The sequence below is a fragment of the Crinia signifera genome, chromosome 1 (assembly GCF_055691185.1).
Source record: "Crinia signifera chromosome 1, ASM5569118v1, whole genome shotgun sequence".
In the NCBI taxonomy this organism is placed as follows: Eukaryota; Metazoa; Chordata; class Amphibia; order Anura; family Myobatrachidae; genus Crinia; species Crinia signifera.
This window is the reverse complement of record NC_139217.1, coordinates 299527174-299599262: the sequence shown is the minus strand read 5'-3', so window position 1 is coordinate 299599262 and position 72089 is coordinate 299527174. Positions and strand designations below refer to the sequence as shown.

General features: G+C 45.4%; 1 protein-coding gene across 2 annotated transcripts; it reads left to right on the top strand.

Annotated features, from left to right (window-relative positions):
• Window positions 1-37705: 37705 nt before the first annotated feature.
• VLDLR (very low density lipoprotein receptor) lies at window positions 37706-70311 on the top strand. Of its 2 annotated transcripts, XM_083186023.1 has the most exons (19): window positions 37706-38220; window positions 52091-52210; window positions 53667-53789; window positions 55851-55973; window positions 56733-57104; window positions 58364-58486; window positions 58567-58689; window positions 58892-59011; window positions 59115-59240; window positions 59421-59592; window positions 61877-62101; window positions 64204-64322; window positions 64975-65114; window positions 65215-65356; window positions 65477-65620; window positions 66445-66513; window positions 67236-67313; window positions 67542-67711; window positions 69572-70311. In XM_083186023.1, exons 1-19 carry the CDS (start codon window positions 38139-38141, stop codon window positions 69605-69607), a joined length of 2607 nt encoding a protein of 868 aa, XP_083042149.1. In that variant the 5' UTR covers window positions 37706-38138; the 3' UTR covers window positions 69608-70311. The 2 variants fall into 2 exon arrangements, with proteins under 2 accessions (XP_083042149.1, XP_083042150.1); XM_083186024.1 differs by lacking the exon at window positions 66445-66513.
• The last annotated feature ends 1778 nt before the right edge of the window (window positions 70312-72089 follow it).

Here is a 72089-nt window from a genome sequence, read left to right as displayed (position 1 = left end):
CTATTGCAACTTACTCTAGAGAGGAACTTCTTCTTGTTCGATGGTAGTTACTACCTACAGCTACGGGGGTGTGCCATGGGATCGGCGGTGGCACCCTCGTATGCTAACATCTATATGTTCCGCGAAGAGGACCGTTTGTTCTTGCTTAGACCTGAGGTGAACAAGCACTTGCTCCTGTACACCCGTTACATAGATGACATCTTTGTCCTATGGACGGGTGGACGGGAGCTGTTTGAGTCACTTGTTGCTGAGGTTAACTCCAGTGAATCAGCGATTAAGTTTACATTTTCGTGTAATGACAGCTGTGCTCAATTTCTAGATGTAGCAGTCTCATTAATTGACAACAAAATTAGAACTGATGTGTATTATAAGGATGTGGGTAGAAATACCTTTCTGTTGGCATCGAGCCATCATCCCCCTGCCCTCAAAAGGGGATTGCCCCGCTCCCAGATGATGAGGTTGGCGAGGCTCATCAGTGACCCATCTTTGCTGTCCAATAGATTAGATCACCTCATTGGTAAATTTATCAATAGAGGGTATGATCCTGTTACTTTGAGCCAGCAGAAATTGCAGGTGATGTCAATCCCGCGTTCAGATCTGTTGAAATCCAGGAAACCTGAGGCTGGTAATGTACTGCCTTGGACCAGCACGTATTCAGTGGCAAGTCCTATACTGCAATATGCATCTAAGGCCTTGTGGCCTATGGTTAAACATGATCCCGATGTCTCCCCTCAGGTGGGCGTGCGTCAGGGCGGCAGCAGTGAGCTGAGTACCGGCTGTGATGAATGGAGTCTGGAGTGCAACGCAAGCGGCTGGCGTTGCTTAGCAACGTCTCCGCTTCCTGGATCTGGATACGTGACGTCATCAGTCCGAGTCCCGGCTTCTGCAGCGTGCACCTGGGGAATGGACGCCACGGGGCGGGAGATCTGCTGAACCAAGGTATTTATGTCAGTTTTGTACTGTGTTTCTGTGCTGTAGTCGTGTTCTGAGGAAGGGGGTCAAACCCCGAAAGCTTAACAATACACGCTGTTTTGATTAATTTGACTTCGTTGTTTCCTGAGTGCCTTATTTCATTGGAGTTGCTACATGAAGATTTGTTTATGGCACCGGGGCAAGCTGTTGTTTTACCAGAGTGCCGGCAGGATTGGACCCATATATTCCTGCTGTGGTGACGTTTAGTGCCACAGCGTGTGTTGCAGGGCACCTATTTCTGGACATTGCTGAAGCTGCTTTTCTTAAACCCTCAGCCATTACTACATTTGTTCCCTGGTTTGGTATCTGTCGTCATCTATCATGGATACAGCAGGGACATCGTCATCTCAGGATATGACAGGATGCCAAAACCTGTCTATCCCTCCAGGAGTCTTGTTCTCCTTCACACCAGCAGAGATCAGTGATATATTGTTTGAAGAAGACCCTGCCCTCATACATGCGGAGGAAAATATTGATGAATTACAGCATCATTTGTTTAAATTACGGAGAAGGGAAATTGATTTTCATCTTCATGGGGCATCCTTGTCCGATTATTTTCGCACACATAAAATCCCTAGGGGGTTCCGAATTAGGAATATCCCCACTATTGGCCGGCACAACCCGGATTTCGTCCACAAGTGGGTCGGGATCCTGAATAGAGCCTCCTTGGACCTAATGGTTCTAGTGATCGAGGAATCAGGTCGGGAACTCCAGATTTCCAAGTCTAAAATTGCTGCGTTTCAGACAAGTCATCATGACATCCTGACTAATCCTAATAATGCAGCGAGCTTAAGTAATTTGGAGGAGCAATGTGAAAATTACAGGAGAGAGTTACTTAAATTTAAGAGAAATAAACGGCACACGGTTGATGCCGATTACGACGAAAATAAAGTGTACGGATGGTTAACAGGTGAGCAACAACCTACTCGCTCCGATGGTGGCTACCGTCGACGCAAACCCTGGCAACAAAAATACCGGAACCGGCAGGCCAATATGAATACGGCCAGCGACAGTGAATTCGCTATATCGGAATCCGATGATGCCTCAGATCAACAAAGTGGCCCTTTAGGCCAGGAGGCAGCTTCAAGCCGGTGTCCAAGAGGCAGGCCACCCGCAGGGGCGGCCAAAACCGGCGAGGTAAGAAGAAATCAGCCTCGCCAGGTGTTGAACAAGAAACCCTGATATTTAACCTTTCTAACCGTACCTTATCACCTACTGAAATATCTGTGATCTCTATGGGACTCTCTTTTGTACCAACTAACTTTTTGGATGAATTTGACTGGCACTGTGATCATCACAAGTTGATGAGGAAATTACGACTTAAAGAGTTCTTTCAGTCCAAACCCCCACAAATTTCTACTGGTGTTTTTGATGAGTTTCTACGTAGCAACTCTGGATCGAAATTTGACCCAATATCGACCAACTCGTCAATAAAAACGTTTGGAAGATTATTGGATGATTCCATACATCGTTTTGTGGCGGCTCCGGGTAAGGTAACCAAGAATCTGTCTGTAGATGAGTCTTCGGCCCTCAAACAGCTGTGTAGTTATGAGGACATCACCATTAGGCCCGCCGACAAAGGCGGGGCCATCGTGATACAAAATATCGAAGATTATCGGAATGAAATCTACTCACAATTAGCAGATTCTGCTGTATACCGGAAGCTCCCTGGGAATCCTACCCAAAAATACCAGAAAGAACTCTCTACCATTCTCGCCACGGCAGTATCTGAGGGTCTATTACCTGCTAAAGTCCGTGATCGGATCTTGACGGCGTTCCCGGTGGTTCCTGTGCTGTACACATTGCCCAAATTACATAAGGACGCCAGGAATCCACCGGGCCGTCCTATTATTGCTGCTCGAAATTCCCTCTATCAGCCAGTATCACAGCTTCTTGACTATATTCTCCAACCTTTATTATGCTCCAAACCATCGTTCTTAAAGGACACTACAAGCTTTTTAAATCTGCTACTGGACATTCCTGAAGTTCCACCTGGCACCTTGATGTGTTGCCTAGATGTATCTTCCCTGTATACATCCATACCCCATGTCGGGGGTCTGGAAGCAGTACAAATTTTCCTGAATCAATACCTGGATACCGCGATCTTTGACCACCAGTTGTTTCTCAGGCTATTGCAACTTACTCTAGAGAGGAACTTCTTCTTGTTCGATGGTAGTTACTACCTACAGCTACGGGGGTGTGCCATGGGATCGGCGGTGGCACCCTCGTATGCTAACATCTATATGTTCCGCGAAGAGGACCGTTTGTTCTTGCTTAGACCTGAGGTGAACAAGCACTTGCTCCTGTACACCCGTTACATAGATGACATCTTTGTCCTATGGACGGGTGGACGGGAGCTGTTTGAGTCACTTGTTGCTGAGGTTAACTCCAGTGAATCAGCGATTAAGTTTACATTTTCGTGTAATGACAGCTGTGCTCAATTTCTAGATGTAGCAGTCTCATTAATTGACAACAAAATTAGAACTGATGTGTATTATAAGGATGTGGGTAGAAATACCTTTCTGTTGGCATCGAGCCATCATCCCCCTGCCCTCAAAAGGGGATTGCCCCGCTCCCAGATGATGAGGTTGGCGAGGCTCATCAGTGACCCATCTTTGCTGTCCAATAGATTAGATCACCTCATTGGTAAATTTATCAATAGAGGGTATGATCCTGTTACTTTGAGCCAGCAGAAATTGCAGGTGATGTCAATCCCGCGTTCAGATCTGTTGAAATCCAGGAAACCTGAGGCTGGTAATGTACTGCCTTGGACCAGCATGTATTCAGTGGCAAGTCCTATACTGCAATATGCATCTAAGGCCTTGTGGCCTATGGTTAAACATGATCCCGATCTCCCTGGGTTTAAAACCACTCGTCCGCTAGCAGCCTTCAAAAGAGGTCGCAATCTACGTGACAGGTTGGTGCGTACTGACATTACGGGTCTGAATATACCTAGGCCCCCTAATGTCTACACCAAACCCCCGGGCTGTTATAGCTGCTACAATTGCATTACTTGCAAGTATTTGATGCCATGTAAAAACTTTAAGCATCCCCATATTGATAAACAGTTCGAGATCCGACATGTGCTTACCTGTAGAACAGAGTACGTTGTGTACATTTTAATGTGCCCGTGTGGCCTGTATTATGTGGGCCAGACCACTTAGTCCTTCCGTACTAGAATGGCGTTACACAGGTCGGCCATCGATCTTGCCCAGTCTGGCAGGTCGGTGGATCAGCCTGTGGCACGCCATTTTAAAGCTATGGGGCATCCGCTCTCTTCCCTAAAATATTTTATGATCGATCACATTAAGGATTCCATGCGCGGCGGTGATAGGGCAAAACGCCTGTTAATCACCGAGTCTCGCTGGATCTTTCGATTGAATACCATCGCCCCCAAGGGGCTGAATGATAAGATCAGCTGGAATGCGCTAACTTGATCTCTCTGCTATGTGTTAATTGTATGTTTGTCTTGTATGTCCCGTTTCTGTGACTATTTTTGATTATATTTCATTGTATTGTAAATGTATATGACTACTACCACTGTAATGCATTTGTTTATTTTTTTTTTTAATTCAATCGTTTTTATTGAAAATTTTGATAATAAGAAACATAGCAACCAGACGTGATATGTATGACAGTGTGTACATATGGGTTAGAATTATGTTGTTGTTTGATAGTTTCGTATAGAGGAACGAATACAGACCAAAAGTGAACATTATGATAGGGTTAACAATATAGCACGGTGTATTACATTCAGGTTGGAAATAAAGCCAATGCCCGAAGGCGCCATTCGGGCAGACAATCTTAAAGAGGACAGAGTATTATCTAGCATAGTTAGCATATACGACCGTTTCTTAACCAGTTATAATTAAAAAGCATTTGAATATCACAAAAGCCCCAAAGTACAGAAATGAATATTGGACGTCCGGTTGCTAAACATCCTAAAACTAATCTACCCTCTACTTATCTAAATCTACCCAAAACAACCCCCCCCCCCAAAAAGCCCTTAAAACAAACCTACCATATAACCCTCCACCCTGTACAACCCACCCCCAACTCAGGCGTACTTGGATCCCGTAAAGAACCTACCCCTAACCTATAAAAGAGAATAAGTTAGTGGCATTTAGCTTCTGTTAGCTAATTGTGCCAGGAAAAAACTAACCTACCCTCCCATGTTCCCCACCTTTAACCCTCCCTCCCCTAACCCCCCTCCCACCCCCGCCCCCCCCCCCCCCCCCCATGATCGGATAGTAGGCGAATGGGCTGGATGGGGCAATGACCTGGTAATTGCGAATAACACAGGATGTTAAGTAAAGGATATAGCGAGGGCTAGAGACTTATGACCCTAAGCTAGGCCGAACCATGTCTAGCCCTCCCACCTGGATGTACAAATATGATAACCATGGCAATGAGGATATATATATATAGTGTCATAAGACATAGGGTTGTATAGGGAAAGCTAAGTTGACGCAGGATTATAAAATGAAAAAATATGGGGGTTACCAGAATTTAACTGAAGAAAAGCAAAATGGACAGGATATGCAATCAAAGGAACGGATATCTCCATGTACAGTACGGTAATCAGTATTAATCCAGCCATTTTTTATATATAAGAGAGTGTATTACTGTGAAAAATAATAAAAGAGGACAAAATTGTAAAGGGCCACTTGTACAGCAACGTGACACCAAACATTAGTCCGGCCAATGTTCAGGACCCAGATCGGATCGCATCTCAATAATAAAGTCAAGTCCAGGTTCCGGAGGGTAATCAAGGGGACAACCAGGAGGGACAGAGTGTGGTCTCCATAATCGCATAGCTATAGATAGGAAAAATGGATGATTTGCAGAATGAGTCACAGCATCTTCCACATGTATAGCTTCAGGATAGCAAACATTTCCAGAACTGGGTTGGTCCTTCCCGAAGTTCTCACCCGGCAGGAGAGCATTCATGGGTGCTGCAGGGGTATCCGATACCTGGCACCTAGGCAGGATCTTGTTGTCTTCAGTGATAAACTCCCCAGATGCAGTAGAGGCAGTGAAAACATTTCCCCGCAATGCGTCCAATTTGTTAACAAGCCTGTCAGAAGAGGCGTAGATGGCCATCAGGAGTCGTTGGACAGATGTGTCCATTGTGGAGGAGATATACCCACTGGGCCACAGACTGGAGGAGAGCAGGTGAGCTGCCGCTGTTAATATGTGATGGCGGCGGCTAGCACACCGCCAGTCCTAAGTAGGAGGCTGGCAGCAGCAGCAAACTCAGCCGCAGACACAGCAGAGGGCACGTGGACCACAGGAGACACAGACACACAGGATCGGCAGGAGTCAGTCCTGCGGGCACAGCAGCCGCCGCTGGAGGAGTTCACTGCAGGACGAAGCCTCCAAGATGGCGCCCAGTCACGGGTATACAGGAGCCAGAGAGCCAGGCCGGAGATCCCGCTGCGACCACACCAGACACCCCACAGGAGTAAGAATGAGCTCGTCGGCAACCGGAGAGTATCGGGGACAGAGGTGAGTAGAGTAGGGGTGCCCAAATGACCACAAACAGGATAATTACCAGGATGTTTCACGGAGCTCACACACCCTGCCTCCTTCTACTTGCTCGGTCAAGCCACGCCCCTAATGCATTTGTTTATTATGCTTTGTTTAATATGTCTCCCCTCAGGTGGGCGTGCGTCAGGGCGGCAGCAGTGAGCTGAGTACCGGCTGTGATGAATGGAGTCTGGAGTGCAACGCAAGCGGCTGGCGTTGCTTAGCAATGTCTCCGCTTCCTGGATCTGGATACGTGACGTCATCAGTCCGAGTCCCGGCTTCTGCAGCGTGCACCTGGGGAATGGACGCCACGGGGCGGGAGATCTGCTGAACCAAGGTATTTATGTCAGTTTTGTACTGTGTTTCTGTGCTGTAGTCGTGTTCTGAGGAAGGGGGTCAAACCCCGAAAGCTTAACAATACACGCTGTTTTGATTCATTTGACTTCGTTGTTTCCTGAGTGCCTTATTTCATTGGAGTTGCTACATGAAGATTTGTTTATGGCACCTGGGCAAGCTGTTGTTTTACCAGAGTGCCGGCAGGATTGGACCCATATATATATATATATATATATATATATATATAAAGTTTAAAGTATTTACACAAATAAAGACACACCCATGAGCAGACCACCTAACCAGAACACTGGTCACGCATCCCACATTATTAGGAGCTGGCCACAACCCCTATTATTGCGCATAATAGGCCCTAGATAATTTTCAGCTCCAGGCCCAATTAGACCTTAATCTGGCACTGACTGCTATGGGCTATGAAAAAGACCACAAGATGAAAATAACCCCTTTTTAATACTTTTATCCTTAACCCTGTTATAAAAGGAAATCTCAATCAATAAAACATAAACAAAAAAATAACACTTTTATCACCACCCGACACCCAGATGAACAAAGGTAAACAAAAAGACGGGAAAATTACCAAGTTTAGACGACTATTAAAAGGCATGAAACTTATCACCAAACATTTGAATAGGAAGCCTATTGAAAATTACTGAAATAAAAGATGTTAAAAAAACTCAACTTTTAAAATACAAGGAAGAATTAAATATCTAATATTATGACATATAAATGTTGTGAAAAAAAGGGAAAATAGGTGTGAAAAAGAGGACAAACCAACATTTGAATACCCCCTTAGTGTAGTCATCTTAAAAGATGTCTTCAGGGCCTGAAACCCCAGAAACCAGCATTAAGACATTAATGAGGAGTTGATTTACTGCAGTGCACACAGCTTTGCGGATCTGACTTTGCCTCCATCCTGCTTATTTGAGTATGGGGGAAAGGCATCTCATTTAAAATTTTCTGTCACATTCATAATGTATAGAATGGAGGACAAACGATAAAAGACCAGGAAACAGTTCCTACTACTAGTGCTGAAGCTACTGGCACCAGTCACGACACTGACGTGCAAGTCCATCAACATTGTCTGCACAGGCCAATGCACAATGTCATAGAGGGAATGTAAAATCCAACAACCTAAATATAATAATAATTAACAAACCAAAACAATTTTAACTACGTACAGAGAAATGCTAACGGCAACATGCTATTTACAACAGGAAGTGGCAAGGAAATCTTGACCTATGTTCATGACTGGTTGTTCAGCTTCTTATGGAGATGGAAGACCTTTTCCCTATCTAAAAATGTAAAAAATAACGATTGCTTAAGGCAAGCACAAGAACTAACTGTGCATTCAGATATCACAAATTCCCAACCAAAGTCCAAGTGTGTCCGCGGTTTGAGATGTCTATGCCTGAGCCTACCAATACTGTATGGTAACTATAATGGCTGGTGGGATAATAATTCTGTTTTGGAATACTATTTAGATTTACAAGGAACAAGGAATATGAAGTATGATAGCAGTCAAAGCAAATTTACTGAGGAAATAGCAACTATGGTGCTGTTAGACGTTCATCCAATATCTGCCATTAGTGCAGTGGGGTTTACACAGTTGATTAACATACTGTGTGCCCACTCTAGTTTCACTTTCACTACATAAGCAATTCTCAGACTGTACAAGGGACATGTTAAAAAAGTGTCATTAGTGTCCTCACTCAGAAATGCAGTTGTACCCACTGTCCACTTAACCACCCACATGTGGACAGGACAAATTGGAGCTTATTATATGTATTCCCTTACCACATGTATTATTGTATGCACATTCATTGTATGTATAATTTATTTATTAACAAATTCTAAAAAGTCATGTTTTTCTGACACAATTTATTTGATAGCAGAAGCAAATTTTTTCCAATGACAGGGGCATGCAGAAGATGCTGTCGGCGGCCCGAAAAGGGTGCTCAATCTGTTGAAATCAGATCACTGTATTTTGGCCACTGTACTTAATCCCAGGTATTGTAAACCCGTATCTTTGTTTCTGATGGACACAAATCTGCAGAGGCTTAAAGAGCTGTTGGTGAGAACATGGTCAGCTCCAGTAGAACGTGACATGGCAACATCTTCTTTCAACTGCCGGAGACATCTCCATTGAAAGAATGGTGGAGGATTATAATTATTTCTTCCATGACAGTATCCAAGCAGGCATGTTAGACAGAAAGAGATGTCTTTGGCGCTAGGGAATATGGTGGTGTAATGTGTCACCCTGCAGCCACCACGCTGGAGTGATGCCAGGCATGTTAGACATAAAGCGACCTCTGGTCGCTGATGAAAAGGAGACACTGAGCAATATATTGCCCCGTGTGTACACAGCTTTACACTGCAATTTAGATCTCAGTTTGAACACACCCCATCCAAATCTAACTCTCTCTGCACATGTTACATCAGCCCCACCTGCAGTGCACATGGTTTTGTCCATTAAAGGAGTTTCATTTTGCAAACCAACCAGAATCACCCCCTAATGTGTAAAACATACCTCCCAACTGTTCCGCTAAACGCGGGAATGTCCCCATTTTTGGCCAGCAGTGTCCCGCTGCGGGGGGCAGTTGGGAGTCCCCCCCAATCTGACAGAATAGACGCTGTGCGCATGCGTACAGCGTCTATTCGTGGCCGAAAACAGGGACGCGGCCTAATTTGCATAAGCCGCGGCCTAATTTACATACGCCACACCCCATTTCCGGACACTCGCGCAGCGACGCCGCACGAGTGTCCCTATTCTAACATTCATAAAGTTGGGAGGTATGGTAAAACACTATATAAAAGAGAAGAAAAGCCAAAAACACTGCTATATAAACATCTAAACTTTCATTTTAATTCTATATTTCATTTAAGATTTGTGTGATGTATTGTAGTGACTGACATGCTGTGCACACTTTTTTTAATTAGATGAGTAGTCTGTGTGTATTGCTATTCATAGTGAAGGGCTGTTTGTTTATGCAGTGCTTGATGAGAACAGCTCCTCTGAAGAGCATTGTACAGTATGATGGTCTCACGCTTTATACAGTGCTGCATGGTAATGAAGGGCAGTTTCCCTAGTGTAAGCTGACAGGGCCTCTTTGTTTGTTCATAGTAACATGAAGTGAGGGTCGGCTTGCTTACACAGCAATGTCACACAAGTATTAGCTCTAATGCAGCATACACACGGGGCCCTACTTCTAAGCGATCTGACAAGATCGCTTAGAAATTAAGCACAGATAGCTCAGTGTGTAGGCCCCCCAGTGACGGTGATGCGTGGTCCTGTGCGTCGTCATTCCCACGCTAGATTTATACTGAATGCAGTATAAATCTAGTCATCACCAGTGCATAGTTGCCTACCCTCCTGCATTCTGCAAGAGACTCCTTAAAATAGCAGCAATCTCCCTCTCTCCCTCATTAGTCTAGCAATCTCCCTCATTTCACCTAGCCCACATTACATATTTGAAGAAAAAAGGAATGAGAGACAGATAAATTTACAATGGATCATCATCAGCATTTCCCAGCACTTTGCCAAGTATAGTAGCTCTTACTGACTGCTTTGGGGCTCATCTACATTTGGATATAAGTAATTTTTCAAGATTCCTCTCAGATGTAACAGTACACACCCACGTTCACAATCTCTTTCCACAATCTCTTTCCATATATGGAAATAGGCACGCCCTTTGGGTGGAGCATGACACGCCCCCTCAATGGGGCTCTGTGCAAAATTCTAATACCAACTCCCTGAAATTAGTTTTCAAAAGTAGGCAAGTGTGCAGCAGTGTTCTGTCACAAGAGAACGCTGGCCATAATTGATCCCTCAGAGCACACAACTGCTGTGCATCGCTGTTTGCTGAGCGATCTGTGCTAAACAATGTCGCTCAGCTTGGAGGGCATAACATAAACTAGTGTGGGCTATTTTTTATCAGTTATATAACACCTACAAATTAAACAGCACTTTCCACAGAATATTTGCCCATTTACTTTAGGGTTCTAAGCACATATATTAAACATAATGGGCCATATGTATTAACCAGCATTAAGTGCAAATGCTGCAATTAACGCTGGTTAACTGGAGGGATCATTTTTTTTTAACAGGGACTCAGAGCCAGCGCTACCCACTCAGCAGCTCCTGCAAAGCAGGGAGGCGCCATGCTGAAAAGGCGCTGTCTCCATCCCTGCTCTGCTAAAGCTGCCTCAGCCCTCACTGTCACTGCCTCCTGTACGCCGCCCGCAGCGCCTGTCTGACAGCGGGCGGCAGTATGGAGAGGCTAAGCAGCTCCCTGCACCGCGCACACACTGTCCTCCTCCTGCGACCTGCCCCCTCTTCCTCACGGACACTTGCGCTGAGGCATGTAGCGCTGTCTGTGAATGCCTGGATGAAATGTCATGTCCGGATCCACCCCCTACCCATTGCTCCCTGCGCCTGTCAGCTGTCAATCAAATGATGAACAGGCACCAGCGCCGCCTCCCCTTCCTTCCCTCTTCTCAGTGTGCTGTGCCAGTCCTCAACACTCCGCCCCCCTTCTTCCATCTCCTCTTTCTCTCCCCTCCTTCCCCCCTCAGTCACGAGTGCTGCACATTTTTTGTACTGTGTGGCGAGCGCAGTGAGCCACCGAGCCCAAAGCGTGGCAAAGGTTAGCGATCCCTGCGAGGGGATGCGGAATACATGTAACATAATCCGCGGCTACTTGCCACGCTTCGGGCTCGGTATCTCGCTGCGCTCGCCAGACTATATCAGGTCAACTCCACGCCGACGTGGATAGTGGGGGTATGAAAAGGTTGGGAGGACGCGTTCTGACGCCGCTCGCCACGCTTCGGGGTGGCATGGATAGTCGGAGGGTCAGTTAAACCTCATTGTATGTCATACAAGTGTATAGCTAATGGCATGGCAAGGCAACCTATTAAATCGCATGCGATCGCATGCGATTTTGCGGGAGGTGCGATGTGATCCCCTGCGGCCAACAGAGCAGTGAATAAATGACATAAAAAAATTGCATCGCATCGCACGACACTAAAACGTCCCATGCGATGCGATTTCCCTACGTTAGCGTTCGTAAGAAATCTGGGCGCCCTGCTAGGAAACAAGTACTGTATTTTCTTTATATTATTTTAGTGATTTAAAATATTTACAATCGTTTGGGAGGCACCGATAAGCATGCCTCCCACTAAATAGTGTAAGGGGATGAAGCAGTGGGTAGCGTGGGGGGCGAAGTCATGAGCTAAAAAGCCCATTAAGATTAACTGCAAAAGCAGCACTTGTAGAAGTGCTTCAGTGACAGGGGCTGCTGTGATTGAGCAGCAGATCCAGCTCCTGCCCAGTCGCAGCAGCCCCTGTCTATTAAGCTTCTAGAAGTACCGTTCGCCATAGGCGAATCTAGAATTATGGTAATGGGTGGTCCCAGATTTAGACATAATAGCAAAGGGACCTTTGCGCTGCAAAAAGGGGCGTGGTCTCATGGGAAGGAGGCGTGGTATCACAAAAAGGGGTGTGGTATTACACTTTAGACCTGGGGTAGCCAAACCTAGTCCTCGAGAGCTACCAACAGTGCATGTTTTGCAGGTCTCACAGAATCACAAGTGAGCTAATTAGCTCCATCTGTGTATCTTTTAAAATGTGTCAGTGATTAATGAGTGCAGCTGTGCAGCAGCTAGGTTGTCTGGAAAATGTGAACTGTTGGTAGCTCTCGAGGGCTAGGGTTGGCTACCACTGCTTTAGACCATACACAGTAATGCCCATTACACATTTTAGCAAACTCCGTAATATCCATTACACATAAAGCCACACGCCGTAATGCCAATTACACATAAGGCCACACACCATAATACCCATTACACATTGTGCTACACATCATGATGCCCATTACATACTATATAACAAACCGTAATGCCCATTACATATTTGCCACATAAGTGCTGCTTACCTACGCAGTGGTGTAGCTAGGTGCCACGGCGCCCGGTGCAAGGGCATGTTTCGCGCCCCCCCCCCCCCCAATATGTAGTAGGTGAGGCTCCTGCGCAGTGAAAAGTGGGCACGGACCAACGTTATACCACACACCGTAATGCCCATTGCACATTTTAGTGAACTTTGTAATTCCAATTACACATAAGCCCACACATGATGCCCATGACATACTATATAACACTCCGCAATGCCCATGACATACTATATAACACTCCGGAATGCCCATGACATACTATATAATACTCCGCAATGCCCATGACATACTATATCACACTCCGCAATGCCCATGACATACTATATAACACTCCGCAATGCCCATGACATACTATATAACACTCCGCAATGCCCGTGACATACTATATAACACACCGTAATGCCTATTACACACTATATAACACACTGTAATGTCCATTACATACTATATAACACACTGTAATGCCCGTGACATACTATATAACACTCTGCAATGCCCATGACATACTATAGAACACTCCGCAATGCCCATGACATACTATATTACACCGTAATGCCCATTACATACTATATAACACCATAATGCCCATTACACATTTGACACAATAGTGCCACTTACCTACATGCTCAATGCCAGGGGCTTTATGCTCAATGCCAAGGGGCTTCATGCTCAATGCAGAGGGTCTTCATGCTCAATGCCAAGGGTCTTCATACAGTCACTAATCCCACATGGATGCGCTGCTGCCCTCCACATACAAAGTATTCGCATTGGTGGGGGGTGAGCAGCATATAACTTACAGTATATGGAGTTCGCATTCATAAATGAAAATAGGCAGCTATGGTTATAAACAGACTGCCGCAGGATCCGCTGTCAGCGATAACGGCTGCTCACACTCTGCGGCAGTCTGTTTATAACCATAGCCGCCTATTTTCATTCATGAATGCGGACTCCATATACCGTTTTTAGCTAATGCCGGGTGAGGGAACGCACAGTGATGGTCGGGCGGCCAGGGCTGAGGGCTGTGGGGTCAGGAGCGGCCGCTGCTGCGGCGTGATGACCTGAGATATGAAAATGACGCGGCGGGGAGGCGCACAGTGATTGACAGGGAGGCAGCGCGCTCAGGTGCACAAAAAAGGCCATCCGTCCTGTCCTGTCCTGTGCACCCATCCCCCCGCTGTGTCCGGGTGAGAGCCGTGCTGGCTGCTATGTAAAATTCATATCTCCCGCTGGCTGGACCGCTAGCTAATAGGCGCTCGCGGTCCAGCAGCCACCAGTTGATTGGCTGCTGGACCGCAAGCGCCCATTGGCTAGCGGTCCAGCATGAGACGTGAAATTTACATTGCAGCGCTTCTATCCCGGACACAGCGGGCATGGGATCGGGGAGCGGGTGAATGGGGGAGCGGGGGAGAGGGCGAACGAGCTGGCGGTGCCGGTGCCAGCACAGCTCCGGCGCCATGCTATCTACCGGCGCCTGGAGCAAGTGCTCCACCGGCTCCGCTCTCGCTACGCCTCTGTACCTACGTGCTCATTGCTAGGGGGTTCTTGCTTGATGGCACCACAGTACCCATTAAACATGATGCCGCACACCATAGTACCCATTACACATGATGCCGCACACCATAGTACCCATTACACATGATGCCGCACACCATAGTACCCATTACACATGATGCCGCGCACCATAGCAGGGGCGGATCCAGGATAAAGTGACAGGGGGGGCACCATGATAAAAAAGGGTTTGGGTGGGGGAGGTGCGGTGTTAGTGGTGCCAGTGTACATGTTAAGAGAGCAGCAGGAGAGGGTGGGAATGGAATTAAAAATAGGCCCTGGCATTTAAAGTACGCAGGCCCACCATGGCGACAAGTGAAGGATGTAGTTGTGCGTGCGCCAAAGGCGCGCTCCAGAAAAGGATGTGTGGCCATTCAACAGGGGGCGTGTCAACACCATATACAACTTCTACATATTATGCAACAAAATACTAGACCCCATTATACTTGCCCCTTACACATGATGCCAAACGGAATGAGCCAAAATTGACATAATGCCACATGGATTGAGCCAAAATTCACATAATGCCACATGGATTGAGCCAAAATTCAAATAATGCCACATGGATTGAGTCAAAATTTACATAGTAACACACACGGATTGAGCCAAATTTCACATAATGCCACATGGATTGAGTCAAAATTTACATAATAACATACGGATTGAGCCAAAATTCACATAATGCCACATGGATTGAGCCCAAATTCACATAATGCCACACAGATTAAGCCAAAATTCACAATACGCTTCATAAACAGGGACATTGTCCACCAAAGGCGCGCATTAAACATTTACACCATAATGTCCATTACACGTTAAGTTACACGCCATTATGTCCATTATGTGTTATGCCAAACACCATAATGCCTATTAAAAATTATGCTACATAAGTGCTGCTTCTCTACATGCTCATTACCAGAGGTTCCATGCTCGTTGCCATGGTTTCATGCTCATTGCCAGAGGTTCCATGCTCGTTGCCATGTGGGATTACATGCTCATTGCCAAGGGGGAATACATGCTCGTGGTAAATGGGGGACAGCCGCCGCCAGGCAGAAGTGATAGCCACTGACAGTGGCAGAGCCTGGCTGTATTCAGAGCACTGCAGGTCCCGGCTATTTGAAATAATACCCCTTTCACACCAGAAAATGCATTCCCAGGTTGGCCCCTTTTACACCAGCCTAGTCCCTGCATTTTCTGGTGTGAGGGGGAGAGAAAACCACCCCTCCCCCCTTTAACCAGTTATCTCATTTAACCGGCTAAATCTTCGGAACCAACTGACCCATTTACATGAGACAAGTATTATATTGAAGAACTTTTGAGTGGGCTTTGAATGATTTTGGTCCAGTGAAACTGGAACGTTTGGTTCCAGAGTAATCTGCCCTCAAAGAACATGAACAGCCATGAAATTACATTTCAAAAATAAAAAAATCAGTTTACACGCAATATCTGGAACCGATTGACCGATTTGGACCAGCCTGATATCATATTGAAGGCCCAGCGATTTGGAATTTAATGAAATCAACCATAAGCTTCTGTGATGCTAGGGCGGGAACTGGCAGCCATCGGAACCGGGTGGGGGTCGGAATTGACGGGTCCCATATTATCCTATGGGGAAAAACCGTTACAGGTTTGCCAGGTGATATCTCCGGTTACCGGGGGGCTAGAGACACGGGGCTGGGCTCGTTGGAAAGCCCTGGTCCTCAGCTACAAAATAAATGACAGGGGGGGCACGTGCCCGGGTGCCCCCCCCCTGAATCCGCCACTGCACCATAGTACCCATTACTCATGATGCTGCACACATAATGTCCCTTACACATGATGCTGCACACATAATGCACCTTTGGCTAGCAGTCCAGCATGAGACGTGAAATTTACATAGCAGCGCATCTCTCCCGGACACAGCGGGCATGGGATCGGGGAGCGGGTGAATGGGGGAGCGGGGGAGAGGGCAAACGAGCTGGTGCCAGCACAGCTCCGGCGCCATGCTATCTACCGGCGCCTGGAGCAAGTGCTCCACCGGCTCCGCTCTCGCTACGCTTTTGTACCTACGTGCTCATTGCTAGGGGGTTCTTGCTTGATGGCACCATAGTACCCATTAAACATGATGCCGCACACCATAGTACCCATTACACATGATGCCGCACACCATAGTACCCATTACACATGATGCCGCGCACCATAGTACCCATTACTCATGATGCTACACACATAATGTCCCTTACACATGATGCTGCACACATAATGCACCTTTGGCTAGCGGTCCAGCATGAGACGTGAAATTTACATAGCAGCGCGTCTCTCCCGGACACAGCGGGCATGGGATCGGGGAGCGGGTGAATGGGGGAGCGGGGGAGAGGGCGAACGAGCTGGCGGTGCCGGTGCCAGCACAGCTCCGGCGCCATGCTATCTACCGGCGCCTGGAGCAAGTGCTCCACCGGCTCCGCTCTCGCTACGCTTTTGTACCTACGTGCTCATTGCTAGGGGGTTCTTGCTTGATGGCACCATAGTACCCATTAAACATGATGCCGCACACCATAGTACCCATTACACATGATGCCGCACACCATAGTACCCATTACACATGATGCCGCACACCATAGTACCCATTACACATGATGCCGCGCACCATAGTACCCATTACTCATGATGCTGCACACATAATGTCCCTTACACATGATGCTGCACACATAATGCACCTTCCACATGATGCTGCACACTGTAATGCCCCTTACACATTAAGCCACACATTATGCGTAATGCCCCCACATACCGCCACTTGTAGCATCCCTTAAGCCAGGGGTGGGGAACCTTTTTTCTACCGAGGGCCATTTGGAAAATTTGAAAACCCTTCGGGGGCCATATAAAAATGATCAATTATCGGCATATACGCGTGGGCATTATACACAGGGCAGCGGCATATACATGTGGGCTTATACACACTGGCAGCGGCATATACATGTGGGCATTATACACAGGGCAGCGGCATATACATGTGGGCATTATACACACTGGCAGCGGCATATACATGTGGGCATTATACACAGGGCAGCGGCATATACATGTGGGCATTATACACAGGGCACCGGCATATACATGTGGGCATTATACACAGGGCAGCGGCATATACATGTGGGCATAATACACAAGGGCAGCGGCATATACAGTGGCGTAACTAGAAATTTTGCTCCCCCCTGCCAAATAAGTTCCTGGCGCCCCCTCCCCATAACATTTTGGTAAAACAAACAGGGCAGTTTTAGGCAATATGGCTGCCAGTGTGTACAGTAAAAAATGGTTCCCCCATAGATATTTTCAAAATAAAGCATTTGCATGTACCTATGGTGCGCACATTCTGAAAAACATGTTTGTGGCCTTGCAGCAAGGGCTGTGGTTTTGCAAAAAAGATTACTTCATACCAGTTTTACAACCTGCACATTCAATCTTTGGCCACCACAGGAAAAATAAATGCCTGACTCATGGCCCTTTTTCATCATTTTTGCTCCATCTTTTTGCTACACATTATGCCACACACCTTTATGCCCATTACACCTTATGCCACACATCTTTATGCCCATAACACATTATGCCACACACTGTAATGCCTATTACACATTATGTCACAAACCGTGATGCCCATTACACATTATATCACAAACCGTGATGTCCATTACACATTGACATACATCGTAATGCCATTACACATTATACTGCACAACGTAATGCCCATAATACATTATGCCACACACTGTAATGCCCATAACACAGTATGCCACACAAAGCAATGCCCATTACACATTATAGGGGTTATTTTGGTTGATTCAAATTTGCAGCCTTGCTAGTTCACCAAACCTTCCCCCCCCCCCTCCACCCCCGCAGCGTGGGTTCGCCCGCACTGGCTGCAAATGGATGTTTAACATAAACATCCATTCGCAGGCTCTGGGGACCCACCCCCACCATTGAAGATATATTATATATATATATTATGGCCACAGTATTAGCGCCTCTTATACACATAATGGCCACAGTAGTAGCATCTCTTATACGGGATGCAGTTAACATCTTGGTGGTCAGGATTCCAGCATTTAATATACAGTACTGTCACCATCATCCTGACTGCCTTCAGAAGATCGGCGCCGGATCTCTAAAAGGGTCAGGATGACGATGTCTAATACAGACAGCCTCCAACCCAATTTGTGAGTATACAGGGACTGGGAGCAGGCGGAGGGGGATGGAGGAGTTTAGTTTAGGCAATGGTAGGAGGACTTAGGGTTAGGTTGTGGGAAGGGGTAGTTAAGGCTGTGAGGAGAAGGGGTTAAGTTTAGGCACAAAAAATGGGTTTGGGTTAGCCTGCGGGTGGGGGGTTAGGTTTAGGCGGCAAGGTGAGAGGCTTACGTTTAAGGTGCCCATACACTAGTCCAATTTCACACGATCCCGACAGATCGGGCTGAGAAATTGGCCCGAATCGAATGTGTTCGACATCCACCTCAGGTCCGATGCACGGCCCTGTGCACATCGAACCTGAGCCGGTGGTCGGACCTGTTGCCTGTCCGACCTCCATTTCGGCTCCTCTCCTGCTCATGGGGTTGCACGTGAAAGGACCCAGTAGACTCAGGATGGGTTGGGTGGCCATACACTGCCGTGATACATCGCAGTACTGTATGGCCATCTTTAGATTCAGGCTGCGGGAAGGGAGGGTTATGGGGGGTAGGTTAAGTATACTTACCTTCCCAGAGCCAGATTAAGGTCTAAATGGGCCTGGAGCTGAAAATTATGAAGGGCCTATTATACGCAATAATAGGGGCAGGGCCGGTGCAAGGCACCGGAGCGCCCTTGGCGGGGGGAGGGCGCCCCGGCGCTCACCCGCTCCATGGGAGGGACAGAGGGGCGGGGGGTGAAGCATCCGGCGCTGCTTCGCTCCACGGCGGGGGGGGGGAGTGTTTGCTGGAGATGCGGCACTGGCCGCACCGTCACTCACTTCCCTGGAAGGGGGCAAGGTTGGTGGGGGAGAGAGACAGCACACGGGTGTGGGCAGCGGCGGGAGTTACATAGCTCCACGGGGGGGAGCTGGGGAGAGAGAGGGAGCCACTCACCGGATCCGAGGGGTAGGGGCTGCTCCAATTGGCCGCCCTCCAGTGGCAAATGCCTAGAGCTGCCTAGTGGTGGCACCGGCCCTGAATAGGGGTTGTGGCCAGTACCTAATAATGTGGGTGGCGGGACCTGTGTTCTGTTCGGGTGGTCTGCTCATGGGTGTGTCTGTATTTGTGTAACTACTTACAACTAATTATATATGCCTGGAAAATGCAGGGGGCTGGCATAAGAAATATTCAGGGAGATATATTGGCGGGTGCACTCCAAAGGTGCACCCGCAGGATGCTGATGTTCTAGGATACTTGCGGGTTGAGGCTGCATTCCAATCATAAAAAAAAAACTGAAACCCGAATCTGGGTAGACAACATTTCAGCACCTTTTATGTGGTCACCTAAGTTTACCACACCATATACCCCTTATACAAATCATGCAACACAATAGTAACCCCCTTATACTATACTTGCCTCTTACACATTATGCCACATGGAATGAGCCAGAATTCACACCGATTGAGCCAAAATTCACACTATGGCACACAGATTGAGTCAAAATACATGTTATGCCACACAGATTAAGGCAACATTCACATTTTTCCACATGGATTGAGCCAAAATACACACTATACCAAGCATGTCCAAACAGTGGCCCTCCAGCTATTGTGAAGCAACATGTCCCAGCATTCCTTGACATAGTTTTAGCAGTCCCTAATAGCAAAACTGTGGCAATGCATGATGGGACTTGTAGTTTCACAACAGCTGGAGGGCCATAGTTTGGACATGCCTGAACTATACCAAACAGATTGAGCAATAATGCACAATGGCCCTTATTCTGATTGACGCGGACTTTACCGCATACTTTCGGATCGCGTCTTTACGGCGTCTGCGCATGCGTGGCGAACGCAACGCGCATGTGCCACGCATTGACTCGGTACCAGTTCGGCCAGATCCCGTCCAGAACTGTTCACCGCTATCATTCGGGAAATAGGGGCGTATTATGGGCGTCATGCGGAATGACACATGGGCGTAGTTTCAAAGTGGGCAAAACGGGGCGGAAACATGGGCGGACACGGGGGAGTACACTTATGTTGGGGGGCGTACATTCGGAAACCACTCCGAATGCACGCGATCAAAAAGGCCAGAAATGTGCGGTGTCCACAAGTGTACTATTGCTTTGCGGACACCACTCGTTCATGCGGTAGGCGAACGTACGCCTAATGACTACAACCATTAACACCTGAACCCAATAGAATCTACTCCTTTACTCATTACTCACTAATAGGACGCTTTTCAGTGCTTTAATTGAAACCATTGCTGCTTCAAGGAACCCGTACTAAACACCCACATATGCTGTACTTGTCAGACACTTTCAAACTGCTAACTATGGACATGACAGAATATTAATACTAGCAATACACATGTGTATTCGACATGTACTCATGAAACCACACATTTTTGGGTAAAGTAAAAAAATTTATTTGTTTTTTATGAGGATAGGTAATTGAATAAGTGGGTCATGTGATGTATAGCAGAAGATACTTCATAGTGGGTTGTTTGGCGTAAATACTCCGCTTACGTGCGGTAGCACCGCTTGGCTCCCGTTCGGATGCGGTATTCCCGTGCATACTCTGTAATACTCTGTAATACCGTGCCGAATCGGAGTGTTTCTCCCGCACACGCATGCTTTGTATGTCGTCCGTAAACACGCCCTGTTCTTAAAGAGTGAGTCCGTCCGAATGCGGAGGACACGTGGGCGTTTCTACGGACGATGGCCGCACGCGGCAAAACACCGTGGCGTGCGGACCGCACCGTAAGAATGCGGGAATATCCGCACCGATCAGAATAAGGGCCAATATGCTTCATAAATAGGGGCATTGGCGTGTATTAAAAATTTACACCATAATGCCCATTACATGTTAAGCCTCACACCATAATCTCCATTACGTATTATGCCGAACACCATAATGCCTATTAAAAATGAAGCTACATAAGTGTTGCTTACCTACATATTCATTGCCAGGGGTTCCATGCTCCTTGCCAGGGGTTCCATGTTCATTGCCATGTGGGATTACATGCTCATTGCCAAGAGGGAATACACGCTCGCGGTAACTGGGGGACAGCCACCGGGCAGAAATGACAGCCATTGACAGCCGGGCAGAGAGCAGGGGGCTGCCCGGCTTTATTCAGAGCACTGCATGTCCCGGCTATTTGAAATAATACCCCTTTCATACCAGAAAATGCAGGGGTTTACCCGGGAATATGGTCCCAGGATCACGCAGGGACATTCCCGGACTGGCCTCTTTTACGCCAGCCTAGTCCCTGCATTTTCTGATGTGAGGGGAGAGAAAACCACCCCGTCCCCCTTTAAACAACCAGCTATATCTTCGGAACCAACTGACCCATTTACATGTAGGCTTCAAATGATTTTGGCCCCGTGAAACTGGGCTGTTTGGTTCCAGAGAAATCTGTCCTCAAACAACAGGAACAGCCATGAAATTACATTTCAGAAATGAAAAAAAAAATGGTTTTCCATATGGGTTCATTATATCTCTAGAACCAATGAACCCATATGGACCAGGTATCAGATGGAAGGCCCAGCGATTTGGGTTTGACTGAGATCAATCTCGAGCTTCTGTGATGCCGGAGGTGGAACTTGCCGCCGTTGGAACCAGGTGGAGGTTGGAATTAGCGGGTCCCCTGTTATCCTATGGAGAAACGGTTTGCCTGGCGGTATCTCCGGTTCCCGGGGGGCTAGCGACGCAGGGCTTGGCTCGTTGGAAAGCCCTTGCCCTCATCTACAAAAAGGGCCTATTTGGAGAGTGGGCCTGGAGCTGTAGCTCCATCAGGCCCATTGTTAATCCGGCTCTGTACCTTCCAATGCTGGGATTCCCATCTCTGTGATACTGGCATCTGTATTCTGACTACCAGCATCCTGAGCGACGGTCATACATACGGATCCCTCCTTAACAGTAGTATAAGCAGTTTCATATATATAATGCCAAAGAGGGGGAGGCGGTGTGTTCTTTCTACACACTATATATATATATGTGTAGAGTGCCGCACCTCTGTACACGCTGTTTATCCATTTGTGAGGGCACCAGGAGCCGTTGATCTTTTGCTAGGTGGGAGTGCCGGACCTGCCATGAGATTATATATATATATATATATATATACAGTTCACGGTATGCCGGCACTCCGTGGTCACAAATCAACAAAGCTGGGTGCACTTTAAGTGATCCATACAACCTTATCCAATAGAAAAGGCACTCCAGACGTTTTATCCAATCACAGCTTTTACGTCTGGAGTGCCTTTTCTATTGGATAAGGTTATATATATATATATATATATATATACATACACACCAAATATATAAAATATATACAGGTTATCAGGCGCTTCAAAGGCTGCAAAAGTCACTACTGAACTTGGACAATTATGTACAGAAAAAAAAAAAATATATATATATATATATGTATACTGTAAGAAGCCTACATTTTCAGCAGGAGCATTCAAAAGCAGCAATAGTAAAGAAGGATCTCAAAGAGTTAAGCTGTCTGCCCTGAACAAAGAACACGTAAGTATTTAGAGGGGGAGGACTCTCCAGCATGTCATGGGCATAGTTCCTTGCCAAGTTGCCTCCTAGCAGAAACATAAATCTGACTGACAGCCTGTGCGGACGGAGTTCCAGGCTGTCAGTGTACAGTATACGCGGAGGATTCCCACCTTCATGCGCTGTTTGCTTGGAGGGACGGGAGCTTCTGTAAATTGAAAGGCTGCTGCAGGAGCTTCAGTCTGCTGGTGCCGCTGCCCATAGATTTAGGGACAGGCCACCTTTCCCCCAGCCTGGCACGGAGAAGCCGGCCGCCTCTGCGCAATAACATGATGGTGGGTGGGGGAGGGTTTAGACACCGGACGTTGCTGCACGCTGGCAGGAAGGGGGGGGGGGGGAAGTGTTTGAGTTTAGACGCCACGCCAGTCGTTCCTGCACTGACAGGGAGACAAGGTAACACGTACTCCCTGATCACAGCCATGAGAGCCCGGCGCCCACACAGTCCCCGCTGTCGCTCGCTCCCCCAAGCGGCAGCGGGGGCTGCCTTACACAAGCTACGCCACTGGGCATATACATGTGGGCATTATACACACTGGCAGCGGCATATACATGTGGGCATAATACACAAGGGCACCGGCATATACATGTGGGCATTATACACACTGGCAGCGGCATATACATGTGGGCATTATACACAGGGCAGCGGCATATACATGTGGGCATTATACACACTGGCAGCGGCATATACATGTGGGCATTATACACAGGGCACCGGCATATACATGTGGGCATTATACACAGGGCACTGGCATATACATGTGGGCATAATACACAAGGGCAGCGGCATATACATGTGGGCATTATACACACTGGCAGTGGCATATACATGTGGGCATTATACACAGGGCACCGGCATATACATGTGGGCATAATACACAAGGGCAGCTGCATATACATGTGGGCATTATACACAGGGCAGCGGCATATACGTGTGGGCATTATACACAGGGCAGCGGCATATACATGTGGGCATTATACACAGTGCAGCGGCATATACATGTGGGCATTATACACACTGACAGCGGCATATACATGTGGGCTTATACACACTGGCAGCGGCATATACATGTGGGCATTATACACACTGACAGCGACATATACATGTGGGCATTATACACACGGGCAGCGACATAGGTACTTATGAGTTATCCGGGCGCCCGATTTTAGATCGGGTACCATCGGATCGGATCGCGTCGCATCGCGTGTTAACCAAATGGCATGCGATGCGACGCGACGAGATCAGCACCCGATTTTAGCAGTGTACCCGATTTTACCATTGGAATCAATGTAAAATAGTCCCTGAGACCCGATTTTACATTAATTTCAATGTAAAAATGGGCAAAACCCACAAAAAGTGACAAAACTTAAATCCCATCCCCATTGTTAACGCCACTCCACTATTGACGCCAACCCGAAGCGTGGCGAGCGCAGCGAGCCCGCGAGGGGCGGCGGTACGCGTCCTCTGACCTTTTCATGCCCTACTATCCACTAGGGCGTGGAGTGAGAATAGAATAGTGTGGCGAGCGCAGCGAGCCACCGAGGCCCGAAGCGTGGCGAGCGCAGCGAGCCCCGCGATGGGACGCGGATACCTGTGAAGCCCGCGAAGGGACGCGCTTACCTGTGAAGGTATCCACGTCCCCTCGCGGGGCTCGCTGCGCTCGCCACACTATTCTATTCTCACTCCACGCCCTAGTGGATAGTAGGGCATGAAAAGGTCGGAGGACGCGTACCGCCGCCCCTCGCGGGCTCGCTGCGCTCGCCACGCTTCGGGTTCACGTTGATAGTGGCCTGGTTGTGAACATCCAATATCATTCAGTGTTAAAATCGCGTCGCGTCGCATCGCGTGGCATTGTATACCATACAATGCGACGCGATTACGACGCGATTTTGGATACGAGGAAATTTCAAGGGAAATCGCGTCGCATCGCACTCTTATTGTACTGACATTCAATTTCAACATCGGGCGCCCGGATAACTCACAAGTACCGCGACATATACATGTGGGCATTATACACACTGGCAGCGGCATATACATGTGGGCTTATACACACTGGCAGCGGCATATACATGTGGGCATTATACACAGGGCAGCGGCATATACATGTGGGCATTATACACACGGGCAGTGGCATATACATGTGGGCATTATACACACGGGCAGTGGCATATACATGTGGGCATTATACACACTGACAGCGGCATATACATGTGGGCTTATACACACTGGCAGCGGCATATACATGTGGGCATTATACACACTGACAGCGACATATACATGTGGGCATTATACACACGGGCAGCGACATATACATGTGGGCATTATACACACTGGCAGCAGCATATACATGTGGGCTTATACACACTGGCAGCGGCATATACATGTGGGCATTATACACAGGGCAGCGGCATATACATGTGGGCATTATACACACGGGCAGTGGCATATACATGTGGGCAGAGACACCATAAAAAGTGACAGAGTGGAGGAAGGGGGGTTTCACCCCCAAACAGGTTAATGTGATTATGTCTGATTATGAGAATCACACATAATCACATTAACCTGTTTGGGGGTGAATCCAGGGGTAAATGACAACCCCTGGATGTGTCAGTCACTGGGGAAGGGAGGGTGAGAGATGCAGCATTGGCGGGCGCACATCTTCCCCGCCACCCGCCCGGCTATATTACTGATTAATCAGCTGCCCGCCCACCCGCCCGCCTATATAACTGATGTATTATCAGCCGCCCGCCCGCCCCTATATTACTGATGTATTATCATCCGCCCGCCCTCCCTCCTATATTACATACCAGGCGCCGGGGATGGCTGCTGCCGCCGAGGAGATGTGTAGAAGACACGCCCGCCAATCACAGTGGCTGTGGAGGGGATGCGCCGGCAGCGATTGGCTGGCGCGTCTTATGCACATCCCCCCGGCGGCAGCAGCAGCAGCCATCCCCGGCGGCTGGTATGAAATATAGGCGGCCGGGCGGATGATATAGGCGGGCGGGCGGCTGTAATATAGGCAGGCGGGCGGGCCGGACATACTGGGTGCGGGGGCCGTATCCGGCCCGCGGGCCGGAGGTTCCCCACCCCTGCCTTAAGCAATGCCCCCAAAAGTGCCACTTACTGTAAATTTTTATATGAGCCTTCGCTGCTGCTGCAGGGAGAGATGGAGAGTGGTGCAGCTGCATCTATGGGGAGAGGAGCAGAGTGCAGCACAGAGCACGCTCCCACTCCCCTCCTGGTGTCCCCTCTAGCCGAGTGGACATTTGAAATATTGTGCACACTGTTGTTGTGTGTGATGTCGGGGGAGCACGCTGGGCTGAGGTGAAAGCGGGGAGAAGAATTGGAGCGGAAGCTGCAGGGGTGACAGTCATTGACAGCTGGGCAGAGAGCAGGGGGCTGCCCGGCTGTATTCAGAGCACTGCAGGTCACGGCTGTTTGAAATAATACCCCTTTCACAACAGAAAATGCAGGGATTTACCCTGGAATATGGTCCCGGGATCATGCAGGGACATTCCCGGGCTGACCCCTTATACAGTAGCCTAGTCCCTGCATTTTCTGGTGTGAGGGGGAGAGACACCCACTCCTCTCTCCCTACCCCCCTTAAACCAACCAGCTATATCTTCAGAACCAACTGACCCATTTACATGAGACCAGTATCATATTGAAGAATTTTTGAGTTGGCTTCGAATGATTTTAGTCCTGTGAAACTGGGCTGTTTGGTTCCAGAGAAATCTGCCCTCAAAGAACATAACCAGTCATGAAATTAAATTTAATAAATAAAAAATAAAAAAAAACGGTTTAACCTCAATATCCCTGGAACCAATTAACCCATATGGATCCAGCCTGGTATCAGATTGAGGGCCCAGCGATTTGGGTTCGACTGAGATCAACCTCGAGCTTCAGTGATGCCAAAGGGGGAACTGGCATCCGTTGAACTGGGTGGGGGTCGGAATTAGCGGGTCCCATGTTATCCTATAGGGAAAACGTTCCAGCTTTGCCTGGCAGTATTTCCGGTTCCCAGGGGGCTAGAGCCACGCGACTGGGTTCGTTGGAAAGCCCCATCCCTCAGCTACAAAATGGGCACCCCCGGACCACCCCCTAGATTCGCCTATGCCGTTCGCTCCTCCCCCATCTGTGTCCCATCTCCCCTGGTGAGTATAATTTAATTTATATTTCTCTGGGGTGTTGTCGGGAATTGGCGGCGGCAGGGGGCCATGATGGTGGCTATGACAGTGCCTCTGTTCACAGCCACCACCGCATGTCACTGCTCTGCTGTGACCCCTGGTGTTTCACAGCATCACTTTACTGCAGAGATCTGATGCTGGCTTCCCTTACCAGATCACCAATTACCAGTTTAACCTTTAACCTAGCTACGTGCGAACAAAGCGTAGCAGACCTTTTCCGTGTAATGTACACACTGGATCGACACCAGTTATTGAGTATCCCTTCGCAGTACTTAATACCTAAACTGCAAATACCTTTTATGGACAATGTCCGTAATATACCTTATCGCTAGATGCGAATAATAGACGAGACAAAGGCCCTTATTCTGATCGGTGCGGCCGGAGCCGATTATGCGGCCAGGACCGTGCGTGCGAAACCCCGCCTTCCATACGGATCGACAACTCCGTCCGTATGCGGTAAGAAGCTGTCCGAACGGACCGCACGTGTATTTTTCACGGAATAAGCCTCCTCCATCTAAGGGAACCTCCCCCATCATTCGATGGTCGCAGACCATCGAATGCAGGACCGAGTGCTCCACCAGCACCCGCAACCTCAGACCACACGGACATTTTTCCGTGCAAAAGCAGAGATCTGGGCGGGCAGCTGACATCCGGCGATGTCATATGTCCGCCCCCTACACGTGCGTCACGGCCGCATTACCATACGTACGCCCAGCGTTTTCATGGGAACTCCCATGAAACGCGGGGCGTATACATATGGTAATGAGCCCAAATAGCCCTTCACGCCCCTCTCCACCCCCTGTTCGGAGTGTTCACATATCATGCGGAATTTGGCCGTACGCCCCGCTCGCACATGCGCAGAGACGCCTCTGCACATGCGCAGACACAAAACATCGGCGGGCCGAACGCACGCGGATATATCCGCACCGATCAGAATAAGGGCCAAAGATATACCAAAGTGAGGAGATAGATTCTCCAAATAGTGTATTTAGTCCCTAGCGGACAAAAGGGGGTTACAAAAAGAAGAAATACAGGATAACACGTGATACAATTCCCTTAACAATACTAAATACAAGTCAAATACTACTAGGGGAAAGAAAACAGGTACAGAATACAATCAGCCAATAAACAATAAAAGAAAGCACAAGGAATGCAAACGTTTACCGTCTCATCAGATATGCGCAGCGCGGTCCGGTCGGAGCTCGCTATGTTCAAATAGAACTTTAGCCCGGTCAATGGTGAAGGGATAGATGCAGTGCCGAAGGGACCTAGCCAGCTCAGGGATAGCTATTTTATAGGGTCCAAGAAGGGGGGTCAAAGGCCGTTGCAATTGGTCAAGGGTTCGAATGTCCAGTCCTCAGTGATTGGAGCAAAGTATTACACTTGATTTGGATTGGTGCAGGGGGAGTGTACTTTGGTGTCCTTTGTGTGTTGGCATCGTCGTCGGGGTCGTAAAAAGCAACAAGAATCGGTTATAACTTGATTCCTTTGTCTCACACAGCTCTAACAGAAATAGTACGTAGAATATGGATTTTGTCCGTAATTATCGGACCTTATGAAGTTTTCGCTACGACCGGAGTGCTGCGCATGAGAAACGGAACATAACGATACTAAACATTATACAGACAAAATTGTGTATTGCTGATTAACTTATGTGTGGTGCACTAAACCTTATATTAACTATATTTTATTTCGTGTAAGTATGGTATTATGAATTTATGTGTATTAGTATGGCTGCGCTTATGGTCCACTTTGCTACACAGACTTGGGTATAATACTTTATTTGCGCAACTCTGCGAACCAAGATGGCGGCCATACTATCCTAAAATGGCGTGTGTGCAACTCTACTTTAACACTGTTCACACTGACTGGATCATAGGGGGAATAGACGAAGGAGGAAGTGGCAGGCAAGCTCTGAGCTACCAAACCCTAGTAGATATGCCAGAATAGACGAAGATACTATGGTTGGGAGTGAGGCGCTGGGGGAGCTTTTTTAAAGCTGCAATCATTTACACTGCAAAACCAGTTTGAATTTGAAGTGTAAATGATTGCCACTATAAAAAAAACTTGATATTTCTTACCAAATCTCTCACTGGTCAGATGCACTAAGCTTCAAAGTGATAAAATGGAGAGGGATAAACAGCCAGCCAATCAGCTCCTACCTGGCATATTACAGGCTGGGTGTCAGGCAGGAGCTGATTGGCTGGCTGTTTATCCCTCTCCATTTTATCACTTGTGAAACTTAGAGCATCTGGCCCTCTTTCTGAATCTCTCATCCTATTAAATTTCATTCCTAATGTCAAAAAGAAACCGATGTGGCTTAACAGCAGTCAAATTTTAAATAGCTAAAAAAAAAAAAGGGCATTCAGTGTTTAAACAAGATGGGACACCAGAATCATTTGCCGTATATAAAGAATGTTATGCTGTGTACACACGGGGGCGATAGGGGCTGAAATCGCTGGGAATATGGTCGCTGAGCGACCATATTGCCAGTGATTGGAGTGTGCACCGGCGATAAATCGCTGGGTGCGCGCTCCCGTTTTCAGCCCCTGAATGGTCGCTGGTCGGAGGACCATGCTCCTCCGACCAGCGACATCCCCTGCCTCTTCACCCAGCAGTGTTTAAATTTTCATCTGCGACCATCTCTGGTCGCAGATGAAAACGGGACACGGGGCAATATGATTGCTGAGCAATATATTGCTAGCAATATATTGCCAGCGATCATATTGCCCCGTGTGTACGCACCTTAATAAGACATAGTAAAATCTCCCGGCCCGGACGACATACACCCTAGGATACTAAAAGAATTGAGGAGGTTATTCTGGTTGGTGCGGAACTTTCCGAATTCTTTCGGAGCTGACCGAACGCCACGCTGTGCGGATATTGTAAGAACAAACGCCCACAGGTCCTCCGCACGGACTCGCTCTCTAAGAAGAGGGTGTGTTTTCGGACCACATCCAAACCGTGCGTGTGTGGTGGGAACACAAAGATTCTGCACGGTCTTACAGCGTCAGAACGGACGGGAATCTGCCCGTACGTACCGATGCGGTGTATTTACGAAAAACTCACGACTATTATCTGAACTCCTAAATCTGTCACATGACACACTTATGCAAATAGGCTACCTCATAAAAAAGGGTTTGTTTGTTATTGTAATCAATTAAATCCTATTTGATACTTAAACACATTACTACCACTTTACATTAACCCTTACATCATGTAAAGTGCTATTCAATCATTGTTACCCCTTTACGTAAGTTTTATGTATGCATATTATATAATAATTGCACGTCAAATGCAATATTCTACAATGTGCTAATTATTACTAACACATAAAGCTAACTTACCAACAGTTATAAACACAGTGTGTGTGTGTGTGTATTTAGTTTTTTGGATAATGTTCTTTGGTCTACAATTATAGTACATTTGTGTATTGCAAGGATGTGCACACTACAATAACATACATCTATATACAGTATTTACCTTTTGCAAGTGAAAAATATTGTAAACAATTTACACATATACTGTTTAATGTAAAAAAAAACACACAGACGACTTCTAACTGTCAACAACAATTTATTTATACAACAAAATAGTAGGTAAATGAAAAAAAATAAAACATTTAAAGGAGCAGGTCTGTTAAGTCCTGGAGGTCGGCCACCACTAGCTGCAGGTGCTCCCTTAGTCGTAGGAGGGCCTTACGGACACCCTCATCTACTTGGCTAGGATAAACTGTGGGAATGTTAAAGGGGGTACAAAATTACTATTGATATTCATGAATACATTTAACATAGTGATACATAAATCCAATAAATTCAAGGTTACATCTATATATATATATATATATATATATATTTTTTTTTTTTTTTATATCTATATATATATATATATATATATGTATATATTGATATAGATAGATATATATGACACACACATACATACACGCATACATACCACATGAAAAGCCTGTTTTTGTCCCTCTACCCTTTACTCTGTAGGAGACCTCACAGTCATAGTGCTCCCTCTGAATCCCAACCCACCCATGACTAAGCTGCTGCTGCTTTTGTCCTTGGACATGAGAAGCATGTAATGAGCCCCACCAATCACAACTCTTCAAAAAGCCTCACAGCCTCTGTTCTCTGCTGCAACGTGGCATGGGACTTAGTCAACTCTCAGGAATGCAAAGTACACTTGTGCAATCACGGATGGCTTGGCTGCTGATGTTCTGCTCCATTAATCATTGTCATATTGCCAGTTAGGTGAAGCTGCAGCACTAACCCACTCCCATGTGCAAAAACATTATTCAGGCAAAATCATCCAACATTTATGTTTTCAAAAATACATGCCAACCACAGGGGGAGCCTAGCTAGAGGAGGGCCCAGGGGCACTGACCACTTGTGACTCCATTATAAGCCAGGCCTGTCCATACTCCATTTATGCCATACTTAATCTTGTTTAGAAATATCAATCAACTATAAACTGTAATCACCTATATGATACAGATTGTACGCTTGCAGCAGGGGCCTGTAACCCTAAAGTGACAAAGTCATCCCTTTAATCCAGGATACAGATTAACTACACAGGTTCTGTGGCAGTTAAAATCGAGCAGAAAGCCATCCCCAGAACCTGTGTCATTAAGATGTGTCCCAGATGAAAGGGATGACTTGGTCACCCTATCTAACCCCTAAGTGTGTCTGTTTTTACCCACTTTGTTTTATTACTTTATACTATTGTAATACACAATTGATTCAGCATGTCTACATAACAAATAGTAGGCTAAAAAATTATTAATGATGCATTATGTATACCTACCACTTTCAGCCACCTGCACCACCTCACAGGCCTCCTCCTCCAACACCTCCTCCTCCTCCGCCACCACCTCCTCCTCTGCCATAATGTGCTTGTGGCGGAGCTACTTAACACCAATAGGGCCCTATTGTCAGCCGTTTCTGGTGCATTCCCAACACCAGCACTCCCTGCTGGCAGAAGGGGAAGACCATCCCCCCCTTCCACATCATCTGCTCCACCTGACCCACCATCACAACGTGGCCGTGGGCAAGGAGCTGCTGCATGTGGCAAGGCCCCTACCAGGACCAAACGGTCATGAAAGTGAGGTGTCCACCGCATTAATCTCCACCCTTATGTCTTCCCAAATCTTTCATTTTGCTGTGTGTGTCAACCTAATGTGTGCAACCCAATACCGTGCAAAGGGTACACTAATTTGTGGTTCCTTCAGTTGGAATGTTTTGGTTGGTTCCCCTGTTGCCCTCTTTCGGCTACCATTACTGTCTGCTGTTCTTGAAGTGTTGGTCATATTCTTTTGTTGTGAAGCCACCTGATGTGTTCCTAAAGATTCTGCTGTGGCTATGTATGAAATGGCAAAAATTTTATACACTTTGTTTTTGTTTGCAAAATATTTCTGTTCCCTTTATTTTTTGGCATGTGCCACATAACATGCTAGAAAATTCATATGATTTCCACCAATTTAATAAATGTTATTTTTATCCCCAAATGTGTGGTGTTATTGCTGAATGTAAAAGTGACATGTAAAATTATATTATTGGTACCAATTTCTGACCATTGCTTGCAGTGTAAATGTGGGTAAAATAGCAAACATGCAGTGGTGTTTTAGCTTATCTTTGTGTCTTTAAGTAATGGTCCATTTAGGCAGCAATGGTTCCAATTGAAGCAATGAAAAAAGTGTAATTAATGAGTAATGAGTAGAGGAGTGGATTGTATTGTGTTCAGCTGACAGTGCTTCAGGTGCGGCCGTACTAATTGGGTGAACCGAATGCCTAGCACATGAACAAGTGCTCTCCGCAAAGTGAAACTTGCTTATGAAGACCGCATATTTCATGCGTGTTGGTTCGTTTGCAGTCGGTGTGCTGTCCGAATGCACGCCTTCCAGAGTTCGTGCACTCCCTCGTGTACGCCCATATTTACGCCCAGTTTTTCCCACTTTGAAACCACGCCCTTGTGTAAGTCCGAATGACGCCCAAAAATGCCCATATTTCCTGAGTCAATTCGGTGGACATTTCTGTACGGTATTAGTGAGAACGAGTACGGAGACCATGCGTGGCACATGCGCATAGCGTTGCCTACGCATGCGCAGACGGCTAAAATGCGCCCTCCGAAAGAATTCGGAAAGGACCGCATCTACCAGAATAATGCCCTGAGTTTTTTCATAGCCCTACCATTATATCTGATATTCGAGGAATCAATAAACTCGGGGATGATACCAAGGGACTGGCGCATAGTTAACGTAGTATCATATGGATGAAATGGTGTGTACACACGGGGGAGATATATTGCTAGCAATATATTGCTTGCAATATATTGCTCAGTGTACTTGCAATATATCTCCGCAATATATTTCTCAGCAATATATTGCTCAGTTTCCAGTTTTTCAGAGGGACCAGCAATTTTCCCTGAAAATTGCTAGCAATTTTGACTAGATTTTTTTTACCCTCTATTTAAATTCATTTATGATTGACATGGGTTGTGGGAAGTCCTTCTGGAAGGGAATAAAAGTGTATATGGTGTATATACAGATGTAGCAGGGGTCATCTTTGTAGGGGCAGGATAATCTAGCGGCAGCAGCCGCTAGTGCCCCGCTCCTGCCAGGGGTGTGGGGGCACAAGACGGCCGTGCGGCCCCTGCCACCCCGACACCAATGCCCCCTTCATTTATATTGAGCCCACATACTATTGGTGTGGGGCAGCATGGTAATGCTCATGCCCCCCACGGATGGTGCAAATCACCATCGATGGGCAGCATGAACATAATCATGCTGCCCGACACCAATGCCCCCTTCATTTTTTCAATGTCACATACTATTGGTGTGGGGCAGCATGGTAATGCTCATGCCGCCCACCAATGGTGCAAATCACCATCGATGGGCAGCATGAACATAATCATGCTGCCCAACACCAATGCCCCCTTCATTTTTTCAATGTCACATACTATTGGTGTGGAACATGGTAATGCTCATGCTGCCCACCGATGGTGCAAATCACCATCGATGGGCAGCATGAACATAATCATGCTGCCCAACACCAATGCCCTCTAAAGACAGCCTATGCACTGACTAGTGCGGCTGTGGGGCGCGCAGGAGGTGTGGGTGCTGGCACAGTGGGGGGGAGATTTGCGCAGCAGCTTCTGTGCTGAATGCGCGGGCAGGGACGGAGGAGGAAGCAGGGGGGGGCCGTGTGTCACGCTGTGACAGGGAGGGTGGGCGGGTCCCGGCCTGCGTGTCACGCTGTGACAGGGCGGGTGGGGGGGCCGTGTGTCACGCTGTGACAAGAAGGGTGGGCGGGTCCGCGGGTCCCGGCCGGCGCTGGACGTAAAAGGTGTCGCTTGTCGCTGGTGCACAGTGCTTTGTGCACCAGCGACCAGCAATTTTTAGGGAGAATCGGAGGAGCAGCGACCATGAAGGGCTGGCCGCGGGAGCGCGCTCCCAGCCATTTATCGCTGGCTGCACATTAAATCACTGGCAATATGGTCACTGAGCGACCATTTTGCCAGCGATTTCATGACTAATTGGAGCAGTGTGTACGCACCAAAAGGTACCAAACTAACTATGAAAATGATAGACCAGTCAGCCTTACATCCATTGTGGGGAAACTATTAAAAGGAATAATAAGAGTGTCACACTCTGGGGTTTTGTAGGGACTGGCAAATGGGGAATAACCTTAGAAGAAACGGGACTTGGATGACGGAAGTTTGGTGGTTGACTTTGGCTTTCTCATAAACCAGGTTAGAGGATGAACGAAGGAGAACTCGGATAAGATTAAAGAGTTTAATAATCAGGTCTTGGAGTACAGTCAATATGAATGATAGCACATAACAGGTAGCGAAGTGAATGAATGATAATAACAATGGTAACAGTTTGTATGATAATGGAAACTATGCTATGAAACTAGTACACACAATGGCCAAGGAGTTGAAGATGATGAGTTTGGAGACTACTGTAAGAGTTCGTAGCAAACGATAAGACCTTGCAGATAACTGTAGAGACTAGGAAAACATGGAGACTTGGTACTGTGAAGGCTTGATACTGTGAAGAGTTAATACTGTGAAGACTTGATACTGTGAAGACTTGAAGAACCATAAGACTTTAGTAGGGCTGTAGATACTGAAGCTGAACATAACTCTAGATGACTTTAGCACTCTGTGATACTTTGGCACTTGAAAGACACTGAGGATACTTTAGAACACTGTGACACTTTAACACTTTGAAGACACTGGATACTTTAGCACACTGTGATACTTTAGCACACTGTAGACTTTAACACACTGTAGACTTTAGCGCACTGTAGACTTTAGCGCACTGCAGACTTTAGCGCACTCTAGACTTTGAAATACCTTGGAACTTGCTGAGAGTCTCTGAGGAACTTTGGAGGTAACTGAGAGGCACAGAACGGCAATCCCAACAGGAGAGAGGTGGGTCCACTGCAGCATGCTGGTAGGTCACTGTGGTACTGGAACCTTTAAGGAACACCAGACAGGAGCAACAGCAGGTTAGGCAGGAACACTGTGGAGCACCAGCCACTGAACCACTCTCCAGGAGGTAGACTGAAGCACTGGCAGGGAGACATGGGCCAGACCCCTTTTATCAGGGAAAGACACACTGGATTGGCTGGAGAAACCCCTGGCAGGGGATTGAAGAAACATTGGTCTCCAACATGGCTGCCCCCACACCAGAGACACCACGAAGAACCAGGCACACCTCCTCTGACAGCCACAGACACGCAGCAGGTCTGCCCCTCCACAAAACTGTGCTACAATGGCGGCTTCTGTTTCCGCACCACGCTGCCCGGGACCTGCCTCCTGTGCGCCCCTGTTCCCCAGCATCCTGACCATACCACGTGGCCAGCAGAACAGACAGCACAACCTCTAACTGTGGTAAGCCTCTGAGCGCTGACAAAGAGATAGTATCTAAAATTTGTTAGAACAGGAGACGGTGATAAGTAAGACTCAGCATGGGCTTGTCAAAAATAGATCATGTCAGACTAATTTAATTAGCTTTTATGAGGAAGTCAGTAGGGGGCTGGACTTTGGGAAATCTGTTGATATAATACTTTGTGATTTCGCTAAAGCTTTTGAAAAGGTTATTAATAAAACTAGGTAATTTAGGGTTAGGAGATAAAATTTGTCATTAGATTAATCACAATCGGGGACAGAGTAAATCTGTACCTTATCTTTTAAATCTGTACCTTACTCTTTAGGACTGTAGGAAGAATTCACAGTCCCAGTGCTGCCTGATTAAAAAATCCTCCCATGACAAGGCCACTGCTGCTGTCCTCCATGGGCCTGAGAAGCATGTAATGAGCTCCACCAATCAGAGCTCAGCACAAACCTCTAAGCCTCTGCCGTCTTGTGCAAAGTGTCATGGGGCTTATGGTGTGTAGACACTTGTACTATCACCCTGCGATTTTGACTACATACTCAGAATCGCATCGGTATTGCACGCAGATCGCAAGGGTTTTAACCCCTGCGATCCCGATGCATGCTTCTGTAACGCATGGCAGAAAGTCTTGGCTGCCTTGAGTATATAGTGCAGATCTGCACTATATAGTCAAAATTGTATGCCATTGCATGCATGCCATGCGATCCGAACTGATTGCATCGGGGATCGCATCGCACGGCACATCTCAGGTGCGTACACACCATTAATCAACTCCCAGTAATGCACTGCACTTGTGCAGTCACATACCTCCCAACTTCCGCAGGTCAGCAGGCGGGACACTGCTGCTGCGCGCCAAAGGCGCGCCCCCATTTTGCCGCTATGGGGGCCTGACCCAGAGGCTCTGTGAGCCTCTAGCCATGCCCCCAGCCCCCTGGCTGCAGGAATGCGCACAGCGTTTATTCCCCGCTGCTTAGCAGCTGACAGGGGGGACTCCCAACAGCCCCCCCACACCGCGGGACACTGCCGCCCGCGGGTGGGACAGCAGGACAGGCCCTGACAATCGGGACTGTCCCAATAAAATCGGGACTGTTGGGAGGTATGCAGTCAGTGTGCCTTGGCACACCATGCTCAGCACCATTAATCATTGTCACATTGGCAGATAGGTGAAGCTTCAACACTACCCCACTCCCATGCACAAAACTTTTAGCTAAAAATGTTTTTATATTTTTTTAAATACACACCAACCACAGGGGGCCCCTAGCTAGAGCTGACCCCTTTTGCCCCTGCTTTAATCCGGCCCAGTCTGTGTGTATGACTGGAGACGTAATCACTCCTTTAATTTGAATGTGGGCCAGTCAGGAAAGCGCTGCATCCTGTGACACATGTGCGATGACAGCCGTGTAAATGAATGAGCACTAGTGGTGAGGGCTGGTAGCCTGCCTGTGTGTCTGGTTTGGGAGTGTGTGCACACAGGGCCGGCCCACCCTGCAGCCATGTGCTCGCCTGTCATATTACCTGCCACCCGCCCTCCTTCCCAACATCAGGTGACATTCTCATTTCCCACTGATCTCCAGCACCGGTGCCAGTGCACTGCAGGCTGCACGGTTTCCCGGATCATGCAATCCACGGCCGCCGCGCCGGATCACAGAGACGTGTGGTGCTGGGCAGCGTGTGTGCTCGGGGGCGCCGCCTGCCGATCCAGCGCCTCATCTTCCCTGCTGCACATCCAGCTGCCGCCGCTATTATAAGCGGAGCGTCTGTGGAGTCGCTCGTAACTGCACGTCTCCTCTCTCTCCCTCCACACTCCCCCAGCCAGGGAGCAGCCATACAGCGGCCCGCACTGCCCAGACTCTCTCTCTGACCCAAAGCGGGGGCTAAGGGTGCTATCTGCAGCGGGGGCTGGAAGCAATCTGCTACCCCGGATCACAGAGAGGGTGGTGTTTCCCTGGGTGTCCTCCCCTTCCAGCTGGCTCTCCGGGGGGCTGCTGCTGCGGGGCGCAGCGAGATGAGCAGGCACTGTCGGGGGTCTGTGCTGCTGCTGTTGCTGGCTGCCTGCTGTCTGCACCCGGAGCTCAGCTGGGTACATGGTGAGTGTGCTCCTCTCCTGCCAGTAATGCTGCTGTGTAGGGCTGCTGTGTAATTGCCATTCATTCCTCCCTGCTGCTGCAGGGACAGGAGGCAAATGGAAGTAGTTGGGGGTCAGTGAGGGTCCATGGTAACTTGATTTGACCAATGTATCGTCTAACAAATGGATGTCATCAGCCAATTGATCCCTATGACTAGTCACATGTTGTGCTGGTTATTGCATCCCTGGCAGAGCTGCTTCTCACTGATCATGGTTTCCTGTGTATACCCTCTAACACCGGTATTGGAGTAAGCATCTATAACCATATCAAAATATGTTTAGGCCATTGTTAATTCGTGTAGGGTTGTCACACTCATTCATTCTTCTAAAGGTTTAAAAACTGCAACCTTGGGCAAACAAAGAACCTAATAAAGCTTTGTGTCTATACACTGTTACATGCCTGTTTCCAGCCAGGGGGTTAATGAAGTGTTTAAAGGGCAGAGGAGACCTGTTCTCCATGGCTGTCTGCTTTATTCTTATTGCTTACAGCTAGACTTCCTTTGTCACCAGCACATGCAATGGCATGATTACCCGGTGGTGGCACTTTCATTTGTTTGGCTACACAGAGCTGGAAGTGGCTGCTTTCTTTCTCTCCCAGTATCTAGCTTGGTCATGTTGTCCCCCGACTGTACTATATTCCCTGCACTGCAAGTGAGTGACAGCCTCTTGTGTGTTTGTCTGTGCTTCTGTGGGTGAAAGTCATTTGTCTTGACCTCTGTCAGTGTGCTGTATAAGCTATGAAGCTGTAGTGTTCTGACACTGGCTTTCCTTTATAACATTAGTTGTTCCTGACAGTGAGTCCAACTAATATTGTAGAAATGGTATAGTCCTAAGGAGTCTGATCAAACACATTACAGGTGTCCTCTTTTGACTAAGTTTACCCGCTAAACTGTATTCCTCTAGCATGGCATAATGTTGTCATTGACTTAACAATTTTCTTATAGTACACCTCAATAAGCTCATCTAATTATATGCACGGTATAGGGGTGAATGTAGCTTCTAGCTTACACAACCATGTTTGTTGTGGTCACATGATGCTATAACATTGGCTAGATTGGTGAGCACTAGATAACATTTCAGGCATTCATTATGGATCTTGTATAGCTGAAGTTGTACCAGTGATGTCTATTTCTGTCCTTCAATACTGATGGTGCTAGGTGTGTTTTGTACTAGAGTACATCTAGTGCAAGTCGCATGCGTGTAACATTTGAACTAGATAGTCTGTGATCTAGTACAGAAAGTACTGCCCGCACATACTTTTTTGGACTGCGATATGAACGAAGATAGAGACCCAAAATAAACACTGTGCAATTTGAACTACGAGCAATTTGCACTAAAGTTCAAAAACTCATCTGATAATTGCGCTGTATTTTCTTATCCCACCAAGGTTCAGTTTGCGTGGTTTTTTTTTTTTTTTTTGTTCTCTTCCATATGGCAACACGCCTAGTTTACTGGCAATGCTTTAGCCATGTTGCAGTATATTATCATATTAAACAAGTCTCTGCTGATACGTCTTCTTTCTCCGTGAGTGTTGGCAAGGTGTTCACATGTCTGATAAAGGGCACATTTCCTATGATCACTCAGCCATTAATTTATGGTTTACCCCCTATATTTTATGAAAATTTGGGCCTGTTTCTAGTGGTGCCTGGTGTTCTGTGAAGATCATCAGTAAACTTTGTAGTGGTGGTTAGCATCTTACCTGTGTTTATAGTTAATATCTGTGGAATATCTTGGCTCCAAGTTGTGGTTCCTACAAAGCTACAATTGCAGTCAAGCAAACTGGCTGCTAGCTGGAAATGTGTAACAGTAGTATTTGCACATGTCAGACATGTGGTGGTGGGGGTATATTTAGCAAAGCATAGAAAGAGTTAAGGTGGGTACACACGGGGGGGGGGGGGGGGGGACATATATTGCTCAGTGTCTCCTTTTCATCAGCGACCAGAGATGGTCGCTGATGAAAAGGAACATCTGCTGGGGGAGCCGCAGAGGTAATTAGCTGGTCGCAGGAGCAAGCTCGTGCGACCAGTGATTACAATGGGGCAGAAAACGGGAGCGCGCACCCCGGCGATTTATCGCTGGTGCGCACTCCAATCACTGGCAATATGGTCGCCTGCTTTCCTGCCGCCGGGAAGGCCCCGGCAGCTTGCAGGGTATCAGGTGTCCGAACACTGCTGCGAGATGTCGCAGCAGTGTATGGGCACTAAGTGTGCAACCTCCACCAAGCCTTGTGTCAAGTGCTCAAATCTGCCTGTGCACACTACTCTGGGAATTCTGGCAATTCGTTTCTAGGATCGTAAATTGAAACCTTGAACAGGCTGTTAATACCTCTTTCACACCTACCTATTTTCCCGGGATTGATGTCCCGATTATTTCAGGGGTCTTTCTTTTCTTTATTTATTTATCACACCAGCAAATGCAGGGACTAACCTGGGCATGTCCCTGCATGATCCCAGAACCATATTCCTGGGTAAGTTTCTGCATTTTCTGGTGTGAAAGGGGGTATAAGATCTGTCACTTCAGTGACCATAAACTGGTAGCATGTTTTATGGGTACACTACTGTCTCTATCGAATTTTTAATACGGAAGTGTTCATGAAACTTTGTGCCACCATGTGGTGGTTTCCTTTTAACTTGGCTATAAAATTAGAGGAAGCTGAATACATTCTGATCACTATGTCCACTCTACAACCAGCACAATATAGACCAGTGGTTCCCAAACTGTGTGCCGTGGCACCCTGGGGGGACTTGCAGGGGTGCCCTGGGTTGGTGGTCCAGGACCAATTCAAGTTATCTATGTCCAATATAATAGTCAAATTATGGACAAACAGAAGTCAATTTTGTCCAATACCACATAACTGATCCTAAGGATGAGATATAAACACAATTTATTTAACTTAATATTTGTTTCTGACTTCCTCAATGAGAAAGTTTTAGCCTAGGGGTGCCGTGAAAAAAATTCTGATGCTCCGGGGTGCCGTGATTCAAAAAAGTTTGGGAACCCCTGATATAGACAATTGATCTCCTCCTGAAGTATACTTTTGTGGTGGGATGTTTCGCCCCCCTTTGCCAGCCACCGCACTGTTAATAATCGCATATGCAGTTATTGACGCAAGGGACAGCTCTTGCGATGCCGGCACAAAGACCCGGGAGTCCGTCTGCACATGTGCAGAGTGATGGTGGGGGGCATGCTCGGAGGGATCCGTGACAGATCCCTCACAGTAGCGCTGCGGTAAGATACCCATAGGCTTCAACAGGGAATCGCCCGCTTTTGTTGGTGATTCCTTCCGCAGCGCTGTTACTGCGGACGGCCATTGGAGCATACAGAAATGCTGTAAAAACCTGATAATGGGAATTTTACCGCATTTCTGCTTTAGAGAATCTCACCTAAATCTTGGCACTTGCGCTCTGCTGGTACTAGAGAAGTTTGTGTCTTGCAAGACTGATCTGGTCTATAAAATGAACCACCTTTAGGACAGACTGTAAATGGTTACCAGCCATAAGATGACTTGTTTACAGCTGCACCTTTTTATGGTTTATGTACTGTATATAAAGGTTGCCTGCAGCATTATAACTTGCTGGACAATAGCATTATAGTAATGCTGTAAGAACTAATATGCATGTAAACACTGCACTGTATCACAGCTCAATCTGGAGGCAGAACTTGTTATAGTTGTGGGGGAAGCTCTCCTGTGTATTGGTTTGAGGGAGGAAGTAAGAACAGTTTCCATGACCTAATTGATGGTGGGAAGGCAAAGGTAGGTAGAAATGTAATGTATTCACGTGGCGTTACTGTAGTGTACCACAGGGATCAGTCACTGTCATTAATATCGTAATTGCCTTGTAGATGGCCTAGAAAAAATGTTCCACTAATGACTATTAGGTAGGGTTAACATGGAGCACTAAAGATGCTTACAGTATAATAGAATGTTACTGGTGTGGGGCACATGTTTGTGGTACTACTACCACCTGACTGTCTCCCTGCATTTCTTGAGGGAGGGTGTTTGCAGGTGATTCTCAAACTCTTTGAAATCAATTGGAAAACCCCATTGTTCCACATCCAATAGTCTCTAATGAGTAACTGGACTGAAAAAGGCAGGTGGAGCATAACTGATACACTGGAGTAGGCTATACTAGTTTTGTGACAAAGTAATACTGAGGTGGTGTGAAAGAAATATAATATAACCCTGTCACTCAACATCAAATCCCCCCCCCCCCTTCCCTTAAAAAACGAAATGACCGGCATACATCTCAAATTCTTATGTTGTGGGGGGGGGGTTGGCCTCTTTACCAGTATGAGAAGTATTGCTGGTGCTTGTTAAGAAATCAGACATTTTGGACCCCCTAGCCTACTTCAGTCCTTGAGCTACCAACAGTTCACGTTTTCTAGATCACCTAGCTGGGGCACAGGTGCACTCATTACTCACTGACACACAGATGATCCACAGGTGGAGCGAATTACTTCACTTGTGAATCTGTATGGAGACCTGGAAAACAGTTAACTGTTGGTAGCTCCAGAAGACTGGAGTTGGCTACTCCTGCCCTAAAAACTCAAACACCCCTCCCCCCCCCCCCCATTCAAGCTAAACTACTTTGGCTTCCTCATATTTCACGTTATGGCAAAACACATGATTTTTGAGCAGTTAAAAATTCTAGGTTAAATCCACTTGTTTTATAATGGCTTTTAAAAAACACTTTAATACAACGCAAAACCATGGCATTGAAGAAAAAATCACAACTTGAGTCAACAAGCACAGTCATTTTTCCCTTGTTTTAAAGGTGCCCACACACTAGAACGATTTTTGGGCCGATTTTCGATGCTCGCTCCCGTGGATCTTTTGCTAAATCTTCTGATCTTACGTGCTGCACAAAAGATCAGAAGATTTAACAAAAGATCCATAGGAACGCACACGGGATCTTAAGAAAAATCTTTGGTAAAGATGTGCGCTTGCCTGAAATCTTTTGTCCAGATTGGACAAAAGATTTGAAGGCTAATTTATGCGCACATCTTAAGATCGCAGATCTTTCTAGTGTGTGGGCACCTTTACAGTTTTCCAGACATTCAAGTTGGATTGTCTAAAGGATCCCATCCACTAGTGCCTTTCTTATCCAACTCCAAGGAATTGTATGAAACGGGCCCAAATCGCATTGGTTTAACCAATTCTCATGTGTGCATCAAATTGTATCCAGGGATTGTCACTACTGCAAAAGGATCCATCAGATCCTATAACCAGGAGAAGTATTGCATACAATATATGGTATGCAAAAGGACTGCAACCGATGTATCTTGTACACTCCATACAGCATTGGAGGGACAGTTTGCATATAACCATCTGCATCAGTCTGTAAGCATTGGAAACAGCATATGTGGACACTTTGGGACCTATATACAGGGTTGTTTGTAGACAATGTCTCCCAGTACGAATAAATAAAATTGCGCCCCCCCCCCCACACACACACAAAATTGGAATCTCAAATGTTGCTTTCAGCCTAGCGTATTTAATTTAGAGTGCGTATTTGCTGAAACATTAAAATTAAGGCCAATATAGTAATTTTGGATTGGGATGAAAGCTACCTTTAGGGGTCTAAATATCATGGTCAACACCTGTGATACCTCTTTAATATACTGGATAAAGATGTGCTTAAACTGAAATTAACATTTAACTGTCAGTTGAAATAGTTCTGAAATCCTCAACTATGAGCTCATATAGGCAACCAGACACCCCCCCCCCGCCCCCCCCCCCCCATTTCTGCTATAACAAATCGAACAGACTTCTACAGTCAAATTATTTATTTACAGTTTCTTATTTAGCGCAGCAGATTCCGTTGCGCTTTACAATTGTAGACAGTGATAATTGTAGACAGTGATAAAACAGACTGGGTAGCAACAGACAGACTTGGAGGTAGGAGGGCCCTGCTGCAAGCTTACAATCTATAGAAATGTAGTGGTACTGCATGTTTGGCCCTCCTGAGCACCCCTACATAACTATAACTAGATTGGTGAATGTGTAATGAAAGCCCTGACAGAAACTGCTACATGGAGCACTTCTAGGGTCTTTATTTATATTTTGTATCAGCAGAAATGCTACAAATAAGTTTGACCATTCAGGTTTCACCATCATGGTTTACACAGGGTATTCTGTACAACTTGTTTGAATGTTAGTAACTTCTACATGTGTACTGCTTAATATTTGCAGCTAACCCACAAAAGCAAGCTGCCTTGAGGATTATGCTGCAAATAGTTAAGACACCAGTGTAAAGGCCAGAGCTGGTTTAAGTAAACCCTAGATCAGTGCCTGTATCCTCTTAAGGTCCATACACACTGGGCGACTATGGACAGCGATGATGGCGTTTGTTGCTGGGGGGGGGGAGCCGCTCAGTGCATACACACTGAGCGGCTTTCCCCCTGCCTGGCACCAATGATGGGGGGGAGGATGGCATTGCGTAGTGCAGAGCTATGCATAGAGTCCTCAAAGCCACTGATCTGCTGGTAATACCAGTAGATGAACGGCTTTCCCTGTGATGTGGGAGCACTCACCACTCATTGACAGGGCATACACCCTTGGCGGCTTTGAGCTGAAAGCTGCCCAGGCTGTTTTAGTGACTTTCAGCTCAAGGTTGCCCAGTGTGTATGAGCCTTTATTATTGATGTTGCACAAGCTTATCTAGAAATTAGTTTTCAAGAGAAACCTTGTTTCAGTTGCCAGTAGCAATGTTATAATGGCAATAGATATAATTCATTCTGAAACCTATACAGTGGATAACTCATAATATATTTTAGGGTTAATTTAGACTGGTACATATGTATGGAATGAGGTCTGGATGATGGTCCTTATGCGATTGGATTCAGTGTGATGTCCATGGAATACAGTTGCATCTTATGGTGCAAAAAAGTGCCCCCTTTCAGCACCCCAATATCACACCCATCTAGCTATGAAGTAGCACTAGCAGGCGGTAGGGGTCAGCGCGGTGGCAGAACTTGAGAAATGTAAAACACCGGGCGGCCCTCCAGCCAATCAGGGCTGCCCAGTGTTAAGCAATTCTGCCACCACCCACTAGCACTCCTTCACAGCGCTAAACTAGAGACCGGCAGCGGTCCCTCCGCCCCCATCATTATTGATGCGACATTCGATGGCAGGCCATAGCATCGAGTGGTCCCTAAAATATGCATACAATCATTCGATTATCTAACAGATGTGGCCAAAATCTAATGATTGCATGTAATATCATATAAGTGTAGGGGAGCAGGACACTGTGCAAAGGTTGACAGGTTTGGCACACGGAAAGGATGACCTGAGTGGGTGGGGTTTTATATTTTCTTTTTTTACCACCCCCATTGGAGTACAGTGGATGGTAGGAGTGCCAAGCAAGGCGCCTGGCCTGGAGCATGGCAAGCAGATGCAGTGGTTTGACTAAGGCTTTGGGGGAGCTCAAGCATTTAATACAGGGATGGCCTAAAATCTTCCCTAATTGCTTAACCAATAACTTTCTTTCCTGGCTCAAAGCATGGTGATATGTACGCTAATAGGGGGCCATATGCTCGGGTGTTCACACTCACCTCAAAATGTGAAGTGGTCTCACGCCTCTCTGAGGGCGTGAGCTACTCGAGACAAAATAAACTGATCAAAAGGCTAATAAAATAAAAAATCTGCCTAATAACCAGGAAATGCCCTTTGCACATTATGCAACATACTGTAATGCCCCTGATAATATGGCACACTGCAATGTCCAATATGCTGCATACATACCTCCCAACACTGTAGGTTGAGAAGGGACCTACAGATGTGTGCATGACCTTCTTGATACTCCTGCAAGGCCATGTCCCTTTTCTTCTACGATCCCCATGGCAGCCATACATTGGGGATATTCCCTTCCCCCATCAGAGCAGACAGGATTGATTTCTCTTGGGACCGCCCACCCTGGGTATAATAGACCCCTCCTCCACCTCCACTGTATCTTTTTTCCTGTCTCCGTGTTTAGAGTAGACAGAGTAGGCAATTATTTTTTGTTTAAAGCAGGGTTACCTCGGCAGCATGGAGCTGAAGGGGTGGCTCCCCGGGGAGAAGAGGGCGCAGGAGACCAGTCTAACTTGTCTCCTTGTGCACACATACCCTGCCGCGGACTCAAGAAAGAGGATTCTGGAGTAGACGCTCCAGCCAGGACACCGGACTCCCACGTGTGTTCTCCCCGCAGCGTCAGCCCCGCTGGAAGCCGCGGCTGCACGCGACAGCATCTAAAGGCAGAAGGGGCGGAAGTGCCGGGTTCGCGTCACTTCCGCCCATAGACGCTGGTAGCGCGTCTCACAATTCAGTCCCCTGGTAACACGGGACGGGGGAATTGGTTCCGCTCGGCTATCCTGACGCACACGCAAGTTTTGGCGGCAACTCAGGGGTTAAATGGCCGCAGCAATGGACAGTTCAGCGGCGTGTAAGGTGGTTTTCAGCGTGGAGTGCTACTCTGTGTGCTGTATTTTGCTACCATGGATACGCCTTCTCCCCAGAAGCCTGATGATGCCCCAGTGAGGTAAGCCCTTTGGTTTTGGGCATCAGTTGTTTATTTTAAGATAGATATTGAGTGTAGTCTCTCTCTTTTAGTGTGCCTGTCTCTCCTGTGCATAAGAAAAGAACAGCTAAGAAGAAGTTCATTGAGTCCATATGCATGACATGTGATCAATCCTTCGCTTCAGCACAGAAGAAGGCAATTTGTGATATATGTGAAATAGCACAATCTAAAGTGTTAAAGAAATCAGAACACACGGAGGTCATTAAGGAATTAATGACCTGGCTGAAAGAGAACTTTGTCTCTAAAAATGAGTTTACCCAGAGCCAGTCAGTAAAGAGGTCTAGAGTGCAGGCTGAATTTACACCTGAGGAGGATTCTTCAGAGGAATTAGAAGGTGAGGATAAGGGTTCGTCGGAGGAAGGCGAACTAGAAGAAGTCAGAACATTTAATTTGGATCTGGTAGAAAACCTGTTAAAACACATATACAAGGCTATGAACTTTAAAGAGCTTGCATCTACCTCTGAGACTAAGGATCCACTGTATGAAGACAGGGACAAAAGAGGCAGAACCTTTCCTGTAAATAAAGTCATAAGAGAAATGATACTTAAGGAATGGGTCAGCATTGACAAGAGAGTCACCCTAGGGAGCAGGGTGGAAAGAATGTACCCGTTCAAAGATGAAGAATTTCTCGGCTGGTGCACTACACCCAAAGTAGACGCGGCGGTGGCTGAAATTATTTCGAAGTCCACCATTCCGGTAGAGGACGCGGCGGCATTTAAAGATGCCATGGATAGAAAAATGGAAACTTCGTTACGCAAGGTCCATTCAGCATCAGCGGGTTCCCTGAAAACTAATGTTGCGGTGGCCTCAGTAGCCAGGGCGATTAGGTTGTGGACCTCTAATCTAAAGACAGATATGGAGGAGAAGATATCTAAACAGTATCTTATCAAAAATCTGGACATTATACAGAAGGCCGTTGACTTCTTATGTGAAGCTTCTCTTGATGGGGTCTCTTTTGCAGCTAAGACTATGGCGGCAGGGGTAACAGGCCGCAGGGCGCTTTGGCTAAAACCCTGGAATGCTGACGCTAATTCCAAAAATAAACTAGCAAACTTACCCTTTGAGGGAAAATTTCTATTTGGATCCAAACTGGATTCTATGATACAGAGAATCTCAGGGGGAAAATCTGTCCGCTTACCCCAAGAGAAGAAGAATCGGTTTAGTTTTCCCGCCTCCGCAAGACAAACGTACAGAGAAGCAAAAACATATCGTCCGGGAAAGACGTATTACAAGAGGGGAAGTACGAGTACCTCTAGACAGGCATTTCGTCAAAACTTTCGTGGCAGATACCAACCTGAAAAGGATTGGAACCAGAAAGGAAAACTATGACTATCTCCAAAAGAACTGTATTGGCGCCAGACTACTGAGGTTCGTGACGACCTGGGAAGAGATAATAAGAGACACTTGGGTGCTGAATATAATCCATCACGGCTACTATATCGAGTTCGAGACAGCACCTCTCCATCACAGATTTCTAAGATCAAGGATACCAGGCGTACCCGAAGAAAAGAAAGCCCTACTTCTCAAATTAGAGCAACTCCTACAGACGGAGGCCATAGAGGAGGTTCCAAAAGAAGAACAGGGAAAGGGCTTTTATTCGAATCTCTTTTTGGTGAAGAAACCGAACGGAACGTTCAGAACTATCCTGGATCTCAGAGATCTGAATGTCTACATAAGACAAATAAAATTCAAGATGGAGACCCTGAGTTCCATAGTTATAGGAATAAGAAGGGGAGATTACCTTGCATCAATAGATTTAAAGGATGCGTATTATCATATCCCGATAAATCAGGGACACAGAAAATTTCTCAGGTTCTCGGTGGCCAATCGTCATTTTCAATTTACCTGTCTTCCATTTGGGCTGAAAACTTCTCAGAGTCTTTACCAAAGTACTAGTTACAGTGATTGCGGCTCTGAGACTCAGAGGGATTCAGGTATGGTCCTACCTAGACGACCTACTCATTGCAGGAGACTCTGTGAGAGAAACAGAGGACAATGTAAGGAAGACTATAGATCTGCTACAACTTCTAGGTTGGGTGACAAACACAGAAAAAAGCCAGACTGTTCCGACACAGAAGATACAGTTTCTGGGGGCTATGATAGACACAGTCCAGTTTCAGATATCCCTGTCGGCCGAAAGATGTCTGAAGATCCAAGAGCTAACAAGGCTAATGTTACAGAAGGACGACTGCCCTCTGAGTATGGCTATCCAGCTGTTGGGTATGATGGCATCCTGTATCAGGATCATCCCGTGGGCGCAGTGGAGAATGCGACGACTTCAGTGGGCCATCATCCCATTACAGAAGAATGGCTATGCAGATCATCACCGGTTCAGGCTAAGTCAAGAGGTAAGACAAGACCTAAAGTGGTGGCAACAGGGTCTAGAAGAAAGGAGTACCAGTCTAAAAGATCCTACATTCCGGATACTAACTACGGATGCCAGTCTGTCCGGGTGGGGAGCTCATATAGAGGGAAGGTCTATACAAGGCTCCTGGACAAGGAAAGAAGCAAGGAACTCCTCAAACATGAGAGAATTACAAGCAGTCTGGGAGGCCGTACAACTCCTAAAGGAAGACATTCGCCATTCACATCTGAGAGTAATGTCAGACAATGTGACAGTAGTGTCCCACATAATCACCAGGGGGGCACAAGAAGTATCAGACTCATGCAGATGTCAGAAAGGATACTAAACTGGGCGGAAGACAATCTGGAGTCCTTGTCAGCAGTATATATTCCAGGCAAGAGGAATGTACTAGCAGACTTCCTGAGTCGAGAGGTGATATCGCCAGGGGAGTGGGAGCTGAATACAGAAGTCTTTTCTCAGATAGAGAAAATATTCGGGACCCCAGAAGTAGACATGATGGCCAACTTTCGGAACAGAAAGGTGAACAACTTCTTCTCAAAATCATTTCATCCGCAAGCCCTAGCCATGGATTCCCTTTCCGTGAAATGGAACTTCAAACTGGGCTACATATTTCCCCCCTTTCCGATGATCGGGAGAGTCTTAAAGAAACTGAGGGAAGATCGGGTCGAAGTAGTGGCGATACTGCCCTACTGGCCGAGAAGGCCCTGGTTCGTCAGTGTTCTAAAGATGGCGCTGCAGGAACCGTGGTCACTTCCCAACAGGCAGGACCTACTGCATCAGGGTCCGGTATATCATCCAGAGCCAGCAAGGTTGTCGCTAAAGGCATGGAGATTGAGCGGAGCATATTAAGTAGGCATAACTTGTCATCCCAGGTTGTGGAAATGATGCTGAAGGCCAGAAAGAACATTTCGTCCTTATCCTATTATAGAACGTGGAGCAGGTTCATGGAATGGGGTCAGTTCAACGGTGACTTTTCATCGATACCAACAGGTAGAGTCCTGCAGTTTCTATATGACGGCTTCCAAATGGGTCTTGCCCCAGCAACAATAAAAGCTCAGATTTCTGCCCTAGCAGTACTATTAGATAGGCCATTGGCTGAAGAGAGGCTGATAAAAAGGTTTAATAGAGCCATGAGGAGGATCAGACCGCCAGTCAAGGCTATAGTGGCACCGTGGGACTTAAACCTTATGTTAGCGGTATTAGCTAAACACCCCTTTGAACCTTTAACGGAGTGTCCTCTAAAGTATCTAACGTGGAAGACGGTCTTCTTGGTCGCAGTCACCTCGGCCAGAAGAGTAAGTGAGCTCCAAGCTCTATGGATAGAGGAACCTTATCTTGTTATCTTCCCAGATAGAGTGGTACTTAGAACACATCCTGAGTTCGTACCTAAGGTAATATCTTCTTTTCACCTCAATCAGGAGATTGTGTTACCTAGTTTCTACCCAGAACCGGAAAATGAGGAACAACAAAGTTGGCATACGCTGGACCTTGTCCGGGTCATTTCAATATACCTGGAAAGAACTAGAGTCCTTAGATCGACCAAACACCTATTTGTCATCCCGAGTGGTGTCCGTAAGGGGAAGGAACCAGGAAAACAAACCATATCCAGATGGATAAGAGAGACGATCGTGGCAGCCTACAAACTGGAAAACAGGAAAGTACCTCCTATAGTACAGGCACATTCCACAAGGGCAGTCTCGGCGTCATGGGCGAACAGGGCCAAAGCTTCAGTGACCGAGATCTGCAAAGCTGCTACCTGGTCGTCAGTACACACCTTTGTAAAACATTATGCTCTTGATGTTTCTCTTGCCCACTTTGGGAAGCATGTTCTCCAAGAGGCAGTATCTGCGGATGCCTCTGTATAATAAAAATATTCATGCATAACATTACCCTCCCGTTTATTTGTCTTGGGTATGTCCCAATGTATGGCTGCCATGGGGATCGTAGAAGAAAGTCGAATTATACTCACCGATAATTCCTTTTTCTTCCTAGAGATCCCATGGCAGCCACTGATTACCCTCCCTTGTATTATGATGTGTTTTCTCTAGGGACCTTGGTACGGAGACACTCAAAAGATACAGTGGAGGTGGAGGAGGGGTCTATTATACCCAGGGTGGGCGGTCCCAAGAGAAATCAATCCTGTCTGCTCTGATGGGGGAAGGGAATATCCCCAATGTATGGCTGCCATGGGATCTCTAGGAAGAAAAAGGAATTATCGGTGAGTATAATTCGACTCTTTTTCTGCTATTGGGACATGGCCAGCACTCAGAGCTGCTGGCCATGCCCCCAGCCTCTCTGAATAGAGGCTGTGCACACTGTGTAATCACCGCAGGCAGGACAGCCCCCAAAATCCTGGACTCTCCTGTGAAAATCAACAGTTGGGAGTTATTGCACACACATTCAGGTTGTGGGGGATATCAGTCACTGCTGACGTGTTTCGAGCACCTGGGTCCTAATTAAAAAAATAAATAAAAAATAAATCATCCTCCAGAGGTTCTTTGCTCTGTACATAGATGATAGGAGTTTTATAGTACTAAAACTTTAAAAGCAACTGAAACTTTAAAAGCAACTGTCTATCAGCCATCCAGATACCAGTGTTTATCTTTAAGTATAAACCGTATCAAACAAAGCTTAAGATCCATTACTGGTGGCTGCTTACAGTAGGACCTCTATCTAGTGTTTGCGTTAAACATTGTGCAGAATCACCTGAGAGCAGCTAGGCATAACTGCATGCTGCACTGGATAGACAGCTTCAATATCAAACTTTTAAAAGTGGTTTTGAAAATGGCTCTAAACACATGTTCAGGTGGAGCACAAAATTTGGAATCACCTTTAGATGGCAAAAGCCTATAACACAAACGGCAATGTTTATTTGGACACTTATGTGTATGTATTTTTTTCCTTCCTAGGAACAAAGACACTGTGTGAGGAATCTCAGTTTGAGTGTGGCAATGGCCGTTGCATCACTTCATTATGGCAGTGTGATGGCGATGAAGACTGTGCTGATGGGTCTGATGAAAATTCATGTGGTGAGTTCCACTGTCAATGTAGTAAATCAAATGGATCAATGGAGTTCACAGGATTACCATATTTTGCATATGATACTTGAAAATCCAATGCCATGCACACTGCTTTAACAGGTGAACTAGGAGATTCTTATGTCTGATAGGGCTCAGTGTTAAATGTTTGTTTATGGAAGCAGTTCAGTTAATTGTAAATGCCAGAAACATCACCCTGTGTGGTCACTAGACTGAATTTTACCTCGCCCCTATAAGGATGTACGAGAATGTAATTTCTTTCCGTATGTATGGGAATTATGTATGGGAATTATGTATGGGAATTGTGTACTATCTCCTAAGCCCCATGCCTGAATAGTCCATGCAAGAGAACCGGACTTGAATTAATTGTGGGAGGAGGCATTAATTTGGTAAGGTAGGCTACAAGTGGAACACCTAAATCGAACAATTCTCTAATTGTGGGTGGGATGTTCGAACATCTGCAGCCCAGCTCCGCCCCCCCTTCACCACACATCGCATACATAATTATCACATGCTCTAACACTGGGGTAGCCAACTCCAGTCCTCGAGAGCTACCATTAGTTAATGTTTTCCTGATCTCCTCACAGATTCACAAGTGAAGTAATTCGCTCCACCTGTGGATCTTTTTTAAAATGTGTCTGAGTAACATGCACCTTTGAAGCGGCTAGGTTGTCTGGAAAATGTGAACTGTTGGTAGCTCTCGAGGACTGGAGTTGGCTAACACTGCTCTAACATATGTTATATTATGGCAAAGGAGAGCTCTTGCCTTACGAGCTGTCCTTTTGCGGTGAGTCAGCAGCTCCCCCCTCCCTCCCTTACCCGGTGCTGCTGCGCCGGGCTCTCCTTCTCCCTGCACCCGGAAGAGGATCATAGTGCAGGGAGGAGGAGGTAACAGGTCCAGGCAGCACAGCTCTATGCTGCCCGACCACAGGGGCGGCGGGGGGCAGTGGTGGGTCGGTGTGGGTCGCGGTAGAAGCCCATAGGCTTCTATGGGGCATTGCCAGATAGTTATCTTGGTAAGTGTAATTCATTGGTAAGTGTAATTCATTTTGAAGAAATGCAAAACTAATGATCGTGATAATATTACCTAGGTAAGAGCCTTGAACAAATCCCATTTCCCCACCGGTTGCTCCTGTGCCAAGTATTTTTTATAAATATCAAACGTGTGTTCAATAATGTATCCTACTCTTTACAGCTGCTCTGACTGAAAATGTACATTACATATAAATGAAACCGCAGGATTCCCATTCCATGCATCACTGGGCCACATGCAGAGACGCTAAAGAGATTTGGTGTTCCTAGGACTTGTAGTGTGCTAAAGCACACGCGCACCCTGATGCATTTGTTTTTAGTACAAGAATTCCTTTATGTGACTTGCTAATGGACGATTATTGTAGCGGTGCTTGGGTCCTCATTAGTACCCATATGAATTTATTTTCTTGCGCAGAAAAGAAAACCTGTGCAGAGGCGGACTTTGTTTGCAGCAATGGCCAGTGTGTTCCAGAACGATGGCAGTGTGATGGAGATCCGGACTGTGAAGATGAATCTGATGAAACACCAGAGCTGTGCCGTAAGTTACAATGCTCCTGTAGTCTAGTCATACAGGTTGAGTATCCCTTATCCAAATTATCCCAAAAAACATTTATTCCACTTTCTGGGGAAACCTACTGATGACATGATATGTAACTGGCACTAAATATCTGCAAGACAACAATTGGCTGGTATTCAAATTCAGTAGAGATTGTGCACAAATTATATTTGTGCATTTCATGTTTGTTTTATACAGCATATATGCAAGATACATCATTGAAATATAAAAATTCTGAAATACGGAATAATCAGTTATCCAAAATTCGAGCATTTTGGGTAAGGGATGCTCAACCTGTATCACATTGTGTTACTGCTTTAAACAGAACTACCCACTACTTTTCTCATCCTTTTTAGTAGGGTGCTGAGACTAGTGTAGCCATTGGAATCCTCTAGTACTCTAAAAGTGGAAGTGCAGAGTTAAATATAAAGCTGCGTTCTAAAGTAAAGTGAATACTCTGCTGTAGGTCTACATAGAACAATGCCAGGTGGCAAATAGAATGCTGAGCAATTGTTGGCAATTCTAGACTGCCACAGATTGCAAGTTAACATTTCCTGGAAATAATAAGACAGTATTGGAGTGGGGTCAGTCCACATTGGAATACAACATGGAGCACACTGTAACAATGGTATAGTCTCTGCAGACACAAGCCATCGTGTAACCAGAAATAAACTTTCTAGAAGAGCAAATGTACTGACATCATAGTAAGGATGTATAAAGATGGCTTTTGTATGAAGCCAAAAACCTCACCCATGCAACGAAATGGGATCCAGAAAAAGCCTTTCGTTTTGTGTAGTAAGTGGTCACTAGACACAGCAATAGTGGCCATGCTTCTGGAAGCAACACGAGTGGGGAAAAAACTCGTATTGGCCTTAATGGTAAGATTCTGGTGTAACTGGTCTCGCTTTCATAGTATTTATGATTCTTAGGGGTAGATCTATTAAGCTCGGTGATGTGATAAACTGCCTGATTTTATCACCGGCCAATCAGCTCCTACCTGTCATTTTTCAAACCAAGCCTGTAACTTCAAAGTTAGGATCTGATTGGCTGGTGATAAAAAAAACAGATACTTTATCACTTCACCGAGCTTAATAAATCTGCCCCTTAGAGAGATGGCATAATGACCTAAATTAGGGGTAGCAAACTCCAGTCCTTGAGAGCTACCAACAGTTAATGTTTTCCAGATCTCCTCAAAGAATCACAAGAAGTAATTAGCTCCACCTGTGCCTCATTTATAATGTGTCAGTAAGAGTGTACCTGTGATGTGAACCGTTGGTAGCTCTTGAGGACTGGAGTTGGCTACCACTGACCTAAACCTAGGTTTAGGTTATGACACTACTTGGACTTTTTATAGAAGGCCTAACCAACTCATTTAGAGAAGCATTAAGGGAATCTATATATTTAACTGACCCCATTGCAGCGAACCTCATGGTTTGGAGGGAAATCCTATGTTCCCCCTGAACATAGAATGGGTGAGCGGCCAGCGCGGGGGTTAAACGGTGAAGATTGCTTGTTTTTGGCGATCCCTGCCATTAAACAGTCTGAATGACCCATAGAGTCCACTTTAGCACCTTAAAGAAAACAAAGTAACAGAAGATGGACAAAAGGCCAACGTGTGCCACAGTTTTATAGTGCCCATAAATTAAAAGGGGGCTGGATAGAGGTTCTTAATTCTGTATTATACCAAGTTGTCAGATGGACTGCTGATCTGAGTTTCCTTCAGGTGGTAATATATATGGAAGCCATGTTGATTTATCCGCCCTCTTGTCCTTATTAACTGACAATTCCAGCCAGTCGACGTGGAACAAATAAGACTGGGTTATGAAAAGGTCAATGATAGCTTATCTGCGGAAACCTATTGCGTTTGGATGTTTTTGGCAGCAGCTGCAATTTTCACTAGTATTTGACTTGTACCCTTTATGGAGGGCAAGGGGAGCTAATCATTGCCGCTATTGCAAAAAGTCTTAAGCAGTCTTGTTTTATACATTGTACAAGAGCTGGCTAGCAGGGTTTACAAATTCTAATACTGATACGGTTTCCTAGACTTGAGAACATGCAGAGAGACTGAAATCAGCTGTGGGTCCCGTTCACTGCAATGTGTCCCTCTCTCCTGGCTATGTGATGGCGAATCTGACTGTGACAGTGCAGAGGATGAAGAGAACTGTCGTAAGTATGACCTGATATATATGTCATAGAGCTTTGTGCTAATTTGGCTACAAATGACTAGGTTCCAAACACAGCACATAAATATTGTATGGAGCAGTATGGTTACTGCTCATGAGTTGCACTAGAACAAGGAAAATCAGCGTGGGTTATAGTAGCGGAAATGTGTTTTTTTTTTTTTTTTTTTTTTTTTTCGGTTTTTTTTTCGAGCTACAAACTGTCTTAACCGGTCGTCATTTATTTAGCTGTCTTGCTGGCAGCAGGGTCACCGCATGGCAGTGAAGTGTAAAATGATTTTGCTGACACAGGCTGTAAAATATTTTTAGACTCTGTTGACTTATGTGTGATCTATAGCATGCTACAACCATCTGGGGTTACAACTAGGACACTGAAGGGATATGTATAACCAATGCCATGATTCTGTACTAAAGACTTTTGACATGTTTTGACTTTGCTATACTGTATTATGCATTATCAGTCAAAACTAAACTGTGGCCCTCCAGCTTTTAAACTACACATCCCAGCATGCCTTGCCATAGTTGGCATTTGCTTATAGCAAGTGTCAAGGCATGATGGGACTTGTAGTTTTATCTGGAGGGCCATAGCTTGGACATGCCTGCATTATTTATATTTATATTAGTGTTAGTTTTATTACCAGCTTGTTATATGCCAAAGTTCTAAATCTGTATAATCAGCTATTGTAGGTGACCTGATGTGCTGAAATGATAGTGTAAATGGTCTGTATCACTGTCTGCCTTCCAGGGAATGTGACCTGTAGTCCAGCTGAGTTCACTTGCTCCAGTGGTCACTGTATTTCCATTAGCTTTTATTGCAATGGTCACAAAGACTGCAGTGATGGTAGTGATGAAGTAAACTGCACACCTCCCACATGTGGTGCCCATGAATTCCAGTGCAAGAACTCTTCCTGTATACCCCTGACCTGGGTGTGTGATGATGATGCAGACTGTGCTGACCACTCAGATGAGTCTCTGGAGCAGTGTGGGCGCCAGCCTGTTGCACCTCAGAGGTGCTCCCCCAGTGAGATTCCGTGTGGCTCTGGGGAGTGCATTCACAAGAAGTGGCACTGTGATGGGGATGCAGACTGCAAGGACAAAAGTGATGAAATAAATTGCCGTAAGTCTCTCAGATCCAGTTTTATACCTGTATAACAAGGTAATAAATGTAATTGATTCCTTAAGCTATGAGGAAAGATAGGCCAAATTAGGAAATGCTTATGCTGGAATAGGAGTTTAAGAGAAGAGATGCTTAATGTGTGAATTTCAGGCTCCCCCCGCTTTGAGGTCAGACTAGGACACGTGGGCATGCATTCAGATTGGAGAAGATTCCATACCTGTTTTTTAAAGGAAAGGGTGGTGTTTTTTTTAAATATTATATATGGCTAGGGCAGTAAACGGGCTGGCCCCTTTTAGCCTGTGGTGCTAATTACACATTATGCCACACACCTTGAAGCCCATTACACCCCATACTGTGATGGCAATTGCCCAATGCTGCCCACACCATAATGCCCATTACGTCCCATACCATGATGCACAATGGTGCCAGATATCTATCCATCCTGCTGCTGGTGGGAGGGTGAAAAGCATAGTACATGCCCCTCCTGCCCACACCCCAGTCCGGTGAGGCTACTACCGACAGCCCTCCTGCGCTGGCCGCGGCTTCCAGAACACGGCCGTGGCTACAGCAAAATGGCCGCCGGCCTCCTGCACTGAGGACATGTCGGTGCAGGGGGCCGGCGTCCATTTTCCTGTAGCCATGTTCGTGTTCTGGAAGCCAGGGCTGGAGGAGGTGGACAATGCGCAGGATCACCAGGAAGGTGATCCAGCGCGGCCCGCAGCCAGTGTCTGGTTAAGCGGCCTGGGGGGCACTTGGCACCCTGGCCCAGCCCGCCCCTGACAGTAAAGGTAAGGCACTCTCCTCCAAAAGTAGTCATGTGGGCAGACACACAATAAAAACTGACAATAAGGTTGGGAAACCTTCAGGGGAACAACCCATAAATACAATTAGGCTAAAGTTTTAACACAAAGAAAAATCAAATGCGGAGATTGCAGCTTGCACATACACTAACTGTTCCTGTAAAAAAGCTGAACTTGATTTACCTTTTTTTTTTTTTTTAAATATATTATAACCTAAACTACTGTTGCTTTGGTGTTACTGATGTAGTTTGGGCACATACTTAAGGTTACCTGACATTTGCGTTAATTCTGTTAAAGCAGACTATTTAGTATTCTGCTTTAGGTGGCTTGTGCATTTGCCACTGCATAATATGGAAAAGTAGGCTTCCCAGTTCCTTAAGGGAACCCGCTGAGGTTACAAATATATAATTGTTGTTTTTTGTTTTTGTTTTTTTTCCTTCCCCTCTTACTAAATTCAAGCATCCCGCACCTGCCAACCTGATCAATTTAAATGTGAAGATGGGAACTGCATACATGGCACAAGACAATGTGATGGTGTGAGAGACTGCCTTGATGGCACTGATGAATTGCACTGTAAAAAAGGTGGGCGTAATAAAACTGTTCATGGTACACTTGTTTAAAAATAAAGTGCTGCTTACGCTTCCTGTATAATCTCTATGCAGTCAATCAGTGCACAGGACCTGGTAAATTCAAGTGCAGCTCTGGGGAATGCATAGACTTGCATAAGGTGTGCAACATGCAGAATGACTGTAAAGATGGAAGTGATGAACCTGCAAAGGATTGTGGTAAGTGACATGTTTAAACTTACTGCTGAGAATTTTATTATCAGTTATCTCATAATGTTGGTCTATATAAATCTGTTTTAACTTCTCATTGTTAATGGATTTTAACACTAAAGCCTGTGTGGCTGGTAATTTAATGCCAATATTAAGTATGTGCATCAGAAAAATTTGGTTTCAAAATGAAACTTGTGTATTATCTGTTTAGATGTTAATGAGTGTCTGGTGAATAATGGTGGCTGCTCTCACCTATGCCGGGACTTGATAATCGGCTATGAATGTGACTGTCCTGCTGGCTTTGAACTAATTGACAGAAGAACCTGTGGTGGTAAGTTGAGGGTGTCTTTTTTTTCCTCTGGTGAGAGCTGCTTGATAGTTGATAAGCTGGCTTCCTTCAGGGTCTCTGTAAAACTAGCTTTTTGTTTTTGTAGATATAGATGAATGTCAAAATCCAGGGATCTGCAGTCAGATCTGTGTCAACCTTAAGGGAGGCTACAAGTGTGAATGCAGTAGAGGGTATCAAATGGATCTGTCAACGGGAGTGTGTAAGGCTGTAGGTAAGTATAGGAGGCTGCTTTTTTATTGTAATAGAACCTGTAAGGCTAGTTTTTCTATAGACTACAACGCTCTACTCATTGCCCCACACTACATATTCACATAATACACACTAATGAAGGCTATAGAAGGGGCTGATGTGCGGGGTGATTCTTTTACTGATCTATAATTTCCCTTTGAAGGAAGGGAACCATGTCTGATATTCACAAACCGCAGGGATATCCGGAAGTTTGGCCTTGAAAGGAAGGAATATATCCAGTTGGTGGAGCAGTTGCGGAACACTGTGGCACTGGATGCAGATATTGCAGGACAGAGTCTGTTCTGGGCTGACACCTTTCAGAAAGCAATATTTAGGTATGATTCTGCTTATAACGGTATATGGATATCTCCATTGAGAACTATTGTGGCTAATTAGCAGGACTGTAAGTTTTCATTGTCTGCAAAAACATACTTTAATGGGTGTTGTGGCAATTTATACTAAATGTAAGTGTTTCACCTATCTGATGTAGTTTCATAATTAGGTACTTATATGTTAGTTGGGCGCCCACTATAGTTAGTATGCTCATACCCCCACTTTCCATGTCGGTATGGAGTTGATTTTTATAGTGTGGCCAGGGGATGCAGAAAACTAAGCAAATAGCTTAGTGGGCGCCCAATTAACATATATGTACCCATAATTAATATGCTGTTTCTTTAAAGGCCATAATCCCATAGCGCTAACTAGTGATGCATGCATTTGTCTGCACTACAGCAATTGGCTAACGCTAGCAGCAGTCCTAGGTTCTCCTGATATCTACTAGCATAATGTTATGACAGGAAGCCACTCCTGCTTCCTCACTGTTAAAGAGCTCACACACACGCTCCGTTGTGGTCCGGCTCCTTTCTGTACTGTGCGATGCGCGCTCCCGCACATCACCTAGTACCATACAAAATATGTGCTGCACATCGGATCGCAGTGCATGCACAATGCAAACAAGGCATGCAATCTGATACGATGTGTACTTTAAAAGTACATAACGGAGCCGCAAAACGGAGCATGTATGGGCTCCTTTTACACCTGTGTTCTCCTGACTGTATGATGCTACTAGAACATTGGCTTTTATCTTCCAATCAAAGATTATATGAAATGTAACATTCAGTATTGGTGCTGGCTGGTAACTGGTGCACATGGGCTCTGAAATGTAACTGACAAATGTGTTGCATAAATTCATGAAGTTTCTCACAACCCCTGGCAAAGGATAATGTTGAACTAAAGAATCAGTGAGGTGAAGCCCTGTGCTTTGTGTGCATCTTGTATACTGCAATATTATTCGCTCTAATTGATGGATATCTATAAATCCATCTGCTGGTCTGCAGGTTTTTTTTTTTAATATAAATTATGGTCAGTGTTTAACCTTTTACTGTATAATCTCCACACCCAGTGGGAGGGATAGTCAATTGGTCAACCATAACTCTACGTGGATGGGAGTATCCTGGCGGGCCCGGTGCAGGTCAGGACGGTGAGGAGGACCCCGAACACTCTCTTCCCTGCAGGCCCACCCCTGGCCTGCTGCCTCACCTAGGTGGGCCCCTGCCCTGGTAGACTCACCAGCGGTAGCCACCCTTCCCTGCAGGCCTAGACCTGATAACACTAACATACCTGGCCTACCGCGGGCTCAGCCTTGGCCCCCCTGTCTCAGACCCTGGCTTACTGCACACCCTGGCCTGCTGCTCAGCTGCGGCCCCCAACAAAGGCCCCCCCCGGACTCATTGGAAATGGTCAGGCTCCAGCCACAGGCCTCAGTGACTCCCCCACCCCCCCCCCCCACCACCACCACCACCACCACCATCACCACCACTGCAAATGGTGCCGCAAATGGTTGCCTAGGATCTGTGCACTCAACCATATATAACCTTGTGTCCCCTGTGTGATAACTGTACTGACTAAGCTATCTCTGCCATAACTGCAATGTATTGCTCATACTGTTACCTACCAGCTGCTGCAATGACCAGTGGTGCCGCTGATGGCTGCCTAGGCGCTGTGCAGCTCGGCGGGTATATGTTCCCTGTGTGGTATTGTACTGTCCCTGCTTATATTGTTACCTACCGGCTGCTGCAACGACCAGTGGCGCCGCTGATGGCTGCCTAGGCGCTGTACAGCTCGGCTGGCATGTGTTTCCTGCATAAAATGTCTCAATTTAACGCATGTAATGTCCGTCCCCCCCCCCTCCCTGGTTGATCCTGCACTGTAAAATCCACAAAAAATTCCTAGTGTCCGCAAGCATACATGGCCAATAAAGTTGATTCTATTCTATATAAGTTGGTCGACATGGGGTTTTTTATTTTTTTTCAAAGTCTGTTCTGTTTCCCAACCTCTGAGTACAGATGGTTAAATCAAAATAAATGGGTTATAAATAAATTTGCATATGTTCAAATATTGCTAGCCTTTAAACCTGGTCTATTTGCCTTGAGGAACATAGTTGACTGCACTCCTTGACTAGGACTGGTATTCATACACCTCTGAAAAAAAACGTCACCACTGAAGGCTTTAGGTTTTTCTTTGTTACAGAATCTGTCACTAACTTTATCACAGGCTTAATTACATATTTTATAGTTCCATATCAAAACAGAATTTTTTTTTCTCCTCTCCCTTCCCTAGAGCCCCTGTGGATAGCCGTGGCAGAATAGGAAGCCATATAAAGGTTCTAGAAGGCCTGCACAGTCCTACAGCCATTGCTGTTGATTGGGTTTACAAGAATCTCTATTGGACAGATATTGGACAAAAGACTATCTCGGTCTCAAACTTTGATGGATCCAAAAAGAAGGTTGTCTTCAACACTGGCTTGGAAGATCCCACCTCTATTGCAGTTGATCCCATATCTGGGTAATGGTTTTGCTCTATAGCTGTGTTTTTTTTTGTTTTTTTTTATATATGTATATCTCTCATTCTTGGCACTAACTAGAAACCTGGCTAAGGGCCTTATTCTAGTTCACTTTCTGACAAAATCCTTCTTAGATGGACAAAACCATGTGCACTGCTGGTGGGGCAGATGTTACTTGTGCAGAGAAATAGATTTGGGTGGGGTTTTACTTAAAAGTGAGATCTATATTGCAGTATAAAAATACAGCAGCCAGTATTTACCATGCACAGAAACAAAATAACTCACCCAAATCTAATTCTCTCTGCACATTTTACATCTGCCCCCCTGCAGTGCACATGGTTTATTCCATCTCAGAAGGATTTTGTCAGTGAACTAGAATAAGGCCCTAAGTGTGGGGTAGCTATTTACGGGATGCAGTGTAAATCCCGGCGTTCAGAATCCCGATCACCGAAATCCCGACACCCACGGAGGGAGAATAAATTAGTGTGCCAAGCATAGCGAGGCACCGGGCCCGCTGCGTGGCGAGCGCAGAGAGCCCACAAGGGGGGCGATCCACGTTGTGTCGTCCCGTTACCCCCCCCCCCCCCCCCCCCCCCCATGTCGGGATTTCGGCGATCGGGATTCTGAACGCCGGGATCCCGACCGCCGGGATTTAATACTGAATCACTGAATCACTATTGAATCACTATTGAATCACTATTTACCTATCAGCCAATTTTCTGTGAGTGACCAGGCTGGGTTTCCTTAGCCTCACAAGATGCCCTGCAATAGGTAGACTTGGCCTGAAGTCACAGAAGAATCTAACAATAGACTATGTTCCTCTTTAAAACGGAGCTCCGTTCTAAGCAAATGCAGGCAAGAGGTATGCACTTGCATTACTATGGATTGCATGATAAGCTACAAGCAGCATATATGCAATCAATACTGCATCATGCCCTGTCCTCAAAGCACCTTAACCTGGGCACAGGTCATCAGGATAATGATTGGGCAGGCACAGGTGTGTATTTTTTTTTTTTTTGGATGTAAATGGAGGAAAGGAGATGGAAAGCAGCAGTCAAATAATGGAGTGTAACAAGTGAATCATAACCATTTTAATGTAATATACTTACTGTATATGTCATGATCATATGCAATCAATTATAGGAATACTTCATTATATATAAACATTTGTAATTTCTGTTGAAGCTGACCCTTTTGAATCCCTTCCGGGTCCAGCCTTTTAGAATTGGCTCTTATTGCGCAAGACTTAAGTCTTACTGCATCTAGATTTATTAAGTCTTGCACAATAATACAATATTGATATGTAAACCCTTGTCTGGCTCCACAAAGGTTTCTTTATTATATATATTATGTGAAAAAACAGTGAATCAATTATGCAAGTGCCCAACAGGGTTCTGGGTATAAATGTGAGCACTCTTGACAACAATGAGACACCTTTTTATAAAGCGGCGATCTGACCAGTGAAACACATTGGTGTATTCCTGGACCTGTGCCACCCACTTTGGATCCATACCTGCTTATTCATCTGACCACTTGGTCTCACTATTTGGCTTGTATCACCTGCAAGATATTTGTACAACATTGCTGTGTGGGCTCAATCGATTTGATACTGTGCAGGTCAAAACCTTTACAATTGGGTCCAATAACTGATTGCACATGATCTGATTTATCATTTATTTGAATTTTATTACATTAAAATTGTTTTGCTTTGATTCACTTGTTATGCTCAATTTTTTGAGCCTAATTGACTCTATTTATATCTAAAAGCAGGGGGTTGACCATTCCCCACATAAGAAGCCGCTCTGAGAACAGCACATGAACAAATATTTTTGTGCCACTTTTATTTTTTGGGATATTGGGTGATTATGATGACATCTGATCAGCCATTGATATAATTAAAACCTGACCTGTTAGTGCCTTGAGTACATATTTTGGGAACCACTGCCATAATGTAACATTGTGGGTTGTTCCTTCTGTAATGATAAATGCACTCAACAGCATCTTGGCTATATAAAAGTGTTCTGATTTGTTAGCAGTCCATATTGCATAGACACAGAATTGATTTTTGCATTCTTTGGACCATAACATAATTTCTTGTATTAAGATTTATCTACTGGTCAGACTGGGGTGAACCTGCCAAAATCGAGAAGGCTGGAATGAATGGAATAAATAGACAGGAACTTGTGACAACTGACATCAAGCGTCCCAGTGGCATTGTGTTGGGTATGCAATTTTGTAGTCCTTTAAATTGTGGAAATATTTATTATGGTGAAGTTTGCCCCTGACTAGTAATTATTTGTGCATTTTCCCCTTCTGGCTCCTGCAATAGTAGCATACCTCCCAGCATGACCCTCTCCAGGAGGGAGGCAATGCAGTTTCTGGACTTCCCTCTTCATTTATGATTACCTTTACATGTGCTGAACCTTCTTTCTTGGCAATTAACCTGTCTTTAAAACAGGTGATGGCAATCATAAATTAGAGGGATGGCAATCATAAATTAGAGGGAAGTCCAGAAACAGATTTTGTCCCTCCTGGAGAGGGTCATGTTGGGAGGTATGTAGTAGTACTACTACTTTGTATGCTGGCTGACATCAGTGACTTTGGCTTCATGTAGTGCAGTGTTTCCTAAACTGTCCTCACATACCCCCAAAAGTTCATGTTTCCAGGTCACCTGGAGGTGCACAGCTGTGGTCATTACTCACTGACTAATTTTAAAAGATACACAGGTGGACCAATTATTTCAATTGTGATTCTGTGTGGAGACCTGGAAAATGTGCACTGCTGGGGGTACTTTAGGACTGAGGTTGGGCACTAGTGCTCTGCAAAGTATGTTGACATGTGATCTTGCAGCCGTTTGTATGCTACCTGTTTTTAGATTTGGTGAAAAGCCGTCTCTACTGGCTTGACCTGAAGCTGCATCATCTCTGTAGTGTGGATCTGAATGGCCAGGACCGTCGTATTATCTTGAAGTCTCCTGAATTTCTGGCTCACCCTCTAGCACTTACTATATTTCAGGTAGTTACTCTTGCTCACATTCTATTGTCAAATTGGGTTGGTGCCAAAGTTTTAAACTTGGGACTGCTTTACATTTATAGTACTTTATTTTCTACTTTAGGATCGGGTTTACTGGATTGATGGTGAAAATGAAGCGATCTATGGTGCAAACAAATTTACTGGGCAAGAACTGGACACATTAATTAACAACTTGAATGATGCACAAGATATTATTGTCTACCATGAACTTGTGCAGCCGTCAGGTAAGCTTTTGTGACCTAGGGCAAAAATTAGGTGTCAATAAAATGAACCAGTATGTAGTGCTAAGGTTGGTTGCATCCCATGTACAGTCAGGAGAAGTAACCTAAATACTGTGCCAACAGGAAGAAATTGGTGTAATGAGAGACTAGAAAATGGAGGCTGTGAGTATCTGTGCTTGCCTGCGCCACAGATAAATGATCGTTCACCCAAATATACATGTCTATGCCCTGATGGCTTGGACCGCTCTGGCCGAACCTGCAGAAAAGGTAGGTTTATTAAATACTTACTTTACCATTCCAATATGCTTATAGGAGGGTTTGTTACAATATCTCTCTAAAACTGGCCTGTTTAAAAGCCTAGTTAAGCTTTAAATGAAAGTAGTCTTGGTCTGAACTTGACTGTAATGTGTATAGGTGTCCACATACACCTGTCTTCAGGGCACACAATTAGGCAAGCCATGTAACTTACACTTGGCCAAGGCCATGGTCATTGCATGTCGCGGTTATGTGCAACTCTGGATACAATGGCAAGAAATTCAAATTCCATATGCCCTGTACTCTAAGCATATATAGAGGCTCCCGATAAGCTAGGTGCATCAGTCTGGGAATCTCTACTTGTGGTGGAGCCCAAAAAATAAGTTAATGAGGACACGTGTAACTTTCCCATGCACTCCAGAGGTCTGTAGGAGAACTGGTGATTTCAGTAATGTTGGCGCATTGGACCAAAACTTCTTCAGCAGCAGAAACTTGTCTTATCTGTGTGTTAGTGATCTCTTGTCTAACACTGCTGTTATATTTACTCTGTATAACTACATTTATCATGAGTTCAATGTCATGTTAATAATTTTTGCAACATCCAATTTTACATATTGTTTTTGTCTACTATTTTTTTTTTTTAAGTTTAGAAATGGCCATCTTCATGTGTGTTCTTTATATGTATAGTAATTCAGGGATGGACAAGAGTGCAGGTGGCAGTGTTGCGTCCCTAGCACCCATTCATCATGCATTGTCTACCTGACTCCTTATATTTGTCCAGCCCTGACTTTATTGCTTGAACTTAAAAATAAAAAAAATTTTTTTGTCTTTTTAAGGCAGTACAGTTTTAACTGAAGACCATACTATTACTACAGGATTACATCCTGGCAAAGCACTTTCAGGGGGTAAGTGCTTAATTTGAGTAACTGCTCCAGAACCTTTATTCTAGTCTACCTGTAAAGCTGTGCTGCTGCTGGCTGTTTTATACCCAGTATTGCCTTTATATACTGCAGCGGCTTCCACCATACTGTAGTTAAAGTTCAAATTATCGTCACTTAAAGTATCGTCACTTAATTGAAGTAAAGAAAGATTATCTGACATTGTTCCAAGGTCTATTTCTGAATAGATGTCGGTAACTGCCGACCATAATATAGTACACATGGTTCACTATGGAATTGCATGTGATAACCCCCTCCCCGATAGGCATGTAATGTAGCCGTGTTCATGCATGTGTGTACACAACATAAGTGGAACCAAATTATCAGTGTATGTTGTCTGTCTGGCGTATACTTTCATATGGGATTGTAGAGCTAGAAGCTCTCACATGCCAGTTATTAAAATCACGAAGAGCATGAGGATTTGTATTGAGTTTATGAAAAGCCTCACATGAGTTATTATTTTTATTAAAAAAAATTGCACTAGATATTCACGTTTGGAGAGCAAAAGAAACTCCTTTTACTCCTTGTAATTTGATTGGCTGGTGCTAGATTTTAAAAAATCTTCCCCTTATATCAATTACACAAACTTTAAACCATTTGAACCTAGGTTCACTTAACTTGTTACTGATATCACAAAGCCTTTTAATTATGCAGATACATGCAAATGGTATTTTCTTTTTTTTTTGTAGAAGGCAATAGTAGCATATCGGTGTTTGAGGAAAATGCAACCAAAGACACCTCTGCTGCATGGGCTATTCTTCCTCTCTGTAAGTACATTTCTTCAAGTAACTTAAAAGTTCCTTATGAAAATTAAGGTTTTTGCTTTTTTAATGTTCTTTGAACGTAACTTTAACATAAGTCTTTAAAGAGCTTTGCTGCAGGGTGTGTGTGGTGGTTCGTTTTTTTTTTTTTATTAAAAAAATAAATAACATTTTAGGGCACAAGCAGTGAAGTTGGTGATGACATCTAACTTATTTTTATTTATTTTTTGTTAGTGTTATTGGTCACGGTGGCAATCGGGGCCTATCTAATGTGGCGCAACTGGCAGCGAAAGACAATGAAAAGTATGAACTTTGACAATCCTGTTTACTTGAAGACCACAGAAGAGGACCTTACAATAGATATTGGTAGACATGGTGCCAATGTGGGACATACTTATCCAGCAGTAAGTATCTGCCCTTACAGGCATATTTTTGCGAACTAAACAATGTTTAGCCAGGCATGTACTGCTACATTGGTAAGGTCCTCAAAATGTAAATGAGCCCCAAAGCAGTTGGCAAGATCTAATTGACACTGATACTATTTAGTGCTTGCTCCTGTATGGGGGCTCCATGGTCAGGAAGTGACCACAAGAAACCAATAACTACATCATGGGGTAAGGTGCTATTAGGGAGAGTCAGATTCCCTGAAATGGTATCAATTAGGGAGGATTGGCAAGTAAAGCATAGATTACACTTATTGGTGGAAGGTGGGTGCATTGTGCCGACACTTACTGCTGCAAAGGGATATAGAGCGGTGAGGGTTCATGCATGCTGTAGTAGTGGGTTTTAAATTGATCTTAGCCTTAAATGTAAGACTGCCTATACTGGGTGGGAAAGGCATTTTACCTCAAAATATACCCTTTAAGCTGGTGCCGTGTCTGCATTCCTTCTAGATGGAATGTTACACATACAGGGTTACCATTTTCTAATTTGTAACTTCTATTCAGCTGAAAAGCCTCATGTTTCATACCAAATGGTACCACTCCTCCAGAGCTGCAACTTCTAGGTCCACAAGAAATTGACTGAATCAAATGTAACCTGGCTCTGTTACCTTGTCTCAGTAAATGATCCAATGCAGCTGATATCTAGAACCTTATGTTTTACTGCTGGGATGGGGTCTGATCCTGTGAATCTGACTCATTGCAATATTGTTATGGGGGGGGGGGGGGGTTCAAGTTTACACAACACTTGAGTTAATAATACTATTTAACTGAGGTTGTGTGTAGCTTCCCCTACCCTCTTCCTGTGGCTCCTGATAATAGTCTGTACTAGAAAATGAGGAAGGGGAAATGGCTCCTGTTCAGTATAACACCTTCTCTTGCTGCTGGGTATTTATTTTTCTTACATGTGTGGACTCTATGGCCACAACACTTGCTTTAAATTGGCTTATTAAAGCTAAACCATATTTTGACTGCTTACGCCCATCTGGTTTTTCTAGGTAACTTGCACAGTCAGGGATTTCTTAGGTTTAGTTGGGTGTAGATTTAACAAATTGTACCAAATAGGTGATCATGATTAAAGAGCAATACAAGAGGCTTAAAACTGGGGAAGGAATAGCAAAAGGGAGGTTAAAGGTTTCATGTCATGGACCATAAACCATGGCTGAAACAATGTAGTTATAGGGAATCGGCAAGGTCTCCCTTGCAGACTGTTTTCAAGATGTGGGGCCAGATTCTCTCTAAGCTTCAAAAGTGATAAATAAACAGTCAGCCAATCGGCTCATGTCTGACCTTTTTCAAACAGTCTGTGGAATGGCTGGTAGGAGCTGATTGGTTGGCGGTTTCTCACTCTCCATTTCATCACTTCTGAAGCTTAGAGAATCTTGCCCATAGTCTTAAAGAAGATTGCGACGCTGAGGACCATAGATGCTAATTTTTCTGAAACGGGACAATTAACCCAAACATACAGCTAATGTCACAAAGCACTTCAGTGTAAAGAACAAGCAGTCCTGGATGCCATGTGGCCAGATCAGACCTCTCTGCAGAGTTCCTTCACCCCTTGCCTTCAAAACAGTTTTAGGTATACTTGCAGAATTTTTGGTCACACTAAATTCTGATTTCTGTTATTCACTATGCATTTTTTTTCTACCATTGCTAAAACTTTTGCCTAGTACAGTGTATGTATGGGAACATGCTACAAAGTTGGCTGCCTTAAGGCCCTGCTGCTAAATATCCTTGTGCATTGGCACCTACATGGTATGGTGGTGCCAATTTCAAGACTGCATGACCTGTATGTGACTCTATATTTTTATTTTATTTTTTAAGATATCTGTTGTGAACACAGAGGATGACCTATCATGAGGTTGGTTGTATATGGTTGGCATTCACCATCCTCCTTCAGTCTACAATGCTTCAACTGGATTTATCTTGAGTTCTGGATGGTAACCAGGCCAGAAGCTGAACACATCCCACCCCAATATGGAAGTATGAAGATGTGCGCAATGCAGCTCTTATGAATGGGACTCTACAATGAAAATCCCTCTTGTATATATTTCTTAATAAGCTTGTTCAGCTCTTGATATGGTTGCCATTTAATCTATGGCCCCCCACAACTCCCTTTATTTATTTTTTCAGTATTAGCAAATCCTCACTCCCACTTGCCAAGTACTGTAAAAAGCACTTTCCAGAAGAAGCCATATCCCAGCAATTAAACCTTGTGCTATATAGTGGTCACCTGTACATACTTGTATAGGCAGTTGTACATATCTCTAGAATACAATCACTATTCTGAAGCACTTTGAAGTCTTTATTTTGATTTGTAAATAGGTTTCTGTATAACTATTTTTTTTTTTTTTCATATGGTTGGGGCAATGGCAATAGACTAAACAAAACGGGTTATTTAATATCAAATTGCCAAATAACTTCTTAACCTGAAACAGACTTTTGTACTGCGTGAATGCAACTGTAAATCTGTCTTGACTGACCTTTTTTCTAGAGGTGTGCAGAGTGAACTCCCTGTCAAAATCACTGGAGATCTTTTCAGAATAAAAAAATATGGATTTACAGATGTGGTCTGGATTTATTTACACAATGAATGTTTAGGGTGGCTGATGTAAAATTAAATAAAACATGACCTACAGTATATAAACTAATCTCCCTCTGCAGTTGCCCAACAAAGATTTTCATACAAAAGACCAAGACAATTGGAATGGATTTCTTATAGGCAGACAAATACCAGAACAGTACATTGCAGTAGGACCTTTAGAAATTTAAAATGACTGCTTTAAGTATTTTATGCAATAAGTGTCAGAACTTGATAGAAACCCTTTAATCTTTCTTTTGGGAGGCTAGTCTGCTTGGAGAGGAGTACCCAAGTAGCCAGGTTCAAATTTTTACTTGCAGGCTGATAAAATAAAATGACATAACCTATACTGTGTTGGGTGTAACTCTAATCTGAGTTTAGACTTTCTCAGTTTTATATTAAATTTTGTTTTTATATATTGTTTTATATTGTATTTAGAAATCATTGGTAATACATTATAATCACGAGTACAGAAACGTATCATAGGTGGTCAAACAGTAAAATGTATAATGGTACAAATCAGGTACAGAATAGTTTGGTTTTATGACACAAAGATCTTATCAATATTGTGTGTATGTATGTGTGTGTGTGTGTGTGTGTGTGTGTGTGTGTGTGTGTGTATGTGTGTGTATATATATATATATATATATATATATATATATTTTTGTGGCCAATTGAGTGAGGTACCAGGTAGTATCTGAGATTGCTATGCAATTGTTTCCTTAAAGGAAGTGGTAGATTAGATAGAAGTTTTCCTTGGACAGCAATGCTGCCATTCTAAAAATACAATTAAGTAGGTGTCTCATGACCCTACTACCTAACCGCAGTATGCATGAGACAATGGCACGGTAGGCTAGTACAAAATGCATTAGGACCACCATGAAAGAGGGATAAGGCTCTAATAGAAGATGTATACAAGAACCTCAAAGTGTATTTCAACCCCTCCTGCAAATACAACAAATCTGTGGGTACTTGTTTCCTAGCACAGCGCCCATCGCATACCATACTTAGTGGTGTGCGATGCAATGCGATATTCCCATTAAATTAACAGGAGTGCTTGAACAATAAAATATTGCATAGCATTGCAGCAAATGGCATGCTATTTTTTTATTATTTGTTAAATGCACCCCCATTATCAACGCCAACCCGAAGCGTGGCAGTACGCGTCCTCCGACCCTTTTCACACCCCCACTATCCATGTCGGCGTGGAGTTTATTTTAGATAGTGTGGCGAGTGGACGCGGAATACATGTAAAGTAATCCGTGTCCCTTCGATGTGCTCGCCACACATCTAAAAGCAACTCCACGCTGACGTGGATAGTGGGGGTATGAAAAGGTCGGAGGACTCGTAACGCTGCACTACCACGCTTCAGGTTGGCGTTGACAATGGGGGTACGTTGTAAGCACCCAGGGTGCTTGTACAATTAAAAAGCGCATGCCGCTATATTGCATGCTATTGTAGAAGATGCACTACGATCAAAATCGGGGGTGCTGTGATAGGAAACGAGTACCAATCTGCATTAAATTGGCGAGTGCGAGACTTGTCAGTAAGGAGTTTGACCAAAAGAATACTAAAGCTGGGTATACAAATGCCAGTCAGTCTGGCACCAATTGGACATTTTGGTCATAAGCTGAGATCGATGTGTGGTCACACAGTAGCTGGCTCCTTTCCCCAGTGAAGGAATAAAATATCTGGTCAAACTCCCAATATAAACAGCTCATGTGGAAAATTGCAGTGTATATGTACAACAGATCTGAACAT

Coding starts and splice junctions, on each gene's coding strand:
- VLDLR (XM_083186023.1), top strand. CDS start 38,139: ATGAGCAGGCACTGTCGGGGGTCTGTGCTGCTGCTGTTGCTGGCTGCC. Junction 66,514..67,235: donor TGGCAAAGCACTTTCAGGGG/GTAAGTGCTTAA, acceptor TTTTTTTTGTAG/AAGGCAATAGTAGCATATCG. Junction 67,712..69,571: donor TGGGACATACTTATCCAGCA/GTAAGTATCTGC, acceptor TTATTTTTTAAG/ATATCTGTTGTGAACACAGA.